The sequence below is a fragment of the Vulpes lagopus genome, chromosome 21 (genome assembly GCF_018345385.1).
Source record: "Vulpes lagopus strain Blue_001 chromosome 21, ASM1834538v1, whole genome shotgun sequence".
Taxonomy (NCBI): domain Eukaryota; kingdom Metazoa; phylum Chordata; class Mammalia; order Carnivora; family Canidae; genus Vulpes; species Vulpes lagopus.
The window spans coordinates 9,920,162-9,992,250 of record NC_054844.1 but is presented as its reverse complement, the minus strand read 5'-3'; the positions used below and the strand labels follow the sequence as shown (position 1 = coordinate 9,992,250).

Here is a 72,089-nt window from a genome sequence, read left to right as displayed (position 1 = left end):
AATAAATCAAAAAATTCAAATTGAGTAAAAGATCAGAACTGGCACGTTATTAAAAAAAAGTTGTAAAAATGACAAACAAGCATAAAAAAAGATAGTCAACAACATTATTGATTAAGAAAATGCTAATTAAAATCACAAACATGTAATAGAATCTCATCTTTTTATGTTTGTGTAATTAATATTCCATTGCATATTTATATCATGTTTATATACATGTTTTCTAGGTCTATTGTGTCTAAGTGTTTATTGAGGGACTCAGGTTGCTTCCATACCTTAGCTATCAAAAATAATGCTGCAAGGGCAGCCCTGGTGGCCCAGCAGTTTAGTGCTGCTTTCAGCCCAAGGCGTGATCCTGGAGACCCAGGATCGAGTCTCGCCTCAGGTTCCCTGCATGGAGCCTGCTTCTCCCTCTGCCTGTGTTTCCGCCTCTCTCTCTCTCTCTCTCTCTCTCTGTCTCTCATGGATAAATAAATAAAATCTTTAAAAAAATAATGCTGCAATAAACATAGGGGTGCATATATCTTTCTAGTAAGTATTTTTGTTTCCCTGGCAAATACCCAATAGTGTAATTATTTGATAATGTGCTATTTCTATTTTTAATTTTTTGAGGTACTTTCATACTGTTTTCCACAGTATCTGCATCAGATTGCACCACCAACAGTGTAAGAGGGTTCCTTTTTCTCCGCTTCTTCATTAGCACTACTTCTTTCTTTTTTTTTTTTTTTTTAGCACTACTTATTTCTAATCTTCTTGATTCTTGCAGATGTGGAGATGTCTCATTGTGGTTTTGATATGCATCTCCCTGATGATTCATGATGTTGAGTATCTTTGCATGTGTCTGTTGACCATCTGCATATCTTCTTTGGAAAAATCTTTATTCAGATCCTCTACCCATTTTTAAATCAGATTGTTTGTTTTTTGATTTTGCAGTGTGGAATTTCTTTATATATTCTGCATATTAACTCCTTATCAGATATAAAATTTGCAAAAATATTCTTCCATTCAGTACATTGTCTTTTTCCTTCCTTGATTGTTTCTTTTACTGTGCAAAATATTTTTTAAAATGTTGTCCTAATAGTTCATTTTTGCTTTTGTTTTCCTTGCTTTAGGAGACATATAGAGAAAAAAATGTTTCTATAGCCAAAGTCCAAGAAATTACTGCCTATGTTCTCTTCTAGAGTTTTTATAGTTTCAGGTTTCATGTGTAGGTCTTTAATCCATTTCGAGTTTATTTTTGTGTATGGTGTTAGAAAGTAGTCCAGTTTCATTCTTTTACTTGTAATTGTCCAGCTTTCCTAGCACTATTTATTGAAAAAGAAGTTTTTTCCTCACTATATATTCTTGTTTCCTTTGTCATAAATTAATGGGCCATATAAATGTAGGTTTATCTATCGGGTCTCTATTTTGTTCTCTTGATCTATGTGTCTATTGATTACTGAAGCTTTGTAGTATGTCTTGAAATCTGGACTTAATGATTCCTCTAGCTTTGTTCTTTCTTAGGATTGCTTTGGCTATTTGAGATATTGTGTGGTTCCATACAAATTTTATAATCACTTGTTCTTGTTCTGTGGAAAATTGTTGTTCATATTTTAATAGAAATTGCATTAAATATGTAGATTACTTTGGGTAATATAGGTATTTTGATGATATTAATTTTTCAAACCCATGAACATGGAATATTCTTCCATTTATGTAATCTTCAATTTCTTTCAATATTCTATAGTTTTCAGAGTACAAGTCTTCCCCCTATTTGGTTAAGTTTATTCCTAGGTATTTTATTCTTTTTGGTGTGATTATAAATAGAGTTGCTTTCTTTTTAAAATTTCTCCTTCTGTAATTTTCTTGTTAACATGTAGAAATGCTACCAATTTCTGGGTATTAATGCTGTGTCCTGCCACTTCCCTGAATTCATTTATTATGTATATTAATTTTTTGTGGAATCTTTAGGATTTTCTATGTATAGTATCATGTCATTTGCAAATAGTGATAGTTTAACTTCTTTATTTCTCATTTCTGTTTCTTGTCTGGTTGCTGAGTCTAGGACTTCAGTACTATGTTGAATAAAAGTGGTGAGAGTTGTCTTGTTCCTGACCTTAGAAGGAAAGCTCTCAGTTTTCCACCATTGAGGATGATGTTAGCTGTGAGTTTTTCATTTATGGCCTTTATTATGTTCCCTTTAAATCTAGTTTGCTGAGAGTTTTTATGATGAATGGATGTCGAATCTTGTGAAAGTTTTCTGCATCTGTTAGATGGTCATATAATTTTTATCCTTTGTTTTATTGATGTGGTATATGACATTGACTGATTTGTGAAAATTGAATCATCCCCTGCATCCTGAAAATAAATCCCACCTGAATGTGGTGAATGACCTTTTAAATGTAATGTTGTATGCAGTTTGCTAATATTGTATTGATGATTTTTGCATTTATGTTTATCAGGGATATTGATCCATAGATTTTTGTTTTTGTTTTTGCTTTTGTGGTGTCTGTTTGGTTTGGTTATCAGAGTAATGCTGGCCTTGGAGAATATAGTTGAAAGGTTTCCTTCCTCTTCTACTTTATGGAATAGCTTGAGGAGAATGGGTATTAATTCTTCTTTACATGTCTGGTTGATGGGATGCCTTCTGGGGCTCAGTGGACTGAGCATCTGACTCTTGGTTTTGGTTCAGGTTGTGATCGCAGAGTCATGAGATCAAACCCCATATTGGACTCTGAGCTCAGCAGGGAGCCTGCTGGAGATTCTCTCTCTTTCTCTCTGTCGCTATCCCCTACTCATGCTCTAACTAAATGCAAAAATAAAATTGTAAAAAAAAGTCTGGTGGAATTCAGTTGTGGATCCATCATGTCATAGACTTTTATTTTTTGGTAGTTTTTTGATTACCAATTCAATTTTGTTATTTGTAATTAATCTGTTCAGATTTTCTCTTTCTGGTTCAATTTTGGAAGATCATATGTTTCTAGAAATCACCCATTTCTTCTAGGTTGTCCACTTTGTTGGCTTTAATTTTTCATAGTACTCTCTTATAATCTCTTGTATTTATGTAGTGCCACTTGTTACTTCTCTCTTGTTTCTGAATTTATTTGAGTCCTTTCTCTTTTTCTGGATGAGTCTGGCTAAGTGTTTGTCAATTTCATTTATCTTTTCATAGAACCAGCTCATGGTTCCATTGATTTTTTTTCTTTTTCTTTTTTTCCAGTTTCTATATCATTTATTTCTGCTCTGATTTTTATTATCTTTTTCTTTTATTCATCTTGGGCTTTGTTCTTTTTCTTGTTCCTTTAAGAGTAAGGTTAGATTGTTTATTTGAATTTTTCTCTTGTTTCTTGAAGTAGGCCTGTATATACTTCCTTCCCAGAATGTTCACTGTGTCCTAGAGATTTTGGACTATTGTCTTTTCATTTTCACTTCTCTCTATATGCATTTTTTACTTCTTTGATTGCTTTATTGACCCAATAGTTGGTTAGTACCATGTTGTTTAGTCTGCAAGTGTATTTTTTTCCAGTTTTGTTCTTATGATTTATTTCTAGTTCCATACTGTTGTAGTCAGAAACAATATATATATATAGTATGATTTAAATCTTCCTAAATTTACTGTGGCTTGTTTTATGGCCTAATATGTGATATATGGAGAATGTTCCATGTACACTAGAGAAAAATGTGTATTCTGTTATTTTTGGATGGAATATTCTGTTTATCTCTGTTATGTTCATCTAGTTCAATGGGTCATTCAAAGACATTATTTCCTTACTGATTTTCAGTCTGGATGATCTATCCATTGATATAAGTTGAGTATTAAAATCCTCTACTATTTTGTATTACTATCAATTTATCTCTTTATGCCTGTTAATATTTGCTTTATGTTTTCACATTCCCAATGTTGGGTGCATCAATATTTATAATTAGTATATCTTCTGACTGGGTTGATTCATCTATCATTATGTAAAGCTCTTTTTTGTCTCTTCTTACAGGCTTTGTTTTTAAGTCTATTGTGTCCGACAAAAGTATTGCTATTCTGACTTTCTGGTTCTTTTCCATTTGCAGGGCGAATGCTTTTCCATCCCATCATTTTCAATTCACATGCATATTAGGTCTGAGGTGAGTCTCCTGCAGACCGCATATAAATGGTCTAACTTTTTAGCCATTCTGTCACTCTATGTCTTTTTACTGGAGCATTTAGGCCCTTACATTTAATGTAATTATTGATGGGTATATATTTATTGCCATTAAAAATTTTTGTTTTCAGTTTATTTTTGTTGTTTTTCTTTGTTCCTTTCTTTTTTCTCTTGCTCTTTCTTTGTGACCAATGAGTCTCTACAGTGTTTTTTTTTTTTTAAGATTTTATTTATTTATTCATGAGAGAGAGAGAGAGAGAGAGAGAGAGGCAGAGACACAGGCAGAGGGAGGAGCAGGCTCCATGCAGGGAGGCTGACATGAGACCCAATCCCAGGTCTCCAGGATCAGGCCCTGGGCCAAAGGCAGGGGTTAAATAGCTGAGCCACCCAGGGATCCCCTCTATAGTGTTTTGTTTGATTTTATTTCTCTCTCTTTTGGGGGGGGATCTGTCATAAATTTTAGGTTTGTGGTTACCATGAGGTTCATATATAACATACTAAGTAAATAACAGTATCTATTAATTTGATGGTCATTTAAGAGCAAATACATTCTGAAAAAAAAGACAAAAACAAAAAACAAAAAAAACAAAAAAAAAGAAAAATCTTTCTTTTTCTTTTTGCCCTTCTCTTTTTTCCTTTCTCCAAATTTTAGCTATTTGTTGTCATATTTTACATCTTTTTATTCCTAGTTTTTCTTTTTTGAAAGATTTTATGTATTTATTTGACAGAGAGAAAACACAAGAAAGGATAGGGCAGAGAGACAGAATGAAGCAGGATCCCTGCTGAAGAGGGATCCCAATGTGGGGCTCAATCCCAGGACTCCAGCATCATGACCTGAGCTGAAGGCAGACTCTTAACTGACTGAGCCACCCCGGCATCCCTCATATTTTTCTTATGTCTAATTATGGCCGTGTCTTTTCCACTTAAAGAAGTCTCTTTAACATTGGCTATAAGTCCAGTTTAGTGTTGATAAACTCCTTTATCGTTTATTTGTCTGGGAAGTCCTTCAAACCTGAATCACAATCTTCCCAAGTAGAGTATTCTTGTGTAGGTTTTTTTCCTTTCAGCATTTTAAATATATCATGACACTCTTTTCTGACTTGGAAAGTTTCTGCTGAAAAATCAGCCTCATAAGATTTTCCTTGTAGGCAATTTTTTGTTTTTCTCTTGCTGTTTTTAATATTTTCTTTTTAGCTTTAATCCTTGACATTTTAATTATTATGTGTTGTGTTGTGAACATCCTGGGTTTTATCCTCTTTAGGATTCTCTGTACTTCTTGAACTAGGATGTCTATTTCCCTTCCTAGGAAGAGATATTTTCAGTCATTATTTCTTCAAACAATTTTTTTCTACACCTTTCGTTCTCTTCTTTTTCTAGGACCCCTATAATGCAAATGTTTGTATGCTTGATGCTGTCCAAGTATTCTCTTAATCTACCCCTTTTTTGAAATTCTTTTCTCTCTTTGCTATTCAGCTTGTGTGCTTTCCATTACCTTGTCTTCCAGATCACTAATACAGTCTTCTGCATCCTTTTAACTATTGCTTATTCCCTCTAGTGTTTTTTTTTATTTCAGTTATTGTATTCTTCAGCTCTGATTGGTTCTCTTTAGCATTTCCTATCTCTTTATTGAATGTCTCACTGAAATTTTCCACTCTTTTCTCTCAGTGAGTATCATTATAATCATTACTTTAAGTTCTTTATTAGGCACATTGCTTATCTTTGTTTCATTTTGTTCTTTCTGAGGTTTTTCTTACTCTTTCTTTTGGAGCATATTCCTCTGTTTCCTCATTTTGCTTGACTTTCTGTGTTTATTTCTATGCATTAGGTGAAATGGCTACTTCTCCTAAGTTGAAGGAGTGGTTTTATAAATGCTATCCCCTGTGCAGACTACGTGTGCTTGGTAACTTTTGCTGTATATACTAGTTACTCTTTTAAATTGCGGCTTTTTTTACAGAAAGAATAAAGAAAAATAATAGTAAAGTAGAAAAGAAAAAAGAAAAGATATCAATTAAAAAGAAGAAAAGAAAAAAGAAACAAGAAAGAAAAGGACAAATTCAAAATGAAAAAAAGTTAAAAGACTAAAGCAAAACAAGAAAAATTACAAAAATTAAGAAAAAATTAAAACACATGCTCACGTGCATACTAAAACCATGCTTTGTTTTCCATGCCCTAGCCCCACAGAATAACTGATATGGACTTGTAGATGCTAGGTTCTCTGAGGTCATATACTCTCTATGAGCTGGACCCTGCTCTGGTCTGTGCTTTTAAGTAGAAAGAGGAGAGAATGTTCTTTCAGTTCCTGGACCCTTCTAAGCTCGGTTTTAAAGTGTCCCAGTGAGCCTAGGGCTGGTATGGGCTTGGGACCCTGGGTTTGCTGAGGTCATAAGTTTCTATGCCCATCTGACACATGAGTTATGGCATCAGGACCCAACCCATGCCATATAGTGTCCAGGCCATGCTTTACTCTGGGCTTTTGAGGTAGAGGAGAGAGCTTTCCTACAGCTCCTTGGCCCTTTTAAGCCCCAACTTCTTTTTCTGTGCCTCAGCACAACTAGGGCTTGTGGACCATGAGCCCACTGATGTAACTGGACCTGCCCATTATGGTGTCCAGGTCCTGCTCTGGTCTAGGTTTTTAAGGTGGAATGAGAACACAAACTGTGTGTTTTCTGGTTCCTCATACCTGGAGAGTATTCCTTCAGTTACTCGACAGCTTGGCAGAATTCTAGTGTTGTCTCTTTTATTTTATTTTATTTTTTTAAAGATTTTATTTATTTATTCATGAGAGACACAGAGAGAGGCAGAGACACAGGCAGAGGGAGAAGCAGGCTCCATGCAGGGAGCCCGATGTGGGACTTGATCCCGGGTCTCCAGGATCATGCCCTGGGCCAAAGGCAGATGCTCAACCACTGAGCCACCCAGGCGTCCCGTGTTGTCTCTTTTATACTCTCTTTTGAACAGCAGCTTTTTTTCCTCCTGTGCCCAAGGACAGAGGGATCTGTTCCCAAATTCTCAGTACTGTCCCTCACCACTGCATTAGCAGCCTCGGGGTGGGGGGAGGTCCGTTTGGTACTGTGTCTCCATCTCATTTGCTGCGCTATTGCTATTCTCTCTTTGCTCATTCAGTAGCTGTTCAGTCAGCCCTTGGTTCTTCTTCAAGAGGAACTGTTCTATTAATGGGTATATTTTTGTGTGTTCTGTGGAGGAGGTGATTTCAGAGGGTTCCTGTGTCACTGTCTTGAACTGGAACCCTCTCATAATATAGTTTTTTAAAATTAACTGTATCAAGTCTTGATAAAAATGTGGTGTATAAATGGAATTTTCCCCAGTTTTTTTGAGATATAATTGACATATAGCACTAAGTTTAAGATGTATAGTATAATAATTTGACTTATGTATGTTGTGATTACCTCAATAGGTTTAGTTAACATCCACCATGTCATATAGATACAAAAATAGAAAGAATAAAAAGAAAGATAATGTGTTTTCCTTGTGATGAGAACTCTTAAGATTTACTTTTTAAATAACTTATAAATATATCATACAGCCATTTAACTTTAGTCATTATGCTGCACATTAGATCTCTAATATTTATTTATCTAATAGTTACAAGCTTGTGCCTTTTAGCCACTTCATCCAATTTCTCCTTCCCCAACCCTCCGTCTCTGGTAACCACAAATCTGATCTCATTTTCCATGGGTTTTTGTGTGTATGTGTTTTCTTTAAGATTCCACATGTAAGTGAGATACATTGTTTATCTTGTCTTTCTCCCTCTGACTTATTTCACATAGTCTATTGCCCATGTTGTCACAGATGGCAGAATTTCCTACTTTTTTATTGTTGAATAACACTTCATTCTACACACACACACACACACACACACACACACACACACATACTTTCTTTATCCTTTCCACTATCAGTGAACACTTGGCTTGTTTCCATATTTGGGCTCTTGTAAATAATGCTGCAAGGAACATGGGGGGATGTATATCTTTTTGACATAGCATTTACATTTCCTTCTAATATATTCTTAGAAGTAGAATTGCTGGATTATATGTTAGTTCTATTTTTAATTTTTTGAGGAATCTCCAAAATGTTTTCCACAGTGGCTCACCAATTTTCAATCCTACAAACAGTGCACAAGTGTTTCTTTTTCTCCACATTCTTGTCAGTATTTCTTATCTGTCATCTTTATTATTATTATTATTATTATTATTATTATTATTATTATTCATGAGAGACACAGAGAGAGAGAGGCAAAGACACAGGCAAAGGGAGGAACAGGCCCCATGCAGGGAGCACGATGTGAGACTCCATCCCAGGTCTCCAGGATCAGGCTCTGGGCCGAAGGCAGGCCCCAAACCGCTGAGCCACCCAGGTGTCCCCCCAATCCTATGTCTAAAGGGCAATGCAGGTCTCTGGGGTCTGACGGCTGCAGGGTGAAAACGGGGGCGGGGAGGTGAGCGGGGGGCTGCAGCCCAGAGCCCAGGCCAGAGACACCGGTGGTCCGGCCTGACGGGTGGGGGTGCAGGGGCCGAGCAGCTGGCAGATCCGGGGTGTATTCTGAGGACAGCAGAGAAGACGTGCTGGCGGCTGTGGAAAGAACAAGCAGAATGGAGGAGGACTTCAACTTCTGGCCTCCAAAGCAGACGGACCAAGGTGTTGGCGTAGGCAAGGGCCTGGTGATGAAACGCCTCTCGGGCAGAGCTCGAGACCTTGGGTTTGGACACGTTAGGGTGGTGATGACGTCGAGGAGGCCGCCAGGTAAACCGGCCTGCCTGGAGCTGGGGCGCAATGGAGGCTGGAGGCAAGCAGGGGCGCCAGCAGCAGCGGGGTGGTATGTGGGCCGTGGGACAGAGTAGAGCACCCACTGCGAAGACTGGAGGGCGAGGGACTGGGCCCGGGGGCAGTCCAAAAGCTGGGTGTCGGGGGCAGGAGAAGTGTAGTCGCAGAGTACAGGGGAAAAAGCAGGAGAGGCAAATATCCCAAATCGAAATGAAGAGAAAAGCTTTCCAGGAGAGAGTGGTCCACGGAATCAAAAGGTTCTTTAGAAACAATTACTCAGGCGCTTAGTGGCTCCTTCCTCCCAAGCTCCAGCTCCTTAAGGGGATGAACCCTATCTTGCACGTGGGGTTTTGTACGGGCTTCAGTGCCAGAAACATGGGCTCATGGCTCATTAGTGCCACTCATGAGCTGTATGACCTTAGGGACGTTACTTCACTTCTCTGGGCCTTGATAGACATCCCCTCCCTGCTCATCACTACACACCCGTGAACTACTCCTCCAGTAGCCCCTAAGCACCTCTTACTCTGTCACTTTTGTGTTTTGGCTTCCTTACACCTCTATGTTGGGACTCTCTCCGACTCATTAACAGGACTGTTTGAGTCTGACTTGTACTATGTCCGATCTAAATAACCAGAGGCCTGTTGCTTCATCTTTGGGCAGACGTCTCTGCTTTCCAGGACAGGGATACTCTGTGCCTCATAGATGGTTGGTTAGGTGAGAATTAAATCAGATAATGGGTATGCTTGGTAGAAGGAAAGCTCATGAAGCAGTATTTATCATCTTTGTTTCTACAACACCAATACTCTCGATGCCTATGGACAGACAGATAACTCGACAAGGTCAGGACACAGCAAACCCTCTTTCCATTCAGCTAGGATGGAGAAAGAGTGAGATCATCAGCTGCTACTCACACCTGGGGAACCTGGACACGGCTCATTATTCTGGGGAATACCAGGGATGCCTTCCCCTTCCATATTTCGTTGAGTAGATCCCCACCGTCCACATCAGCATTCCAGCCAGAAATTCAAGCATTATCTGAGAGTCTGTCTTCTCACTCATCCCCCACCATCTTATTAGTTAATAAGATGTAATCTACTGTAGCTTCAAAATGCCATTCTTCACCAAATCCAACATGCCAGCCATTGTAAGACACATAAGACACGCCATCATGTTATGTTGTTCTAAGAAAGAAGAAAATGCTGCCACTTAAACTATGGCATGCCATTGATTTTTAGAAGCACCCAAGTTTCACAGACAGTAAAATGTGGGGGAAGAAGAGTGCATCTTACAAGTGATGAAATTGTACCTCTCATTCCATCACTGCTACCTTAGTTCAGATCACTTGCCTAGACTAGGGATGCAAGTTCCTAATGCTCTTCCCTCCACTCATCCTCTGACGCCCAAAGAGGTTTATAAAAGGCCAGTATTAGCAACACCCTACCCCCAAATCTTTCCATCAGCCCTTCTCCCATAGCCCCTGGCCCACATCCTTCACTTGAAATTGGCTGCAATTCCCCAGATGTCATATTGTATCTAGTCTGGAATTCCTTTTCCCCTCATTCTTCACCTACTTACCTCCTAGCTATTAGAAGTAAGAGTCACTCCAGCCCTCCTGCCTGCCAGGACTAGTTTGGTTAATACGGCTTGTTAAAAGGATATCCCTTTCTTCACTCACAAATTAACTCCAACCAAAAATGAACCCTACTCTAAACTCCAAAGACAATCCTCCTATAGAGGACAGTTGGAGTCTCCAAACAAGCCCTAACTCTTGTCTGTTTGCCAACACCTAGGTAGTTGTCTGCTCTTCCAAGAAGTCTTCCCAAATTCTCCAAGCTGAGTTAGACACCCTTCCATGGTACCTAACTTCTGTATCCTATGCCTACGACTCTCATAGCCTTTTATATGCTACAGTGTAATTGTCGACTTAGTTTCTCCCCCACTAGACTGTGAGCTCTTTGGACACAGGTGCTTGTTTTGCTCAGCTGTGTGTTTCTCCAGAACCTGGAACCTAAAGGCACTTACTGCTTATCGAATGGCTGACTGAGTAAGTGGATGGATGAATGGAAAATGGTGACTGTATATAACCAGTAGGTGCTAGTTCCCCACCCTGAGATGCTACCTCCAAAATCACTTCGCATTGCCACGGCCTCTCCCTAAGCTTGGTAACGGGCTGACGCAGCAAATAGCAATGGCACTACCTGGTGGTCGGCGCCGGGAGCACACCTTATTGCGCAGAAGGAATTTTTTTTTTTTGAATCACTGGTTTTTGTTGTTGTTTTTTGGGTTTGTTTGATTTTTTTTTTTCTTTTTGCTATGGTAGTTTGGAAATGTCAGGAGTGATGGGGATTTGTTATTTGTATTTTTATTTTATATTTTATTTTTTCCACTTTTATTTATTTTTTATTTTTATTTTTATTTTGCTTTAGGTCCGAGTGTCTTTTTTTTTTTTTTGAGTTCAATTTGCCAACATATAGCATAACACCCAGTGCTTATCCCATCAAGTGCCCCCCTCAGTGCCTGTCACCCGGTCACCCCCACCCCCCCACCTCCCTTTCCACCACCCTTTGTTTGTTTCCCGGAGTTAGGAGTCTCTCATGTTCTGTTTCCCTCTCTGATATTTCCCACTCATTTTATTTCCTTTCCCCTTTATTCACTTTCACTATTTTTTTATATTCCCCAAATGAATGAGACTATATAATGTTTGTACTTCTCTTACTGACTTATTTCACTCAGCATAATACCCTCCAGTTCCATCCACGTCGAAGCAAAAGGTGGGTATTTGTCGTTTCTAATGGCTGAGTAATATTCCATTGTATACATAAACCACATCTTCTTTTTTTTAAATTTATTTTTATTTATTTATGATAGTCACAGAGAGAGAGAGAGAGGCAAAGACACAGGCGGAGGGAGAAGCAGGCTCCATGCACCGGGAGCCTGATGTGGGATTCGATCCCGGGTCTCCAGGATCGCGCCCTGGGCCAAAGGCAGGCGCCAAACCGCTGCGCCACCCAGGGATCCCCATAAACCACATCTTCTTTATCCATTCATCTTTCGATGGACACCGAGGCTCCTTCCACAGTTTGGCTCTTATGGACATTGCTGCTAGAAACATAGGGGTGCAGGTGTCCTGGTGTTTCACTGCATCTGTATCTTTGGGGTAAATCCCCAGCAGTGCAATTGATGGGTCATAGGGCAGATCTATTTTGAACTCTTTGAGGAATCTCCACTCTCTTTTCCAGAGTGGCTGTACCAGTTCACATTCCCACCAACAGTGCAAGAGGGTTCCCCTTCTCCAAATCCTCTCCAACATTTGTTGTTTCCTGCCTTGTTAATTTTCCCCATTCTCACTGGTGTGAGGTGGTATCTCACTGTGGTTTTGATTTGGATTTCCCTGATGGCAAGTGAAGCAGAACATTTTCTCATGTGCTTGTTGGCTATGTCTATGTCTTCCTCTGTGAGATTTCTGTTCATGTCTTTTGCCCATTTCATGATTGGATTGTTTGTTTCTTTGCTGTTGAGTTTAATAAGTTCTTTATAAATCTTGGATACTAGCCCTTTATCTGATAGGTCATTTGCAAATATCTTCTCCCATTCTGTAGGTTGTCTTTTAGTTTTGTTGACTTTTTTTTTCTGTCCAGAACTTTTATCTTGATGAAGTGCCAATAGTTCATTTTTGCTATTGTTTACCTTGCCTTCATAGATGTATTCTGCAAGAAGCTGATGTGGCCAAGTTCAAAAAGGGTGTTGTCTGTGTTCTCCTCTAGGATTTTGATAGTATCTTGACTCACATTTAGATCTCTCATCCATTTTGAGTTTACCTTTGTGTATGGTGTAAGAGAATGGTCCAGTTTCCTTCTTCTGCATGTGGATGTCCAATTTTCCCAGCACTATTTATTGAAGAGACTGTCTTTTTTCCAGTGGATAGTCTTCACTCCTTTGTTGAATATTAGTTGACCATAAAGTTGAGGGTCCACTTCTGGGTTCTCTATTCTGTTCCATTGATCTATGTGTCTGTTTTTGTGCCAGTACCACACTGTCTTGATGACCACAGCTTTGTAGTACAACCTGAAATCTGGCATAGTGATGCCCCCAGATGTGGTTTTCTTTTTTAAAATTTGCCTAGATATTCGGGGTCTCTTCTGATTCCACACAAATCGTAAATAATTTTTTCCAACTCTCTGAAGAAAGTCCAAAGTATTTTGATAGGGATTGCACTAAATGTGTAAATTGCCCTGGGTAACATTGACATTTTCACAATATTAATTCTGCCAATTCATGAGCATGGAATATTTTTCCATCTCTTTGTGTCTTCCTCAATTTCTTTCAGAAGTGTTCTATAGTTTTTAGGGTATAGATCCTTCACCTCTTTGGTTAGGATTATTCCGAGGTATCTTATGCTTTTGGGTGAAATTGTAAATGGGATTGACTCCTTAGTTTCTCTTTCTTCAGTCTCATTGTTAGTGTATAGAAATGCCATTGATTTCTGGGCATTGATTTTGTATCCTGCCACGCTACCAAATTGCTGTATGAGTTCTAGCAATCTTGGGGTGGAGGCTTTTGGGTTTTCTATGTAGAATATCATGTCATTGGCGAAGAGGGAGAGTTTGACTTCTTCTTTGCCAATTTGAATGCCTTTAATGTCTTTTTGTTGTCTAATTACTGAGGTGAGGACTTCCAGAACTATGTGAATAGCAGTGGTGAGAGTGGACATCCCTGTCTTGGCCCTGATCTTAGGGGAAAGGCTCCCAGTGCTTCCCCATTGAGAATGATATTTGCTGTGGGCTTTTTGTAGATGGCTGTTAGGATGTCGAGGAATGTTAGCTCTATCCCTACACTCTGAAGAGTTTTGATCAGGAATGGATGCTGTATTTTGTCAAATGCTTTCTCTGCATCTAATGAGAGTATCATATGGTTCTTGGTTTTTCTCTTGCTGATATGATGAATCACATTGATTGTTTTACGAGTGTTGAACCAGCCTTGTGTCCCGAGGATAAATCCCACTTGGTCATGCTGAATAATTTTCTTAAGGTATTGTTGGATCTGATTGGCTAGTATCTTGTTGAGAATTTTTCCATCCATGTTCATCAGGGATATTGGTCTGTAATTCTCCTTTTTGGTGGGGTCTTTGTCTGGTTTTGGAGTTAAGGTGATGCAGGCCTCATAGAACGAATTTCGAAGTACTCCATCTCTTTCTATCTTTCCAAACAGCTTCAGTAGAATAGGTATAGTTTCTTCTTTAAACGTTTGATAGAATTCCCCTGGGAAGCCATCTGGCCCTGGACTCTTGTGTCTTGGTGGGTTTTTGATGACTGCTTCAATTTCCTCCCTGGTTATTGGCCTGTTCAGGTTTTCTATTTCTTCCTGTTCCAGTTTTGGTAGTTTGTGGCTTTCCAGGAATGCATCCATTTCTTCTAGATTGCCTAATTTATTGGCGTATAGCTGTTCATAATATGGTTTTAAAATCGTTTGTATTTCCTTGGTGTTGGTAGTGATCTCTCCTTTCTCATTAATGATTTTATTAATTTGAGTCTTCTCTCTCTCTCTTCTTTTTAATAAGGCTGGCAAATGGGTTATCTATCTTGTTAATTCTTTCAAAGAACCAACTCCTGGTTCTGTTGATCTGTTCCACAGTACTTTTGGTCTCGATTTCATTGAGTTCTGCTCGAATTTTAATTAACTCTCTTCTTCTGCTGGGTGTAGGATCTATCTGCTGTTTTTACTCCAGCTCCTTTAGGTGTAAGGTTAGCTTTTGTATTTCAGTTCTTTCCAGTTTTTGAATGGATGCTTGTATTGCGATGTATTTCCCCTCAGGACTGCTTTTGCTGCATCCCAAAGATTTTGAACGGTTGTATCTTCATTCTCATTAGTTTCCATGAATCTTTTTAATTCTTCCTTAATTTCTTGGTTGACCCTTTCATCTTTTAGCAGATGGTCCTTAACCTCCATGTGTTTGAGGTCCTTCCAAACTTCTTGTTGTGATTGAGTTCTAATTTCAAGGCATTATGGTCTGAGAATATGTAGAGGACAATCCCAATCTTTTGGTATCAGTTCAGACCCGATTTGTGACCCAGTATGTGGTCTATTCTGGAGAAAGTTCCATGTGCACTTGAGAAGAATGTGTATTCAGTTGAGTTTGGATGTAAAGTTCTGTAGATATCTGTGAAATCCATCTGGTCCAGTGTATCATTTAAAGCTCTCGTTTCTTTGGAGATGTTGTGCTTAGAAGACCTATCGAGTGTAGAAAGAGCTAGATTGAAGTCACCAAGTATTAATGTATTATTGTGTAAGTATTTCTTCACTTTGGTTATTAATTTATTTAAATATTTGGGAGCTCCCACATTCGGGTCATATATATTGAGGATTGTTAAGTCCTCTTGTTGGATAGATCCTTTAAGTATGAGATAGTGTTCCTCTTCATCTCTCATGACAGTCTTCGCGGTAAATTTTAGTTTATCTGATATAAGGATGGCTACCCCTGCTTTCTTTTGAGGACCATTTGAATGGTAAATGGTTCTCCAACCTTTTATTTTCAGGCTGTAGGTGTCCTTCTGTACAAAATGAGTCTCTTGTAGACAGCAAATAGATGGGTCCTGCTTTTTTATCCAGTCTGAAACCCAGCGCCTTTTGATGGGGTCATTAAGCCCATTCACGTTCAGAGTTACTATTGAGAGATATGAGTTTAGTGTCATCATGATACCTATTCAGTCCTTGTTTTTGTGGATTTTTCCACTGAACTTCTTCTTAAAGGGGAATTTTAAGAGTCCCCCTTAAGCCCCCAGGCCCTGCAGACAGAGAGCCCCGGAGCTACTGCGGCGGCTGACTCCAGGTTCCCAGAGCTGCCGCCCAGCCACTGTGGCTTCCTCCCAGGGCCTCACGGGGTAAACACCCCCCACTGAGCCCTGCACCAGGCAGGGGCAGAGCAGCTCCCCCAAGTGCTAACACCTGAGAATCAGCACAGCACGCCCCTCCCCCAGAAGACCGGTGAGACAGACCAGTTCCAAGGGAAGTCAAGGGACTTAAAGTATACAGAATCGGATGATACTCCCCCGTGTTTTTGTTTGTTTGTTTGTTTTTTTGTTTTTGTTTTGTTTTGTGTTTTTTTCTTTCTTTCTTCTTGATTTCTGATTGCTTCCCCCACCCCAACCCACCCCTTTTTTTCTTTATTCTCCTTTCTTTCTTTTTCTTTCTCTTTTTCTTCTCTTCCCCCCCTTTTTTTTCTTCTTTCTCTTTTGTCTTTTTCTCTTTTCTTTCCTTCTCTCTCTTTTTCTCCTTTTCCCAATACAACTTGGTTTTGGCCACTCTGCACTGAGCAAAATGTCTAGAAGGAAAACCTCACCTCAAAAAAAAAAGAATCAGAAACAGCCCTCTCTCCCACAGAGTTACAAAATATGGATTACAATTCAATGTCAGAAAGCCAATTCAGAAGCACTATTATACAGCTACTGGCGGCTCTAGAAAAAACCATAAAGGACTCAAGAAACTTCATGACTGCAGAATTTGATCCAATCAGGCAGAAATTAAAATCAATTAAATGAGATGCAATCCAAGCTAGAAGCCCTAATGATGAGGCTTAACGAGGTGGAAGAACGAGTGAGTGACATAGAAGACAAGTTGATGGCAAAGAGGGAAACGGAGGAAAAAAGAGACAGGCAATTAAAAGACCATGAGGATAGATTAAGGGAAATAAATGACAGCCTGAGGAAGAAAAACCTACGTTTAATTGGGGTTCCTGAGGGCGCTGAAAGGGCCAGAGGGCCAGAATATGTATTTGAACAAATCCTAGCGAAAACTTTCCGAATAAGGGAAGGGAAACAGGCATTCAGATGCAGGAAATAGAGAGATCCCCCCCTAAAATCAACAAAAACCGTTCAACAACTCGACATCTAATAGTGAAGCTTGCAAATTCCAAAGATAAGGAGAAGATCCTTAAAGCAGCAGGAGAAAAAAAGTCCCTGACTTTTATGGGGAGGAATATTAGGGTAACAGCAGACGTCTCCACAGAGACCTGGCAGGCCAGAAAGGGCTGGCAGGATATATTCAGGGTCCTAAATGAAAAGAACATGCAACCAAGAATACTTTATCCAGCAAGGCTCTCATTCAAAATGGAAGGAGAGATAAAGAGCTTCCAAGACAGGCAGGAACTGAAAGAATATGTAACCTCCAAACCAGCTCTGCAAGAAATTTTAAGGGGGACTCTTAAAATTCCCCTTTAAGAAGAAGTTCAGTGGAACAATCCATAAAAACAAGGACTGAATAGATATGATGACACTAAACTCATATCTCTCAATAGTAACTCTGAACGTGAACGGGCTTAATGACCCCATCAAAAGGCGCACGGTTTCAGACTGGATAAAAAAGCAGGACCCATCTATTTGCTGTCTACAAGAGACTCATTTTAGACAGAAGGACACCTACAACCTGAAAATAAAAGGTTGGAGAACCATTTACCATTCAAATGGTCCTCAAAAGAAAGTGGGATTGCCATCCTTATATCAGATAAATTAAAATTTACCCCGAGGACTATAGTGAGAGATGAAGAGGGACAATATCTCATACTCAAAAGATCTATCCAACAAGAGGACTTAACAATCCTCAATATATATGCCCCGAATGTGGGAGCTGCCAAATATTTAAACCAATTAATAACCAAACTGAAGAAATACTTTGATAATAATACACTTACACTTGGTGACTTCAATCTAGCTCTCTCTATACTAGATAGGTCTTCTAAGCACAACATCTCCAAAGAAACGAGAGCTTTAAATGATACACTGGACCAGATGGATTGCACAGATATCTATAGAACTTTACATCCAAACTCAACTGAATACACATTCTTCTCAAGTGCACATGGAACTTTCTCCAGAATAGACCACATACTGGTTACAAATCGGGTCTGAACTGATACCAAAAGATCGGGATAGTCCCCTGTATATTCTCAGACCATAATGCCTTGAAATTAGAACTCAATCACAACAAGAAGTTTGGAAGGACCACAAACACGTGGAGGTTAAGGATCATCCTGCTAAAAGATGAAAAGGTCAACCAGGAAATTAAGGAAGAATTAAAAAGATTCATGGAAACTAATGAGAATGAAGATACAACCGTTCAAAATCTTTGGGATGCAGCAAAAGCAGTCCTGAGGGGGAAATACATCGCAATACAAGCATCCATTCAAAAACTGGAAAGAACTGAAATACAAAAGCTAACCTTACACCTAAAGGAGCTAGAGAAAAAGCAACAAATAGACCCCACCCCCAGCAGAAGAAGACAGTTAATTAAAATTCGAGCAGAACTAAATGATATCGAGACCAAAAGAACTGTGGAACAGATCAACAGAACCAGGAGTTGGTTCTTTAAAAAAATTAATAAGATAGATTAACCATTAGCCAACCTTATTAAAAAGAAGAGAGAGAAGACTCAAATTAATAAAATCATGAATGAGAAAGGAGAGATCACTACTAACACCAAGGAAATACAAACGATTTTAAAACCATATTATGAACAGCTGTACGCCAATAAACTAGGAAATCTAGAAGAAATGGATGCATTCCTGGAAAGCCACAAACTACCAAAACTGGAGCAGGAAGAAATAGAAAACCTGAACAGGCCAATAACCAGGGAGGAAATTGAAGCAGTCATCAAAAACCTCCCAAGACACAAGAGTCCAGGGCCAGATGGCTTCCCAGGGGAATTCTATCAAACGTTTAAAGAAGAAATCATACCTATTCTACTAAAGCTGTTTGGAAAGATAGAAAGAGATGGAGTACTTCGAAATTCGTTCTATGAGGCCAGCATCACCTTAACTCCAAAACCAGACAAAGACCCCACCAAAAAGGAGAATTACAGACCAATATCCCTGATGAACATGGATGGAAAAATTCTCAACAAGATACTAGCCAATAGGATCCAACAACACATTAAGAAAATTATTCACCATGACCAAGTAGCATTTATCCCCGGGATACAAGGCTGGTTCAACACTCATAAAACCATCAATGTGATTCATCATATCAGCAAGAGAAAAACCAAGAACCATATGATACTCTCATTAGATGCAGAGAAAGCATTTGACAAAACACAGCATCCATTCCTGATCAAAACCCTTCAGAGTGTTGGGATAGAGGGAACTTTCCTCGACATCTTAAAAGCAATTTATGAAAAGCCCACAGCAAATATCATTCTCAATGGGGAAGCACTGGGAGCCCTTCCCCTAAGATCAGGAACAAGACAGGGATGTCCACTCTCACCACTGCTGTTCAACATAGTTCTGGAAGTCTCGCCTCAGCAATCAGACAACAAAAAGGCATTAAAGGCATTCAAATTGGCAAAGAAGAAGTCAAACTCTCCCTCTTCGCCAATGACATGATACTCTACATAGAAAACCCAAAAGCCTCCATCCCAAGATTGCTAGAACTCATACAGCAATTTGGTACCATGGCAGGATACAAAATCAATGCCCAGAAATCAATGGCATTTCTATACACTAACAATGAGACTGAAGAAAGAGAAACTAAGGAGTCAATCCCATTTACAATTTCACCCAAAAGCATAAGATACCTCGGAATAATCCTAACCAAAGAGGTGAAGGATCTATACCCTAAAAACTATAGAACACTTCTGAAAGAAATTGAGGAAGACACAAAGAGGTGGAAAAATATTCCATGCTCATGGATTGGCAGAATTAATATTGTAAAAATGTCAATGTTACCCAGGGCAATTTACACGTTTAATGCAATCCCTATCAAAATACCATGGACTTTCTTCAGAGAGTTAGAACAAATTATTTTAAGATTTGTGTCAAATCAGAAAAGACCCCGAATAGCCAGGGGAATTTTAAAAAAGAAAACCATAGCTGGGGGCATCACAATGCCAGATTTCAGGTTGTACTACAAAGCTGTGGTCATCAAGACAGTGTGGTACTGGCACAAAAACAGACACATAGATCAATGGAACAGAATAGAGAACCCAGAAGTGGACCCTCAACTTTATGGTCAACTAATATTCGATAAAGGAGAAAGACTATCCATTGGAAGAAAGACAGTCTCTTCAATAAATGGTGCTGGGAAAATTGGACATCCACATGCAGAAGAATGAAACTGGACCACTCTCTTGCACCATACACAAAGATAAACTCAAAATGGATGAGAGATCTAAATGTGAGACAAGATTCCATCAAAATCATAGAAGAGAACACAGGCAACACCCTTTTTGAACTCGGCCACAGTAACTTCTTGCAAGATACATCCACAAAGGCAAAAGAAACAAAAGCAAAAATGAACTATTGGGACTTCATCAAGATAAGAAGCTTTTGCACAGCAAAGGATACAGTCAACAAAACTAAAAGACAACCTGCAGAATGGGAGAAGATATTTGCAAATGACATATCAGATAAAAGGCTAGTTTCCAAAATCTATAAAGAACTTATTAAACTCAACACCAAAGAAACAAACAATCCAATCATGAAATGGGCAAAAGACATGGAGAGAAATCTCACAGAGGAAGACATGGACATGGCCAACATGCACATGAGAAAATGCTCTGCATCACTTGCCATCAGGGAAATACAAATCAAAACCACAATGAGATACCACCTCACACCAGTGAGAATGGGGAAAATTAACAAGGCAGGAAACAACAAATGTTGGAGAGGATGGGGAGAAAACGGAACCCTCTTACACTGTTGGTGGGAATGTGAACTGGTGCAGCCACTCTGGAAAACTGTGCGGAGGTTCCTCAAAGAGTTAAAAATAGACCTGCCCTGCGACCCAGCAATTGCACTGTTGGGGATTTACCCCAAAGATTCAGATGCAATGAAACGTCGGGACACCTGCACCCCGATGTTTGTAGCAGCAATGGCCACAATAGCCAAACTGTGGAAGGAGCCTCGGTGTCCATTGAAAGATGAATGGATAAAGAAGATGTGGTTTATGTATACAATGGAATATTACTCAGCAATTAGAAACGACAAATACCCACCATTTGCTTCAACGTGGATGGAACTGGAGGGTATTATGCTGAGTGAAATAAGTCAATCGGAGAAGGACAAACAGTGTATGTTCTCATTCATTTGGGGAATATGAATAATAGTGAAAGGGAATATAAAGGAAGGGAAAAGAAATGTTGGGAAATATCAGGAAGGGAGACAGAACATAAAGACTCCTAACTCAGGGAAACGAACTAGGGGTGGTGGAAGGGGAGGAGGGCGGGTGTTGGAGGGGAATGGGTGACGGGCACTGAGGTGGACACTTGACGGGATGAGCACTGGGTGTTTTTCTGTATGTTGGTAAATTGAACACCAATAAAAATTAATTAAAAAAAAAAAAAGAGTCCCCCTTAAAATTTCTTGCAGAGCTGGTTTGGAGGTCACATATTCTTTCAGTTCCTGCCTGTCTTGGAAGCTCTTTATCTCTCCTTCCATTTTGAATAGAGCCTTGCTGGATAAAGTATTCTTGGTTGCATGTTCTTCTCATTTAGGACCCTGAATATATCCTGCCAGCCCTTTCTGGCCTGCCAGGTCTCTGTGGAGAGGTCTGCTGTTACCATAATACTCCTCCCCATAAAAGTCAGGGATTTCTTGTCTCTTGCTGCTTTAAGGATCTTCTCTTTATCTTTGGAATTTGCAAGCTTCACTATTAGATGTCGAGGTGTTGAACGGTTTTTATTGATTTGAGGGGGGGATCTCTCTATTTCCTGGATCTGAATGCCTGTTTCCCTTCCCAGATTAGGAAAGTTTTCAGCTATGGTTTGTTCAAATACATATTCTGGCCCTCTGTCCCTTTCGGCTCCCTTGGGAACCCCAATTAAACGTAGGTTTTTCTTCCTCAGGCTGTCCTTTATTTCCCTTAATCTATCCTCATGGTCTTTTAATTGTTTGTCTTTTTTCCTTAGTTTCCCTCTTTGCCATCAACTTGTCTTCTATGTCATTCCCTTGTTCTTCCACCTCGTTAACCCTAGTCGTTAGGACTTCTAGTTTGGATTGCATCTCATTCAATTGATTTTTAATTTCTGCCTGTTTGGATCTAAATTCTGCAGTCATGAGGTCTCTTGAGTCCTTTATGCTTTTTTCTAGAGCCACCAGTAGCTGTATAATAGTGCTTCTGAATTGGCTTTCTGACATTGAATTGTAATCCAGATTCTGTAACTCTGTGGCAGAGAGGACTGTTTCTGATTCATTCTTTTGAGGTGAGGTTTTCCTTCTAGTCATTTTGCTCAGTGCAGAGTGGTCAAGAACAAGTTGTATTGGGAAAAGGAGAAAAAGAGAGAAGAGAAAGAAGGAAAGAAAAGAGAAAAAGAAAAAAGAAAAAAGGAAGAAAAAAAGATAAAAAGAGAAGAAAAAGAGAAAGAAAAAGAAAGAAAGGGTAAAAAAAGGGGGTGGCGGGTGGGGGAAGCAAATAGAAATCAAAAAGCCAAAAACAAAACAAAACAAAACAAAACACGGGGGAGTATCTTCCGATTCTGTATACTTTAAGTCCCTTGACTTCCCCTGGAACTGGTCCTTCTCGCTGGTCTTCTGGGGGAGGGGCCTGTTGTGCTGATTTTCAGGTGTTAGCACTTGGGGGAGCTGCTCTGCCCCCTGCCTGGTGCACGGCTCAGTGGGGGTTGTTTACCCCGTAAGGCCCCAGGAGGAACAACCCCAGTGGCGGGGCCAGTTCTGCAGCCCTGGAGTCAGCTCCCGCAGTAGCTCTGGGGCTCTCCGTCTGCAGGGCCTGGGGGCTCCGGGCGGGGCCGCTGATCTGCTCGGCTCGGGTTAGGAGCGTCCTCGCTGTCCTGGGCCCTCCCGGCCTCTGCCTGTCCCGGGGGGAGGCCGGATCCTGGGCTGTGTCCCGGCGCCCTGTGCTACGGAGCCTGCGCTGTTGGATTCGCGCTCCCGCCCCGCAGCCCCCTCCGCGGAGCCGCCGCCCGAGCCCCTCCGACCTGCTCCGGGTCCCCCCGAGCGCTGCAGCCCTTAGGGAGCTCGGCGCATCTCCCGGGGCGCAGGTGCCTGTTACTGTCCCCGGAGCCCGAGGGCATCCCCGCCCTCCTGGGTCCTGCTCCAACTCCCTGAGAGCCCCTTTCCGCCCGGGAAGGTTGGTGCAGCTCCTGCTCCTCCGGGACGGGGCTCTCCTGTCCTGGGGACACTCGCCCCGGCCTCAGCCCGGATCCTCGCGGGGCCCCTCCCCCTTGGAGGCCTTTTGTTTCTTTATTTCTTATTTCCCGTCTTCCTACCTTGATAGAAGCGCGAACACTTCTCACTGTAGCATTCCAGCTGGTCTCTTTTTAAATCTCAGGCCGAATTCGTAGATTTTCAGGATGGTTTGAAGGTTGTCTAGGTAATTTGGTGGGGACAGGTGACTTGGGGACCCTACTCTTCTGCCGTCTTGCCCCTCCCCTTTAATGTCAATGTTCTTTATCAGATTAGGGAAACCTGCTTCTAGTTTTCTGAGAGATGAGGTATTAAATTTTATAAAATGCTTTTCTACATCTATTATAATAATAACAACAGATTTTTTTGTCTCTATTTTTTTCTAAAATGTAAATCAACCTGTATTAATTACTAAAATAAATTCCAATTGGTCATGATGTATATCCTTTGTGTATATTCCTAGATTTCATTTTCCCTGGTGTTGTATAAGGTTGGTATTCACCTTGTTTATTCCTGGAAAAGTGAGTTTGAGTTTTCTGTATGTTCACACAACACACTCTATTTATGCTCAACTGTATCTGGCCTGTATCTAGATGATAAGATAAGACTTTGGGTTCCTTTCAATCAGCAAATGAGGTGAAAGAAAGAAGAAAGTTTAAAACTGTATGTTATTAGGAGACACGCAAAGATTTAATCTCATAGCATCTTTATTCCCTTTGCATGGTCCACAAGGTGTATGCTCCCAAAAGTTGCTTTAATGACAGGATAATAGTGAAATGCTAACTATATTTTTCATTTGGTATTTCATTCATTAGCATGTTCTCAATCTTGACTGGATCAGCCAGCTTCTTACATATGATACGCAGTTTGGCAGTGCATTCTATATAGTAAACATATGTTATGTCCATATATCCACAATACATCCTATCATTTACATCATTTGTGTTTCTTATAAACCTGAAAGAGAAAATAAAGAATTACACTTGGCAAGTCAAACATTTGAAACACATCCATAGGAAAAAAGATTTACCAATATATCATTGCTCCTGGGTCTGTATTATCTAAAATACATTTTAATTATTATTTGGAATATCAAGAGTGCCCGAGTTACTTATATTTATCAACAAATATGCAGTATCAAACACTGCCTTACTTAATCTGCCTTTTCCATTTTTTTTTACATCTGGACTACTTGCTGTCCTTTACTTCCAAATGTACCATCTCCCTTCCTCAATACTTAATATGATTTAGAATAATACAATTCTATTAAATCCCCCAGTCTGGCTTCTCTGGTAAATCTTCAACACTGTCTCTTCAAATATTTTTCATAATCACCCAAGTCAGGAATTAACTTAACATATGATATCTTCAGTTCAACATCATCTCCAAGTAACATTTCCCTTTAACCATTTTTCAGGGCTTTTATTCTGAAGTTCTTGAATAATTACGAGCTCCTAATACAAGATTACTGAGCAGGGACTATGCATCGAAGACAAACTTGTAAATTGAAAATATTATCCTTTGGGAAAAATATAGTTTATTAAATACTTTGGTCAATAAATAATGATCATTAATAAAAAATGGTTATCAATTTTTCAAAAGCAAAATTTCCTATTTGAAGTGACATGATACAGATGTCATTGATCATAGCCCCTTTTGAGAAATACATCCCAAAATACATTAAGAAAAAAAACGAAAGGAAATACATTGCCTACACATATATAACTATATATTATACACCTATCTAATGTATTATATATACATATATATTATTATGTACTTTTTATTTAGGTATTATTTCTTAACAATTTGAAATATATGATGTTTTCTATTCCGCTGTAGATTACCTCCCCATTAGCAATAATTACAAATAAGCACATGGAAATTCTATATTTTTTCAAAACAAGATTCCATCTGTACTCTCCTCTGATGCACACACTACCTTCATCTCTAGTCCCTTTACTCCAATTGAGATCTTTAAAATATACTTTCTTCTGTCCTCCATTTGTACACATATATTGTCCCCTGCTCTGTCCCATCATTGTAAACTGCCAAAGACAAAACTGCCTTGTCTTTCTGACATATTCTCAGGTCTACTATTTGTCTGAAGGAAAATGCAAACAAAACAATCAAAACTTGTATTTGCTTCTCACCCACTGTGGGGAGTGTCCAGGAATCTCAGGGTTTAGATTTAGCGTGGCTGGACCCCAACGCAACTGCCCTGTGTTCACTCCTGCTTAATGTGTCCTCAAAGAACAAATAAGTATGAATTCATGGGCATGTTGAGGCTCTGGTTTCTTTCTTTAGTCTGATCCTGTCTGCTTCTCAAATTTAAAGGCTTATAAAATGCAAATGGAATTTCAGCATGATTTTTATGTACTTCTTGACTGTCCCCTCTCCTCCTATTTCAAATAGAACAAATATAGCATATGAATCTATTCATTATGATATATTTATAACCAGATTTCCTAATATATTACAAAACAAATTATTTTATACATACCATCTATGCAATGTAACATGCCCATGTTTATTTTGTTCCCTTTACTAGAAATGTTCTAGTCTATTTATAAATTTTTCATTCCAAATGGCCATTTCAAGGGACACCTGGGTGGCTCAGTGGTTAAGTATCTGCCTTTGGACAAGGGTGTGATCCCAGGGTCTGGGATCGAGTCTCACATCCAGCTCCTTGCCAGGAAATTACTTCTCCCTCTGTCTATGTCTTTCTCTCTCTCTCTTTCTCTTTCTCTCTCTCTTTGTGTCTCTCATGAATACATAAATAAATCTTAAAAAATAAATTCCTTAGTGACTTGTAAAGATAATGAGAATATTTGTGGTAATTTTTTGCATTATTACACACTTTAAAGAAGGCTGAGTTAAGAGAAAAGAGTTATTTGAGGGTGCAATTTCAATTGAAGCTATTTTTAGTTCTAAGCTACAATGCTCCTGGTGAAAACACCGTACTCAAACCAACTATAAAAATTGAAAAAGAACAAAAACTTACCAGTTGGAGGAGATAATCGTTTCATCCAGTTTCTGGTAATCTCTGTCATACGTGGGAGATAATCCCAGCCAGTAATTACGTAACCTCTTGGATTTTATAAATTCCTACAAGAAATAGAGATGTTTAAAAAAATAATTGTTTACCTCCCGCAAAAATACTGATTGTCTCCCATTTCTGTACATTACCTCACAACATAATTTCTTACAAATTACTGTTTTAAAGTAACATTTTTGACATTACACTACTGCTTTTCTTTTACATTGTACTGCCATTAGAAAAAAAATCTGGGGGATCCCTGGGTGGCTCAGCAGTTTAATTTAGCACCTGCCTTCAGCCCAGGGCGTGATCCTGGAGTCCCGGGATCGAGTCCCGCATTGGGCTTCCTGCATGAAGCCTGCTTTTCCCTCTGCCTGTGTCTCTGCCTCTCTCTCTCTCTCTCTGTGTGTCTCATGAATAAATAAACAAAATCTTTTTTAAAAAATCTAAACAAAGTGCTCCTTACTGTAAGATTTCTTCTGACAGTTATTTATCAGTTACTGTTTCACAAGGGAAAGTATCTACCATTCCATGCATTACTTTAACTTAAGGTCAATGAAGGTCACAAACTTCAAGATTCACGTATCCAGTAGAAGTTAGTCCAGGAGCAAAAGATGTGGTTAATTAATATAAACACAAGTTAATAGAAACAGAAGAAGTAGGAGAAAAAAACCTATCCAAGTCAAATGAGAAGTGGTTATAAAGTAGAATTTAGATCCAGTCCAGAATTTTAGAGCCAAAGTTCTTTTTTCCTCATATTCCAGACATTTTTTGAGTGACTAACTAAGATGAATCAGTTAAGAATGATTAGATGTGGATGATATTATGGTTTGATTTCCCCCACAGCTGTAAAGGATGATAGAGATTCTTATAGTAGGGAAGCTGACATTTTTGGGAAAATGAATTTTTTCCTTAAATAATATGTGAATACTATCTGAGAGATCAGAAGTGCTGAAGAATAAGTAAAATATGGAGATTCTATTTAGATACTAGAAAAAAGAAAATAAATACATAAGTACATAAATAAATCTTCCAGAGAACTCACTCTTCCTGGGACCCAAGGAGTCAGTATAATATATCTGCTTAACACTTGCCTTTGACATCCCATCTTAATTCTACTTCTTTATACATATTTTACCCAACCTATCCTCTTATTCTAGTATATGTTAGCTTTTTCTCTTATTAAAAAATAAGACAAAATGGTGGCAACAGAGATTCTTCTCTTATCTAGATTTTACAGAATTGGTAACCCTCAGGAATGATCTCCTGATCAACTGTTTTTAGAGAAATTCTCAGAAATTATGTTCTGAGAGTTGATCCTAACATTTAATTTTGGAAATGTTCACAGACCCAAAGACTGGGCACTCCATATCTCCCCATCTGTCTGGCCTCTGAGATTTTGCTGATGTTAACATCTTAAGCTAAGGTTTTAGATGACACGTTGGCTATCCTACCCTGTAATAAATGTACTAAGTCTCAGCCACTTCATACTCTAACTAAATTAAGCCAGAATCATGTCTGGATTAGCACAAATCTTCCCCAATATGTCTCATTCCTCTCTATTCTATGATGGGAAAAGTGGCTTCCTTCTTCACAGACAGAGATCCATGGGACCTTACCAATACGCTTTTATTCTTAATTGTCAACAGGCTGGCATTTTGAGCAGAACAGAACATGACACTCTCTTGCCATGTTTCATAACTGTTCTTTAGTATATAGCAGCTGTCCTCATGCCACATCCATGTCTTTGGACAAGGTTTACATTTGTGCTCTGGAAGAAGAACATGGTTTCATTTGGGTTGTGTTGATAATCTCCATTATTCTTATTATTCCCATTGTTCTCTATGTCAAATTAACCAAATTTACTTGTCTCTCTTCTTTTTTACATGAAAGATGAATAAAATGCATCCTCAGTCCAAAACATAAAGAACACATTCCAAATTAAATGTCCATTGTATTCCAGCATATTTTCTTACCTCAAGAGTCCTGAAAAATGATTGATTAACTTATGTTTCTTTTTCATTTTTTATAATACTACATGGCAATAAAGGCTAATCACAAAAACATTGTGTAGTAAGAATCAACCCCACCCCAAAAAAAACCTTACAGCAGCCCTGCCTTCTCTAACTACAGTGTTTCTTGCTGCCTGACATTGAATATTAGGGGGAGTTCTCAAGAGCACCAAGAACATGTTTTAGTTATAATAGCTATAGAAACTGTTAGATATATTTAAAAAACAATTCCTCCTAACTCTAAAGGCAAAGCCTAACTCTTTTCTATTGATTCTTATCAAACATTGACTGAAATTTAAGAATAAGATCACCTATAAAAAAGAAAAGACTCTTCTAATCCTTTATTTTTTTTTCTTCTAATCCTTTAAAAAGGATATAAAGAGGTGACTTATGATCTCCTGTCTATCTTCTGTTGACCTCAGTGCCCAAATAACAGTAGTGAATGTCAGATTAGAGAAACTGTATACTGTCTGATATTTTATTAACTAACTCTCAGCCTCTAATAATTTGGGGGCCTACAGGTATTATTACTTTTCCTGTTTTTCTTCTTACTGCAAGGAAATATCAGTGAGTCCTCTGTCAATCACATTTAATTCCTTTCTCCAAATAATGGCATCCTAGGAAAAAGCTGCTACCTATTGTTGAAATGATTTTCAAGTGACACCTAGGTTTCGTTCATTGTCTAATAAGTAGCTTAGAGAGGAATGTAGGATTACCTGGTTCTCTTTTGTAGAGTTCATGACATAATTTGGTGGCTGTTACTTGCAGTGTGACAGATAGGTTCCTGATCATCTTGGAACTATTCATGTTACTCATTAGTTGTAGAGAAACATTCCTCTGAAGTTCTTCTTTGAAATTTTGTAGTTTATTCAATTTTCCAATTTCTATCTTCAAAGTTGTGTAAACTCCAGATTAAAAAAAAAGAAATGATAAAAAAAACCCTTCAACAACCCATCATCCTTGCTGCTGAACTAATATTACAAAATTAAAGGTCTAGGGAAGTAGTCCCTTCATGGGAGTGAGGGAAACTGACTACCATGTTTAAGTATCTAGTTATCAATACCTTTTGGGGTTTTATCACCAATAATCATTTCTAAGCCTCAATTCAAAAATAAACTTTCTTGTAAAACTCATGTAATTCTAGGTGTTAACCCTTTCAATCAAAACATAGGTTAATACATACATATGCTTCCTAAGACTCCTAGTCCAATCAGCAGCAGAAGGCATAGAAGAGCCAAGACTCTCTGACACCATCCATGGGAAGGAGCAGGTGGTGCTGTGAAAAGCAAAATTAGCAGACAGGCCTTGAAATGGTATACATCTTTATTCAAATCATTCATTCATTCATTCATTCATCCTTCCATTCATTCATTTTACCTTTATTTCTTTCCTAACATGTCTCTGGTAAAAAAAATGTGTTTTGCTAGAAACTCAAGGACATTTTAAAATTTCTAGAGAACACATAAAAAACATTTTATTCATGTTTTTGCATGCAAAAATGGTTCTCAATGGAGAAGCTGTTAATTGGTAGGCTGATTCAAGAAACAAAGAGGAAAAAATGGGCTTTAAAAAGAGAATTGAGAAAACCAATCAATCTGGATACAATATACAAATTTGGGAAAAATGGGTAGCTGGGAGCTAATAGGTCATTCAGAGTATTCCTTCTGTGAGTGGACAGTTGTGACTGACAAAGCAAATAATTTCAATTATGTATGTCCTTCTCCCCAGTGCTGAGAATTTGCTGTGAAACATAGATGATAGAGTGTCTTTTGTAATATCTCCATGTGTCCTCCCAACAGCCAGACCTTAGGCCAGATTGACTTCATTTCCTTACCAGGATTTCTTCATAGTTTTAGCAACAAACTTCTGTTGGTATTTCTTTTTTTACCAAACACTAAAGCCCCAAAACAGATCATTCCCCTTTAAAAAAAAAAAAAAGGAATCATAAACTTTATATTATAAATTAATCATTATTAAATAACCACCTGATTTAAATTATCATCATTTGTGTATGTGAATACTAGATGTTTCAAAAAAATATAATTCAAGAATAATGTGATAACCTTATTATACTTCTGGTCTTTATCCTACATCTCTTAGTTGCTGATGTAATAATATTGTGAAATATAGAAAGAATTGAAAGTGAAATGTAAAATGACTTCTAGCAATAGTTAATGGTGAAAGAACTAGATAATCAAGGTCTTATAGAAGGTTAGAAGTGTGGCTTCAAGTACTATCTTTTGTAAGAAGTATATTCTCATTTATTTATGTATACAATTAGACTAAAGTTATGGGTTCAATATCTTCTATATACTACACATTATTCTGGGTGCTCACAATACAGAAGTGAGCAAGACATATAAGTCCCTGCTCTCATGATAATACATTATAATTGTGAGAGAAAATAAATAGATAGATAATAGAGATGACAGATGATAGATAAATAGATGATAGATAGATGATAGATAGATAGATTAGATAGATAGATGAATGATAAATAGATTATAGGGATCTCACATTGTGCTATGGTATACACAGCTTTAAGACAGTTATATTATGGAGAGCATGTAGTTTTGATCTTATGGCCAATGGGAATGTGCCTGCAAAATCAGTGAGAAGAACATTATAAGCAGCAAGAGTATCTAGTTAAAGAAACCTAATCTGGGAAAGATCCTTACCTATTTGAAAAATAGAAAAAAAATTCAATGGCTAAAAAACTGTGGCCAAGGCAAGAAATGATGTTCGAGGAGGTAAAAAATGCAGGAGACAGATCACCTACAGGCTTTGTTAAACCAGAGAGGATTGGACTTCTTTTGGAAAACAAATGGAAGGCTTTAATGAAGACAGGAAAATAATTGAGGGTTTTTTTTTTAAGATTTTACTTTATATGGACAATGAATTAATTATAGAGTAGCAGTGTTGGAAGCGGAGAAAATAGCAAGAAAACTACTGTAGCATGCCATGTGAGAGAGAATAGTAGTTTGTTTTACTAAGATTAGATAATGTGACCACCCACGAATTGATTAAAAATACATTTTGAAGTTAGAATCTATAATACAAATTTATGAAATGTTTATGAGAGATCTTTTACTTGATAAAGGGGGTGGAAAATAAGTATGCACACTTATAGGCAGTATAGCATAGTGATTTTTTAAAAAAAGCAAAATTATTCCTAGGGCTAATATGTCTGAGCTTGAATGCTGGATCTACTGTTTATCATGTCAGATATTGAACAAATCATTTGCGTCTCTGTATCTTAGTTTTTGCATGCTAAAATAGAATGCCATAAAATATCATAGATTAAGTGATTTAATATTGGTAATACAATTAGAACATTGCTGGCCTATAGCAAACACCTGGTGATTGTATTAAATATGAATTTATATTTATATCTAGTGAAATGAGGATGATTGGGGAAAGGAAACAGTTTTAGAGGAAAAAATTTTAAATACAAAACTTTGGGGTACATTGTGGTTTTAAATGTTATAGCTTCCAATATTTCTTTGTCTCTTTTCTTTCTTCAGGCCTCTATGTGTCTTTTCATTTAACTTAAACTGCAAAAGAAATAGGAGAAATTGGGGGGTAATATATACTTGACTTGGTAGAAAATCAAATGACATTTTTTTAGAGGTCTCTCTGTCTCTCATTTTGTCTCTCATCTCTGTTTCACACACATATACTTCATTTCTTTCTTCTTTTTTTACTTTTCTTCTTCCTCCCTTCTTCCTTCCCTCCCTATCTTTTCTTTCTTCTTTTTTCTTTCTTTCTTTCTTTCTTGCTTTCTTTCTTTCTTTCTTCATTCTTTCTTTCTTCTTTCTTTCTTTCTTTCTTTCTTCTCTTTCTTTTTTTCTTTTTTCTTTCTTTCTTTTTTTCTCTTTTCTTTCTTTTTTCCCCTATATCTAGGCTCAACATATGGGAATTATGGTACATGTATGTATCTAAGTATTTTGTAACCTCCAATAAACATTATTTTTTCCATTTCTAAGTAATAAGTCAGATTCTGGAAATATTAATCCCATCATATGACTGCAAGAATCACTTTAAAATAAATTATCATGCTATTAACTTATTCTCAACAGTTTAACCAAAGCAGTCACTTCTTAAATACCATACTTAAGATAAGCAACTTTAGTTCAAAATATATCTCATACCTAGGGAAAATGAATTAATTAAAGATTTATGAAAAAGAGCTATATTCCCATTCAACTATAATATTCCCTGAGTTATTTAGAATTTGCTAATTATTCAAAGCATGAATACACCTAACAGCAAGCTAAGGAGAAGTGATATAATCTGATTTATGTAAGTAAATGAATAACAAGTCTGGACACCTCGATGGCTCAGCTGTTCAGCAACTGCCTTCAGCTCAGGGCATGATCCCTGGGTCCGGGATCGAGTCCTGCATCAGGCTCTCTACAAGGAGCCTGCTTCTGCCTCTCTCTCTATGTCTCTCATGAATAAATATAGATAAAATCTTTAAAAACTCCATTAAAAATAACAATAAATAAATGAATAATATGTCTTACAGTGTAGTAACATGCTCATTCACAAAATTCCAATTTATAGGTCTGAATATTACTGTCTCACTCTTTTATCTCTAGTTATAGTTTAATGTTGAAACAAAATTCCTCACTGTTTAGTTTTAAGTTCAGATTCTTCCACTTAGTCATACATGGCTACAAAGGATCACTTAGTATCTTTTTATGAATAAAATTTGATTTGTTTGATGGTAGTGATCAAACTGGAGCAGCTTAAAAGTAACAGAACTTTAATTCCTTCTAATATTCCTTTCAGAAAAATATTCTCAAACTTATTTATTATTGTCATTCTTCTTGAGATTCCCTCATTTTCATTTGTGGTCACCAGAACTGAAAAGTGTGGCCAATTTTAAATATTAGAGAAATATATAACGAGACTAAATGAATAAATAAAAAATGAGTAGTGAAATTCTGGCTGATAAAAAAACATTTTGTGAGTATATTTCTCATCTTTATGTATCTTTAATTTAAACCTCATGAAATAATCATTAAACATGTTAGCCTTTTCAAAATGGCATATGTAGCATACACTAAATTATGGCTGCAAGCTCATAATTAAATAGGCCTTGTTATCTCCATTTTATAGATGAGAACACAGACTTCAAAAGGTCAAATGATGGACTTAAATGTCCAATGGACATCCAGTGGTTTCCAAAACCTCTCCTCCATAATTCTGATGGGTCAATAGAGAGTCTTTCCCAATCCACAGACATGCATGTGACACTCAAGCACACCATGTACTCCCTGAAGCCACTGTTGCTTTCCTGTAAAACAGAGATGCTCATTTCTACCTTATGAGGATAGGATAGTGCCTATCACATAGGAAGAAAGATGAGAGACAGTTTTACCATTATATTTGTGGCTAGCATTTTCTTATAAAAAAGAAGCACTTACAAAACCATGACTTTCCTGGACAACATAGGCCCTTGTTTTACAGGGGAAAAAATGTTTCATAATCCAATAAAATCAAGCCATTATCCTATCCTAATTATCTTGAGTATGGCATTACAGCATAGAAACATTGTAAAAGATTGAGTATTCAATGCACTAATTAGCACCTTTATTTTTTTTTAATTAGCACCTTTAGTAAAAAAAAAAAAATCAACCCTTCATAATTATTTTGTGCATTAGTAATTTTGGTAAAAATGGGAAGCTCAACCTACAACACATCCAAAGCTCAAAATCTTACCTTTTATCCCAACTGTGTCAAACTCATGGATATTTTCCCCTTTACTGGAGTCCTGAAATTTTAGATCTGCATAAGTAACTTCTTCAGACATTGATGGCTATGAAAAGATAGCCCAACAAACTATTAAAAAAAAAAAAAGATAAAGGTGAACCAACAAAGTTTAATGTTAAACAATAATTATGATTTTAAACTTCTGTTTATAAACCAAAGCTTAAATTTATAAGCTTTAACTTCTCTTTTCACTGTCCCAATCCTGTGTGTATACAAAGCAGCTACAGCCTATCAGAGGTCTCAGACATAGTTGCAAGAGTGAAAGTCGTTCTTCCTCTTATACTTGTTCCTTTTTCTCATTTCTCTATATCTGCCAACTACAGAAATAGTTTTAAAAATTGTCTTGGATATTACTGGTGCCATGTAAGGGGGCACAGATCACTAGAGACATGTGCAGATATAACCTAGAACTTATTGGAGAAAAACATTCAAGCAGAGAAAGAACAGAAGAACACAGTCCTCAAACACTCAATGATTCTACAGCAATGGCCCAGAACAGATGTTTTGTATGTGTCACGGCAAAGGTTGTAACAGAGATGATTTGCTTTTGCTGGGAGACTTCATATACCCAGAGCACTCCCAGGCAGAGGCAGAGGACAAACTGTACTTGGTAACTCTCTTACTTAGGGATAAATTAGTCTAGGAGGAGTTAGGGAACAACTAGTTTTTCTAGTAACAAGAAATATACTAAAGGAGCCTGGGGCCCAGGAACCACACCATGCATACTGATAGCCAAAATGTATAAACCAAAGGCCCTAGGAATTTCTCTGTAGTCCAGGAAAGCTGAGATTAGTCTTACTGTCTCTCTGCAGACTGCCTCAATCTTTTTTAGCCAGCTCCCAGCTAAAGTATACCAAAAGGGGGAAACAAATACGGCTCCAGAGTCCTGCAAAGTCAGGATCTTATTCTTAGGAGGCAGGGGTCCATTCATTTACTGATCAAATGTACAAACTGGAGGTGGGGGCTTGGGAATGATTGTTTTTGAGTAAGTTCCTTCCTAATTCTTATTAGTAAATCTTATATTTTCAGTCACATAATTGAGTTGAAAGACACAGTGATAGTGACATACTAGGTTCAAAAAAAAGATCCACAATCAGGATCAAAAGAGAAAAAACAAGTATATGCATTAAAAGAGGAGTTTGAAAAGGATAAAGTAAAGGGCCAATTTGTAAGATGTGCATAGACTTAAAGGAATAAATATAGGGAATATATATATTATCATCATTGTTATTATTATCATCATTATTATTATTAGAATTGGCTTGCATGATTATGGAGGCCAAGAAGTCCCAGGATCTGTCATTTGAAAATTGAAGAACCAGGAGATCTGATGGTGTCATTGTCTGAAGGTTGGAGGGGAGTAGAGGATAGGGAGGCCAATGATAGTAGTCTCTGAGTCAAAGCCTGAGAACCAACAGCTCCAATGTCCAAGTGTAGGTGAACATGGATATTTCAGCTCAAGCAGAGAGAAAGAAAGGGAGAATTTGTCACTGTCTCTCTTTCGATCTCTCTCTCTCTTTTGTTCTAAGCAGGCCCTTTATAAATTAGATCATCTAGATTGGTGAGGACAAGTTTCTTTACGGAGTCTACTGATTCAAATGCTAATATCCTTAGGACATACTCTCACAGACACACCCAGAAATAATGATCTATCAGCTATTTGGGCACCTTAGTGCAGTCAAATTGGCACATAACATTCACCATCACAGAACCTATAATAGTAACTAGCACATATGCACTTCATATAAAGTAGCAAGTTGGGGTAGAAGGAAAGTGGAAAAATACAGTTACAAAAAGCCATCACTAAATATAGTCTCTCTACATTTAACAGAACATGTGATCTAAACTAGAATCATAGCTTTCTTTTCATACCATGTTCATATTTCCCTTATCTTATTCCAGCATCTTCTTTACCATAATTTGACATCCCCTGTAATTTTCTATCAAATGCCAGACATTGTATGTAAAAACAGTTAAGATTATGAATGATATCTTTCAATAAAAAGGTTATTTTTGTTTTGTTTTTCTGTTTTCCTGGCAGGCAGGTACAATAGAAGCAGTAAATCTCAATCAGTTGGAATCTCTCAAGTTTTGTCTTGTTGGGTTCTTTATTTTTTTTTATTTTGTTCAACATTTATACTGATTTTGTTGTAGGAGACTTCATGTGATAGTAGCCACAGTTCTATGACCAGAACTAAAGATGTCCCAGCTGCTCATCATATAAACCCCCCTGAGCATATGTACAAAAGCTAATGGTCAGACAATACATCTATACCAGTTTTTTCTGAAACAACATGTGTGAGGGACAATATCATAGATGCAGAAGGAATAACAGTTACTAAACTTCCCTCTCAGCCTTCACACTATGGAGTAAAGCACAGAAATTGGGAGTTTGAGTATCAAACTCTAGGTAGGAGAATTTTTAAAAAGATTTTATTTATTTATTTGAGAGAGAGATAGAAAGAGAACAAGCAGAGGGAGAGAGAGAATCCCACGCAGACTCCCCACTGAGCAGGGAGCCAGACTGAGGGCTTGAGGCCAGCTCCAGGTGGGGCTCCGTCTTAGGACCCTGAGATCATGACCTGAGCAAAAGTCAGACACTTAACCAACTGAGCGACCCAGTCTCCCCTCCAGGTAAGAAATTCTGATGCCACACAGGGGTGTTTTAGGCACATGGCCAGGGAATGAGCAGCTTCTTTGCTGGCTTTATGAAGGGCTATATTTTAAGAATTTTGGTCATGATGTTATAACACAGGGAAATCTTGCTTCTTCCCTATGCTGCTGCCTGGGTATTTTCACCACAGAAACCACCAGCCCACCCCTTATGTCTGTAACCGTAAGCTGTGTCAGAACCTGTCATGTGAGTCTTCACTCAGGTACACCCTCCAAATTGAATGTCTTAAATGCTCTCCTGTAGCTAGTTACTTCGGAGACTTACAGGGGCTAAACCTGAAGCAAATCAACATTGGATGAGTTAATCTTCTCATCTCATTCTTGTCTTGATTCTAAAGTGTGGCTGATATTTTTTCCATTGCAGTTGAGCGAACACTTCAACCTATGAAGGCTATAAGGCTGAATCACTGGGACAACAGCCACTGCAGGGAGAGACTCCATTACCTTCAGCATGTAGAAAATGAGAAAGTATGTCACTCCTGCTTTTACAACAGAATAAACCTGGAAAATATGCAAATTCATAACTTCTCTTAAACTCCTCAGAGGTCTGAGGTCATGGGGCAGCCAACTAAGCTAACACTTAAGGAAAGAGACAGGGCTTGCCTACTTGGGGTAAAAAAGCAACTCATATAAACTATTATAAAAAAAAATAGGGTAAAGCTTTTAACCAGTTGCTAAAGGCAGAGTGTGGGTTTATATGAGAGCATAGAACCCCTAATTGCTGCAGACACAGCGTGCAACACATCCACTTGCAGACACTTTACAGACCTCACCCAATGCTGAATGTTGGAGAATGATGAAGGATTGGTGAGATGAACAGTAGTCACTGTACAAAAGACATGAAGTCCCACCTGGAAATGCCTCCCTATGGAATAAAATTCTTCCTCTCAGGCCACTAGTGGATTCGTTAAGTTGGAAATGAAACAGAAGCGTTTTTATATTCCTGAGGAAAAGACTGAAAAGTATCTTGATAGTATTTACACTGGCTATCAGACGTGCTTTGCTAAACGGAACTCCGGTTATTCACAGTGGGTACTTGCTTGACACACATCCTGTTTCACATCTCCACGTTTCTTCACTGTTTCTGTTACCCTTCAAATAAACAGCCTGCACTCAGTTCTTCAGGTCCTATGTTGTCTTTTCCCATTTTCCCTTTCACGAGTCCTTTCTGCCCTTGAAAGGGTAGCAATCCATCTTTCCTTTGCTGCATAGTCCTCTCCTACCCTCTGTCCCTAAGGGCTCTCTGATAGGCAAAAGCAGAGGACTGAGAAAAACCCCAAACCAAGCCCCTGGAGCTCTTATCAACTTAAAAGATTAGAAAAAATCTTGTGACCTAAGTAGGGATGTCAGATAAAATGCAATACCTCTAGTTAATTTTGAAACTCTGATTAAAAGTGGTTTTTTTTTTTCAAAGTAGGTATGCCTCATGCAACATTTTCATTTGTTGCATTTGCAACATTTGTTGTTGATCTGAAATTCAAATTTGACTGGGAATTCTATATTTTAATTTGCTAAATCTTGTTCGTCACCCTATACATAAGCCTAAGGGGGGGTTGGCTAGAAAAACAGGAACAAATATATATATATATATATATATATATATATATATATATATATATATGCTGCAAAAACTCTTCAGTGAGAAGGAAGGTTTATCCTGACCACTCACCCTGACATATGTTCTCCCTACCCCTCTGCACACATATCAGTTCACCCCTACATTACTTCATTTCATGTTTCTTCTTCATATTTATCAAGTATTTAGGTGCCCAGTTAATATTTTCCAGGCGACTGAAAGGCCTCAGGAAATTCATTGTGTTTACGGAATGGCTTGCTGCTAATACTTTAGACTCTGGCCTTCATAAGTCACAGAAAGCTGACTGAATGAAGCAAGTGCATAGCCACTGATATGTCTTCCAGGTCAGTTTGTTAGGAAAAGAAAGCTCATGGCACAAACTTCTAAATCCAGGCTGTCACAGCAAGTGAAGTAAAATAGTACAAAACTGAAGCATGTGTATTTATACACTGGAATGCTTTATCCAGTACTGAACATCTCTACCTTTATTTATTTCTCAAGGTTGGTGATCTGGTGGGGTACGGGCACTCCACAAGCCCAGTGCAGAGGTTGCTGAAGGTGAGATTGGCCAAGGAAATGTTGCCAGGCAAGAAACTCAAGCCCAGATCATATTTAGATCATTACCAACTAGGCAGTGGTTGGGCTTGTTGCCTGGCAACATTCTCTTTACCAGTCTCACTCCAGCTCCTGCTGCATCACCATATTCTTAGTTGTCATGCTTCAAAGCAGTTGGATTCTACATTTCACAAATATTACTATTAATAATATAGTTGTTTTAGATTTTCTGTTTTGTATCTACAACATTTAAATACTCCTTCTAAAGTAACTCATTTCAAAATTGAATACTAGAAACATGAACAAAATGAGGAGAAAATTTTAAGATATGGTACATTATGAAAAATCTGAAAGACCCTTTCTTAAATATCAGTTAATGACATAAGTAGAAGAAAAGCCCAGCCATGGGATTCCTGGAAAACACTGTATTTATTTAAAAAGTAGTTTGTATAATTGGGATATTTCTTACGGTTCTGTCTCCCTCCCCTCCCACTTAGCTGGAACTAATCCTCAAGTTTATTGTCAAGGAAGAACCATTAACCCGCAAGCTTCAGCCGTATTTATGAAGATGAGAAGAACCCCAGGCAGGGATCAGAGGATGTGGAAACAGGTGTTTTGTAAGGATGGTAGCTCTATATGTATACAAATAACTTCCTTCTTTCCCTTAAACTCTCTGAATCTTTTCATTCCCCACATCTGGAGAGTTTGGGGTCAGTCTCGCAGCTTTTGTGATTCTTTTCTATAGGAATAGTCTCATTTCAGAAATTTTTATGTCCAGCATAATCTCAAAACTCCAAACTCTTCTATTTAAACTTAAACCTCAATTTAAAACCACTACCCTCCTCATCTGTACTATTCCAGACTTGATAGCCCACAGAAAATGCGATGTGCTGTTTTTTTCTGACCCCACATGGGGGAGAGAAAACTAAAAAAATGAAGCACAGCTGTGTGCTGATGGCTTCCTTACTGAGTGATTTTGTAGGTTTTTCAGAAATCTTATTTAACTGCTTCTTACTTCCCCTCAGAGATTTTTCTCTTGACCTGGAAGATATTTCTCTTACTCCTCATTTTGGGAGTTCTATAGATTCTTACTTATTAAGGTTTCATCGCCTTGAGTCCTATTGGATATCCTTCTTAAAAAACTGTGGCTAAATATAAAGAATATAAAATTTCCCATCTTAACTATTTTGAAGTGTAACAGTTAACAGTTTAGTAGTGTTAAGTACAGTTACATTGTTGAGCAACCAGTCTCAAAAACTCTTTTCATGTTGCAAAACTGAAACTTTATATTCCTTGAGAAACAACTCCCCCCCCCCCCCCCGTACCTGGCTATCATCCTACTGTTGTCTCTTTGAATTTGACTAGTCTAGTACCCTCATATAAGTGGAGTCATAAAGTGTTTGTTTTTTCATTACTGGCTTATTTAACTTAGCATTATGTCCTCAAGACTCATCCATGTTGTCAGAATTTTCTGCCTTTTTAAACATGAAGAATATTCCACTGTATGTGTAAGTCACATTTTATTAATTCACTCATCAACAGATCCTTGGGATACTTTCACCTTTTGGCTATTGTGAATAGTGCTGTTATGTACATGAGGTTTGCAAATATCTCTTAAAATCCTGTTTTTAATTCTTTCAGAATATATACCCAGGAATGGAATTACTGGATCATGCAGTAATGCAATGCTTAATCTTTGAAGGACTACCATACTGTTTTCCATAGTATTTGCACCATTTTATATTCCCACTAATATTTAGCATGGGGTCTACATTGTAGTAATAAATCCTTAATGCCCTAATCATCAGATTGAGTAGACAAAAATAAGCATGGGTGGGAGATACACACGTACACTCCATTATGGAAGCTCCTCTCCCCATTATCTCATCTAAATCCAATTACTGGGATGTGTGGATGGCTCAGCTGTTGAGCGTCTGCCATGATCCCAGAGTTCCAGGATCAAATCCTGCATCATGCTCCCTGCATGGAGCCTGCTTCTCCTTCCGCCTGTGTCTCTGTGTGTCTCTCATGAATAAATAAATAAAATATTAAAAAAATAAATCCAATTACCTATCAAAAATTTCATTTCCTAATACATCACATTAGGAAGATAGGGTTTCAACATATGAATTTTGTAAGTACACAGTCCATAATATATGTGTAAAGTATATATGTACATGATGTATGTTTATATGTGTATATATTTTTATTTTTATTTTTATTTTTTTAATTTTTTTTAATTTTTTTATTTTTTATTTTTTTATATTTTTATTTTTATATGTACCTTTGCAAAAGAATGTCTGTATGTATTAGGGGGATTGTGTATTACTTTTTATGGTCTGATTGCACAAATTTCATATGCCCTGATTTAATTAAATGACACCAACTACATGTCTCAAATTTTAGTTTTACAGTATACTTATGCATATTTATATTTACAGTGTATTTACTCTAATTGTATAAAGTAAAAGCTTCACTGCTAGTTTTTCAGCCTACAAGTCATGATGTGTGAAACAGATACGCATTGTGAACAATGACCAGTCATGTCATGTCCTTGTAAGTTTGTCAATGATTGATTAGTGTGCATCTGTCTTTAGTTAAGTATAAACTTATGTTACTTCTTCATCTCACAGTGATAAATTATTTGATATTTTACAAAATTTAAGCAAAAGAGAGAACTAGCTAGTCAATAATTATGAAAATGCAGCAAAGCAACAAAAAGCAGTAATGCTGAAAGTCAAAGTCAAATAGAAAATAGACAAGTAGAAAGAAATAGATTGTCATGAACATGTTACTTCTACTTTTGGACAGATTGTAGATATGTAGTCAGAGGAATTTTGAAAGCAATAATCTACAAAAACAAGGGACATGGTTGTGATGAAAAAGATGGAGATGTCCCAGAGAAATTATATCCATAAAAATTTTATATAAAAGGGATTCTCAGAGATATTTCATGACATTCCAAATGCAAAAAATAAAATGTTGAAAGCCCATTCAAACTTAGAAGTATGAAAGTTTAAGAAAGCATAGAAAAGATACTGGCTCCATATTACATAGCAAGAAGCAAGCCTGTTCAAAGTACTCCGTTTTTTTTTAATTAAAAAAAAAAGTATTGAAGTATAGTTGATATACATATTATACTAGTTTCAGGTATACAACATAGTGATTTGACAATTCTACACATTAGCCAATGCTCACCACAGTAAGTGTAATTACCATGTGTCACCATACCAAGTTATTTTAATATTACTGACCATATTCCCTATGTTTTACTTTTCATCCCTGTGACTTATTGGTTTTACAAGTAGAAGTTTGTAAACTTCACCATTAGTATTCTCCATTCCCCTCTACCCTGGAACCTCAGTTTATTATTTATATTTATGAGTCTGTTTTTGTTTTAGATTCCACATATAAGTGAAATCACATGGTATTTATCTTTGTCATTCTTACTTCTGTCATTCAGAATAATACCTTCTAGGTCCATTCATGTTGTCATGAATGGCAAGATTTCATCATTTTTATGGCTAAGTAATTTTCTATTGTGTATATGCTATATCTTCATTATCCATTCATCTATCAATGGACATTTAAGTTGCTTCCATATCTTGGCTATTATAAATAAAACTGCAGTGAACATAGCTGTGCACATAACTTTTCAAATTAGTATTTTCATTCTTTGCATAAATACCCAACAGTGGAATTACTGGATTGTATATTTCTATTTTTAATTTTTTTGAGGATCTTCCAAACTGTTTTCCACAGTAGGTACACCAATTTACATTCCCACCAACAGTTCATGAAAGTTCCTTTTTCTCTACATTCTTATCAACATTTGTTATTTCTTGTCTTTTCAATACTAGCCATTCTGACAGGTGTAAGCTGATATCTCATTATGGTTTTGATTTGCATTTTCCTGATGATTAGTGACATTGGGCCTCTTTTCATGTGTCTCTTGGACATCTGTGTGTCTTCTTTGGCAATATCTGTTCAGATTCTTTGCCCATTTAAAAATATGATTATTTAGGCTTTTTTGGTGTTAAGTTGTATGAATTCTTCATATATTTTGGTTATTAACCCTTTATCAGATATAACATTTGCAACTATCTTCTCCCATTCAGTAGGTTGTCTTTTCATTTTGTTGATGGATTCCTTTGCTGTGCAAAAGCTTTTTAGTTTGATGTAGCAAATAGTTTATATTTGCTTTGCTTCCCTGGCCTGAGAAGGCATATCTGGAAAAACGTCGGTAAGACTAATGTCCATCAAATTCTATGATTTTTTTAAATATTTATTTATTTATTCATGATAGATGTAGAGAGAGAAAGAGAGAGGCATGAGACACAGGAGGACGGAGAAGCAGGCTCCACTCCAGGAGCCCGACGCGGGACTCGATCCCGGGATTCCAGGATCGCTCCCTGGGCCAAAGGCAGGCGCCAAACCGCTGAGCCACGCAGGGGATCCCCCCCCCCTCTATCTTCGCTTTCTTTTAGGAGTTTTATGGTTTTGGGTTTTACATTTAGGTCCTTAATCCATTTGAGTATATTTTTATATATGGTGTAAGACAGTGGTACAGTTTTATTTTTAAAGTACCTTTAGTAAGTTTTCAGGCTTTTTAAAAAATTAAAGCATTTGAATTCTCAGCGTTTCTGATGTTTTAAGTACAATGTTCTTAAAAAGAGTTTTATAGTATTTTTTATCCCCTGTATGTTTTTGAGGGAGAATAACAGGGTTTTGAATATTTTTTAAAAATTTTAAGTCAAGGAACAATCATAATTTTCCCCTCTGATTATTAAAATAGTATGGCATGATTTTAGCTTCTGTGTCATTTTTATCATCCTATTCCACTGTGCAAAGGGAGGACTGCCTGTATATGAAACAAACTTTCATTCAAATACTATGAAAATACGTAAAAACATGTTTCTTTATATCAAATTTTCCTAAGCAGTCCACAAGTAAACTTAGAACTTAAAAATTAGGAAGAATAGAAAAAAAATGTATTTTAAAAAGTCAGGAGAAGAGGAAAGTCACCTTGTGGTTCTGGCAAACATGCACAGGTTACAATATGTTGTAAAACTCTCTTTATTTGCGATTTTTAGGGAGACTATATAAAGGCGCCCCAAATGAGGAGTATGGGACTCTTCCTGCTAGCAGGTGGGAGGTAAGGAGCTAATCAGAGACTGAATTCTCAGAGTCCTCTCGGCGGTCCAGCCAATCCCAGGCTGTTGAGCCCACGCCCCCCGTAAAGGGGTAGCAGTTGGTGCTTGCCTGCAAGCCGTTACTGTTCCAGCCTCCTAGCCGAACAGCCTTTTCCATGAGCCTTGGAGATGGAAGGCGAAGCGATTGAAAATACGGATGGGGTGGAGGTTGTGGAGCAGGAGGTCAAGAGGCCAGGTAAGGGGGGCCACAGATCTTGCCCTCGGGCGTAAGAACTGAGCCTCCCATGATTATCCTAGCTTCTTTTCTTGATTCCCAGCTTGTGTTCTTAGTTTTGTTTTTGATTGTTCATAATCTGGCCTTTAAATAAAAAGGGCCATCATTTCATTAATGAAAAAAAAGACTTCAAAGAAATAATGGATCCACCCCTCTCCACCTGATTTTTCCCCCTTGGAAGAGGCAGCAATAAAAAATACCAGGATGAAGTTTGGTTTTCTGTTCTGGATCCAAGGCAAGAAGATTGAGTAAGTAAAGTAGTTATCAGAAATGGCTCTAAAAAGTTCAGCCAAAGCACTTTTGAGACTTGCTGCTGAGAAGTTAGCTCTGAAAACCCTTTCTCACTTTTCTGATATTAATTGCTGTATTGTGAAGAGTAGCACATATAGAAGATAGAGAAAAAGGTAAATTTTACTTGAGTTTTCTGTTTCCTTGCTTGTTGCTTTTCTCTAGAATATAAACAATGACATGAATCTTCCTTAGGTATAATAACGAAGAAAATGCTAGTCATGTCAAGTATGATATGTGGAGGCATTGTTTTTCTTCTTTGGGCAATGTTAGGATTTCCTAGAAAATGTAAGTAAACAATTTCTGCTAAAAATATGTAACCTGTATTATCATTGCTTCAGTCTGATACCACTGACTAGCCTCTTCTTCCCTAACATTGAACAATTGGAATCAGAAAGCATTTTCCCAGCCAGAGCATCAATTGCTTTTCTAACCTAGTCATCTGCTTTGCCTTCTATAAAGATTATAATTTTCTTAAGTGTATTTATCTATTTATTAAAGTTATCTCTACACCCCAATGTGGGGCTCCAATTCCCAACCCTCAGATGAAGAGTCACATACTCTACCAGATGCCCTATAGAAAGATTACTCTGTTAATATCTATTGAACTTTAAGGCATAGTACCAGGAAATTATGCCACCAAAATTTTTTAAAAAATAAGGAGGGATTTTGGACTGAAAGGAATTAATCTTTGGTGGAAGAAACAACCATGTAAGCAGATACTAACAATAAAATAATTGCTAAATAGAAGACTGTTCAATATGAAGAAGAAGAGGATATTATAAGTCTGCTTTTGGTAGTCAAGCAAGATTTTGGGAAGAAAAAAGGTATTCGTCCTGAACCTTAAAGTCAAGCAGGCATTTATGAGAGAATGCCTTAGATGGGAGAAAGAACATGAGTGTCAGAATCATATCAAGTGTAAATGTGATAGAGTTCAAAAGAAGTGGGTGAGGATTAGCAGTTGTATCACCTTTCCCTTACAGCATTAATTATCTTACATCCATAGATAATTAGTTTATACTTTCTTCTTTTTTTCCAGACCTTTAATGGCTCTTTCCTCATCTTCACTCTCAAGTCTATATTTTTGCTTTCCATTTTACCTCATAAATTATAATTATTATAGAAATTATAAGAAAACTTCCAAATTCTCTCATGACCATGACTACTTTCTTACCTCTATCCCTACCCATATACTCTGTCTAGAATCTTGGTACTGTAGAGTGAGCATTCATGTTCTACACTAGTTTCTATAGCTTCTCACCCAATCAGCTATATGATTATAATATTCCTCTCTCTCTCCTACATTATAGCTTTTCCACCCACAGCTGCAACATCCCCATCAGCAATGGGGATACATTATGGTGATATCTCTCTCTCCTACCTTAAAAAAATTCATTAGTCTTCACTCTTTAGCTACCAATTTCTTTCTTTTTCCTTCTGTTACGGCAACCTCCTTGAAAAAAATTTTTGCTAAGTTCTAATTTCTGTCTTCCCGTTTTCTGTTAAATTTACCCTGGTCAGGCTCCACTTCCTTTTTCTTCTGCTGAATTTGTCTTTCAAGCTCATTGGCAACTTCTGCATTGCCAAATACATTCGATTCTCAGTTTTCCTCTTACTTGACTTCTTTGCATCATCCGGCAGTCTCTCCTCCTGGAAATAATTTATTCATTTGTCTTCCAAGACACCATTCCCCCATGGTTTTCTTTCTTCTTAACTTACTGCTTCTCCCAGTTTTCATTTGCTTATTCTTTCATTTATCCCTGACATCTTAATTTTGGGGTGCCCTGGGGCTCAGTCTCTGAACAGTTCCCTTCTTTATCTACGCTTGCACCTTTGGCAATCTGAACCATACTTACAACTTAGTCACATAAATTCTTATGACCCCCAAATACATATCTCCAATCTGGGTCTCTTCTCTGGATTCCAAGTTTTTAAATCCACCGAGTGGACTGTTTAATAAACTTCTCACTTAACATTGTCCCAGCTAAAATCTTAGTCTGTCTCTCTCTCACACAACCCCTTCTATCTGTGATCTTCCTTATTTCAAAAAATAGCGACTTTGTCTTTCTAATTTTTAAACAAACCTTATAGTCGTATTTGACTCTTTTTTTTTCCTCCCTCCCATATTCCCCCAAATAATCAGCAAATTCTTCCTGGTCTTTCAAAATATAATAGAATTTGTGTACTTTTCACTACTTCTGCTATTACCATCTTGTACCTAGCCAACATCTTCTTTTCTAAATGTTCTTCCTTCTTCTGCCCTTTACCTCTTATAGCAAAGTTGTCCCATGAAAAAATGTGAGCCACAAATGTAATTTATATTTTAGAAGCTGCACTGAAAAAGTAAAACGCAAATGAAAATATTTTTCATTGCATTTTTTATTTAACCCAGTGTGAAAAGTAAAATAAAATGGAATCTTTTATGTCAAGGTGTTTTTAAATGTATCCAGGAGGTCATTAAGAAGGTGGGCCTTTACATATGTCCTCCTGAACTTTTGAGCTGGGCCTAACCCCAAATATTCCAAGGACTCTGCAAAAACTCCTGCAACTTGCTACAGTTTTAGACTTCTGCTCATTGAAAGCTTTAGCCACCAATTATCCTTAGCCAAGAGTAGTTTTCTGCTACCAGCACCAATTAAAATTCTTTGTAAACAATATATACAAACATTCCTTTTTTTGTTTTTAAAATCCCCTGACTTTTGCTCCCTAGTCAGATGCTATTTGGATTGCTACTCAAATCTATATACCCTGAATTGCAATTCTTTGCTTTAAAAAAATGTTTTTGCTTAATTATTGCCTCCTGACAATTTTAGGTTAACATTTTACCATGTATCAAAATATATTTTAAACAAATTTTCAAAACCAAATCAGACATGCTTAAAATACTGCAATAGTTTTTCATTCCTTGTCATAATGTCAAAATCTTGCCAGCGGTCCACAAGACTCTGTTGGATTCACTCACCCAATTACCTTTGTGATTTTATCCCCTATTACTTTTCCCTTCACTCAGTCTTCTTCAGTCATACAAGCATCCTCACAATTTTGTGAAAAGCCAGGCATTTCACCTTGGCCTTTGTACAGTTTCTTCTCTTTGCTGGGGATGATCTTCCCCTATACATGCATATCCCTCGTTAGCCTACCTCCTTCAAGTGTTTAGTAAAATTACCCTCTGGTTAAATCCTATTCTGACGACTGCATTAAAATTGCAATTCTTTCCACCAGTAATCCTAACCTCCTTTACTCTAATATATTTTATAGCAAACTATATAATTTAGTAGATATGTGAGTCCCATAAAAGCAAGGATTTTTTGTATGTTATGTACACTGTTGTATTCCTAGACATACAGAAATATCTGGTACATGATAGAAGCTCAACTGGTAGTTGATGAATGAATGAATTAGTGAATGAATGACAAAACTTGAGTTTTCTGGTAACCCAGGTTCTGAACCAAGCACTTGAGTTTGTACTATATTAGCTATTTATTTAAATTTGAAACTTTAAAATAATTTTGAACTTGATACTTACAGGTAATTTTGGTGACCCGATTTTTCCACTTGGTTTTAATACCAGGGCTCATATGAATTGTCCTACACTGCTGGTTTCTTGTCTTGTTTGAAAATTCTCTTATTCATAGTCTTGACTATGAAGCAGTAATTTATTTCAACTGTGAAGAGGTGTCCTTTTGGTGAGCCTTGTTTTTCTCAGGGCTATACCTTACCAAGTAACTTCATCTAACTAGTTGCATGCAGTAAGTTGGAAAATAAAAAGTGGATAGTAGAAAGGTAGTAAAATTCCAAACATTTTTCCTTGCATTGTTTTGTGTTTAAAAACAAAGCAACAACCTGAACTTCTGAGGGAAAGCTATTCTTTTTTGGGGGGGCGGGGGGGGAAGCTGTTCTTGAAAGACAATCTAGTCTCAATTAAGCCAGCAATAGGAAGCCAGTCCTCTAATGTTACGTGTATAGACAATTGGTTTATGTACATTGAGACATGTCCCAGGCACTTCAGCAAATTATAGGAAAAGAAATAAATGAATAGAGAAAATCCCAGTATTATAAATAAATGGCAGAAACTGGCTAGAGATGATTGAGTTTCTTTGTTTGTTTGTCCACTATTGCTATCTTAAATAATGCATACACCTGCATTCTTCAATGTTGATTTCTTTCATGCTATGTTCTTGATCTTTTCTTCTTCTGAGTTGACTTTTGAAGTTAAATAATTTAAATTGAATATGGAAGTAAAATATATTTCCTCAATCTGAAATATATCTTTTATTCTGAAGGTTAAGACTCATCCTTTCTCTTACACTTCTTCATTTTTTTCCACCACTGTGTTAATTTTAGTTAAAAATCCAAAGATATTTGAAGACAATACATGCTCTGAGGATGAAACTATATGTCCAAAAGGCTGGAACAAAATCCGTAATAATTGCTTCTTTCAATCTGAATATGAAAAAACTTGGATAGATGGCCAAGCAAACTGCATAGCCTATCGTGGATCTCTGGCCATATTCAACTCCAAGAATGAAGTGGTTAGATTTCTCCTTTGCAATATAAATCTCATTTAATTTATTAAGTAGCTATTCTATGACAGGTATACTTCAAGGGTGTGATCTATCAGTCAACAAAACAAAGATTTTGCCTTTATGAAGCTTGCATCCCAAAGGAAGAGACAGGGAATGAAAAATAATCATAATAAATATATATAAATTATATAGTATATGAGAAGTTAATAAATTTTGATATATGTATATATGCATATTTATATACATAAATAAAATATATGTATGATATAGAGATACATAAGTGATATTGAGTCTCTAAGTGGGTAGGCTGCAAGCTAGATAATCTTTTCTCATTGAGATAATGATACTAAGCAAAACTGTAAAGTGGAAAAGAGAGTTAGTCTGAGGAATGAATATCTGGGGGATTAGCTTCCCAGGAAGAAGAAACATGTAGAAGATGGACTGTAAGGTAGGTATATGCCTGGAATATTTAAGGAATAGAAAAAAAAAAAACCAGCCAATGTGCCTAGAATGAGAGAGCAAGTGAGGGATGCAGATGGTTAGGGTCTTGGAGGCTATAGTAAATACTTTGGTTTTCCTTTAAGTAAAATAGGGATATATTGCAGAACATAAAAGTGTAACATGATCTAAGTTTTAAAGGAATCATTTTCTTTACTGTGATGAATTAGTGAGTGGTAAATATGAAAGCAGAGTGCCATGGTAGAAGGCTGTTGCAATAACCCTAGCAAGAGAATAATGGGCCCAAAGAAGGGCCATAGCACTGGAGGTAGTGAGAATGAAAAAACTAGGAGATAACCACTATAGTACCCTGTGTTTCATAAAAGGAATCTTTGATGCCTTACCTGGGACCTTCTTCATATTGGATTGGACTAAAGAAACTAAATGCAAGCACACCCTGGATGTGGGCAAATGAAGATGCATTCAACAATTGGTAAGCCTTAATAACATTATTAAATGTGTTAAGCATGGTACAGATTCTAAGTCTATAATCAGCTACCCCTATAGTTTCCTCCACATTATCTCCCAAAAAGACTGTCAATATATAGATGCCCAAGAGAACCTTCAGACAAATATATAGCCCTTAGTGAGGGTTTGGCATCAAATATAAACATCTCCTTCTATATGGTATGTTGGACTGTATATACTACATGTGTACCACAGGTGTTCTTTTAATCCAAGACTAAACAAAAACTAGTTTGATCCTTGCCTCTTTCCACTTGAGGACTTGCTTCTGTTTGTTTGTTTGCTGTTGCTGTGGACTACCATTGATAGGGGAGTCCGAGAGAGTATACTCAAGCCTACACTTTCCACACTGAAAATGAAAATGGTGTCCTGAAATGGAAGAGGTTGAGTGAGAGAGAGAAAACATATGCTCTAGATGACCTTTATTTAACATTTTCAAACTTTTCTATGTTCCTTAGCTTGGAGAACTTAATTATGCTTCTTGCCTCCTTTTTTGTTTTTAAAACATGTAACTTTTTCAACTTCAGAAAGAAGAAGGCAAAAGAAAGAATATTGAGGTCCCATGGAGGGAACCTCTAGCTGCGATTTATTTAGCACCTACTATAAATAGGAACTGTACTAGTTTTGTGGCATTTTGTGCTAGATACTATATGAAGCATATGACATGATAAATAGCAGGATTTTCTAATAACAGAGAAATTTCTGTTATCATTGTTTGATACACACACAATGATTTGAGGATAATAATATAGCCAACTTTGAAAAATATAAGAAAAAGTATGACATAAATTGAACTTTTGGCCTACCAAACTTAATACTTATAGTATTTTCTAGAGAGAAAATATTGGCAGTTTAATATGATATTATATATTATATACAGTCCCACTTAAAGATGAGGAAGAAGTAAAAACTAGAAGTTGGGTAAAGATGGTATATTAGTTGTCGTGGCAACTGTAACAAATATTGTAGACTAGACAGTGTACACAAGAGTTCTGGAGACTAGAAATCCCAGATCAGGGTTTCAGGTGGGTTTATTTCTTCTGAGGCCTCTCTCCTTGTCTTGTAGATAGTCATCTTCTCCCTCTGTGTCTTCATATGGTCCTCCCTCTTTGTACATGCCTATTTCATCCAAATTTCTTTTTATGAGGACACCAGTAATGTTGGATTAGAGCTCTAGAGATCTCATTTTAACTTAATCACCTCCCTAAACACTTCATCTCTTAATATGATTGAGCTACTAGGGGTTAGGTCTTAAACATATGAATTTGGAAAGGACATAATTAAGCCCATAACAATTGGCACTAGGATATGCCTAGGCACAGAAATAGACATATATTTTGGAAATAAACAGGATAAAAGTTTGAAGGTACCCTAAAAGAAAAGTGTACACCAGTGAGTGATACAAAGTTCACCAGAAAATGAAGTTGCTAAAAGCATTTTAATTGCCATAGAACTAGAAATCCATCATAACTCAACATTCTTTGTCTTTTCCTCATTTTGAATTTTCAATTGCATATGTTTCATATGACCTAAAATAGAAATTTAGAAAATATTTTCTAGATATTTTATGATTATTTACATTTTTCATAGTCCATCAAGTAAACATATTTCAGTATTACTATGCTACTGGTTTCATAAAATGGATAATTGAACATCTACTTCAGCCTTAAGATAGAACAGTTATTTAAAGTGATTTGCAATGTTTACTACATTGTAAAACCATATTAAGTTCCAGAATTCTTTGTTGTTATGGCAGCGAAGTTCCTTGATGTTTGTTTCTTCCCCCACCATCTTCTTGAGGTGATGAAGAGGAGACAAGCAGTTCATTGCACTCTCTCTACTCTTTTTTCATTGCACATTTTGAAACATGGTCACCAAAGTTACATATTTTAGGCTGTGCTTAGTTATGTTTCATGAGGTTCAGTAAATAATTAATCTTCTTATTTTGTTCCAGGTTCAAAATTGAAGGAAATGGAACATGTGCCTTCATGTTTACGAAGGGCATAAGCAGTGCCAGCTGTGATGATGCAATAAAATATATATGCAGCAGAGAAGCCCTTTGTCTTTAGATAAAGGGTCCCCCATAATAAAATAATTAAAGAAAAATGATCTTTTATGCATTATAAATTCATATGGATATATTTTCCTTCCCATTAAACATATGTTTTAAGTTGCTTGATGAAATTTTAAATGACCTTTATCTTTATTGAAATAACTTAGATCTAAGAAGTCAAGAAGCTAAACTGAATTTTTACATGATATTGCTAAACCACATTAGTTGATGCGTCGAAGCCTAAGGGTGTAATGATGGCCTTTGTTCATGACTGACTTAACAGCATGCTTCAGTGGAACAGATTGTAGGGTAAAGAGAAACGAGTGCAAGATTCCCCTACTTATCTAAAATTCAATTAAATATGCCTACAAAAGATAAGAGATAAGGCATGAAGTGAGCACTGGGTGTTCCATTCAAACTTCAGTGGTATGTAGCTCATTTAGAAATCAGAAAGAAGGCCATGGGAGAAGTAATCAGAGATTAATTAGGATTTCTTACTTTGCATCACCGTCAGAGACCAAATCCCCTGAAAATAAATTTATACAATTTTTTACAGTTTCCTAGATTTTTATTCAAGCCACTGAGCTGAAGAATTGTATTACATGGATTTGTTCAAAGATGCTGAAACCACTGAAGGAATTGGGTTTTGGGATACGTCATGGTGAGCAAAACATGAGTATTTAGAGAGTAGAATGTGAGGAAAAAGCCCTGATGACTTGAAGAAATCATGGAGATTTCTCTGGTCTTTCACAGATCAGGAATCTGAGGGACCAAAAGTGAAGATTGACATCTAGTTTTCATTAAAAATTTGTGCACATTTTAATATTTAAATCTATATTTTCTTTTACATTTGTAAACATAACAGGTAATTATGTTTTGAGAATACCTCATATCAATTTTTCTTAAATAATAAGCAAATGAAAGATTATTTTAGGCTTTGCTAAACTACTTGATTGCCTCTGTCAGGCTTGGGAGGAAAGAGTAATTGCAATACAAAATGTGAGGTGCTTTAATATATGTGTATGCATAATTGTAAGAGAGCATGTAAGGGGAGAAAAGTTCAAGGTCACTGAATGCTTCCCATGCCCTTTCTGTGCCAGTATACTTTGTCATTAATAGCCTTCCAAACAAAATGAGGAATTTATGTGTTCCTACAAGACCAATAAAGAATATCCAATGAAGAGAGTTCATGTAATTTTCCAGAAGTCCAAAAAGCAAATTCTGGACCCAAGATTAGAATCAGGTCTTTCTGATTCCAAAAGTAGCTCTTTCCAAATGTCCACAAGGCATGGACCAACTATCCTAATATGATTAAGTAAAACTTAGTGGATGTTCAGTAGTGTCTGTATATAAGCTTCTCAATTTTGCAGAAATAAACAGGGAGCTGACTCTGCACAGAACACTGAGACATGCACAGAATTTGATTGTCATAAATTTGTATAACAAATCCAGAGAGAAATGCTGATTCTTACCATTAATGGTGGATCAGTAATCTAACCAATGAATGACTTAAAATGATTTAAAAATGACTGAAAATGATTTAAAAGCATAATACATCTTCATACACAGAATCTTCAAAGAATATACAGTTCTATTTTAGTTTGCATGTATGCTATAAAATCCATAAGTAGATTTTAAAGTGATCGATGTATCAGATATGTGTGTATGTGTATGTGTGGGCATGTGTGGGTGTGAGTGGGCAGATGGATCAATAGATAATAGATGATAGATAGATAGATAGATGATAGATAGATAGATAGATAGATGATAGATGATAGATAGATAGATAATAGAAGATAGATAGAGACTTGACATAAATGCCAGGCATCATCATTCTAAGTATTCTCCACGTAGTACTTCATTCGATCATTGTAACATTCCTACAGGTAAGTATACTTTTGTTCTCAATTTTGTAGAAGAAAGAACTGAGCAACAGAATTTAAGCAGCTTTCTCAAGGTCACATTAATAACTAACTGTCTTTAAACCTATATAGACTGAATAATGTGTGTGTGTAATCACTATGAAATATTTGATTTTCTATAAAAATAAGGAATGAGATAAAGGAGTGCCATAATAAGATAAATATGATTTTCCATGTGTCTTACTAAATATGCTACATGGAATATTTTTATTTTTTGAGGACAAAAATATTTTGTTAATTTCATGATACTTTTATGTGTATACACTTAAGGATGAGTCAATTTTCCATTTTTATTTTAATGAGCCTGTTTATTTTATCTCTTATCTGAACTGGTGTGACTGTTTACTCATACTGCTTCTCCTTGGATTAAATGAGTAGGTTGATTGCCAACTGTTTCACTATTGTTAGACATAGAAACCTTCTCAGTTTTTTGTGATAGATGTATACAAATCACCTTCTAGTTCTCTCGTGTTGATCTCGATCAATCACCACACTTGCTATGATCACTCCAGAGCGGCATGATGGCTGGCATGATAACTAGATATACAGGACAAGTAAGTTTCCTTGAGTGAGGGAGAATGAAGGGAAAAGAAAAAACCCAAGATACAGGACAGCCTAAAAATGCTGACCTCTTATAGAGGAAAACTACTAAAGTTTATGAGGCAGAGGAAGCATTTCTGTAAAGTAATGCAAAATTTGGGAGAACGTATGGAATTTTATCTCTCTGAGAGAGAGTAAGCTTGCAAATATGAAGATATCTGGGGTGAATTTTATAGTGTGTGTATTATATCACAATACAAAGGTTTTTTTAAATGTACTTTTACAACAAAGAGAAGTTACTTACCACAGTTTTCCCAATCCTGTAAACAAGATTGCTTTCCCTGTCTCAGCCTGCACAGACCAAGGATAGACAGAAATAGCTAATGTCTTGCTACAATGAGTGAAGATGTTTCCAAATGTTTGTACTTGGGTCAGCCTGACTTTCAGAATCATTAGGTATCCTTTGTCTTTTGCTGATATTATAGGAAATCATCATCTTAATATTATAGGAAATAGAAAATCTGGAAAGTGGCTTGAAGATATGTAATGAGGCTGAAGAGGGCATTTGAAGAAGTGTAAAGATTAACTGAGTGTAGCAGAAATTTCTATACCAGAATATTCTTAGTGATAATATCTCTGTTTTACAAGGCACTCCATTTTAATTTTGAGAAATTTTGATTAGAAAGATCTTTACTTAATAAATATATGTAATCTCACTGATTATTTACTTAAAAGTGGTTCAAATGCTAAATTATATTTTCTACCACAATAAAATAAATTCAGTCTTTCTTTTCAGCATAGCTTTTGAATACTCATCACATGTACTCAAGAGGGCTGAGTGGTTTTTTGGCTCTAGAACATGTAATAATTGTCCAAAGACCAGATGAAAGAAAGCAAAAACAAAAAGCAAAAACTGTCCCCAAATGCATTTTCTTTTTTGTATCCTTGCACTGCTTTATCTCCCAAATGCAAATCCTGAGCCTTACCACTCACCGTTTATGCACACTTATGCACACACACTCACACTTACATGCACATAGAGTAGCCTTAGAACTCCAAAGGAGTTTCTAGCAGTCCTTTGTATTAATTTCTCAAATCTATGTGCTTTTTCCTCACTTCTGTACTTTTCTCTGGGGTTTTTGTTTTTAAGGGTGGAAGCAGATATCTGTGGAATGCTGTTTTCTCATACACCTAGACACTTGTTCAAGTATGAATTGTTATCTAATTTTTCATATCAGATAGAATTTGTATCCTCATGCCACTGAATAGGTCTCTTTGGTATCATTGAAAAAAACAAAACAATAAATAAATAAATGTGTTTAAAAAGTTCAGAGCTATGGTGTATAAAGGAGCCCCAGAAAGTGTAAGAAGTGTAAGAGGATGTGAAGTGTAAGAGGATGGACATACTCTTAGCAGTAGCAGAAGAAAAAAATACGTAAGTGAAGAAAAATATGAGCCTAAAATTTGAAAAAGCATATGCAGTGCTGAGCAAAAATGATTAAAATGATTTTTTTATAATTTAATAATAGATACTAAATTTCAAAACATCAAGAATAAAGGGAAAATCTTGAAAGCCCTCAAAGAGTAGGAAAACACACAAATCAAATGAACTCCAAGATAATGAAAATCTTTCTCTGGATGGTAGATCTTTCAGCAGCAGCTGCATAAAGAGGATAGAGAAACTCCTTCACATTTATAAAAGAGAAAATGTTTAAATTCAGTTTTTAAATTTAGTCTATCAGGTGTTGGAGAAAATTTTCAGATGTAAAACTTTAAAATAATTGCTACTCATAGACCCTCTCTAAATGTATTCACAGAAAATAGAATAAAAAATGCAGAAAGAAGTGGTATACAAGAACACACAGAAGGCAAAAGGACAGACAAAAAAGTACTAAGTACAAAAGTGGTTTTTATAAGATTGCAATGACCTCAGATGGAAATATTAATCTCTCTGAACATAATTTCTGCATTTATAAAATGAAGATAATCAGTTCTGTCTTATAAATGTTATGAGACAGATATTTTGTGAAGAATGTTGAGTTCATTGACAGGTGAGTATTAAGTGCTTAGTAAAGAGTAATTATGCATATATATACACACCTGGTGCATATTTGGGTGTGCATAAAGATGGACAAAGCAGTAAGTCAAAATCTTTAGGCACTCTGCCCTACTATCTTCAGGTCCTTAATATCTAGTTCATGATCTTTAACATTGATTTTGCACATAATAGAAGGATGCTTTCCCAAGTGGCTTGTGAGGCTAGCCAAAGGACTCCTAATATGTGATTGGATAGACTCTGGATTCAGAGAAAACATATATTAAAAGCACAAAATACCAACTAAATTAACAGCTGAAGGTTTTGTTTTCCTTCATTCCTGCATGATATATGCAGTCTAGTGTTCGCATAGTCTTCCAGTAAGCTCATCAGAATCCTTCATATCTGGGATGCCTGGGTGGCTCAGGGGTTGAGCACCTACCTTCGGCCCAGGGCATGATCCTGAAGTCCCAGGACTGAGTCCCACACTGGGCTCCCTGCATGGAGGCTGCTTCTCCCTCTGCCTATGTCTCAGTCTCTCTCGTGTATCTCTCATGAATAAATAAAATAGTAAAAAAAAAAAAAAAAAGAGAGAGAGAGAGAGAATCCTTCATATCTTATCTCTTTCCATTGTGCAAGGATGGGAATTTTCTTCCTCTTTATGCTCTTTGAACAGTTGGATCTGTTACTGTATGAGCCTGATTGATTTACTTGACCAAAGGTATTTTATTCCTTTTTATAACACTAATGACCAACTATCTAAAATTCAGAATAATTTTTTAAAATTCTGTCAGTGTTTGCTTCCTATATCTTGGATATCTTAAATTTGGTGTGAATACATTTATAATTGTTTAGAAAGGCTGAATTTTAAAATATATCCCTGCAGGCTGGCCAGGCAGCTTATTACATTAATTCCTACACTTGCTCTCTTCACGAATGCTATGGATTTTGATTGTCACCAAAAAAGATTGCCTTTCCTAGTATTATTTTTTCATAGGTTTTAAGGTTGAATTCTTGACCAGAGAAACTTTTCTGTGAGGCAGAAACAGAAAGGCATTGCCAATAGTAGTCTGTTCTGCTTATAACTCACAAGACATGATGTCTCCTTAAATTAAAAACTTGGCCTTCGAGAAACCTGGGTGGCTCAGCGGTTGAGCGGGTGCCTTTGGCTCAGGACATGGTCTCAGTCCCAGAAGGAGTCCCACATCAGGCTCCCTGTAGGGAGCCTGCTTCTCTCTCTGCCTGTGTTTCTGTCTCTCTCTGTGTATCTCTCATGAATAAATAAAATCTTAAAAAAAAAAACAAAAAACTTGGCCTTCAGTCATAACACTATGTGAGAGGGCCACAATGCCTGGAGAACATGTAAAATAGCTGGGTACCTAAGTAATTACTCTAAAATACAAGAATTCCCAAATAAATAAATTATAATAATTCCCAGGATATTCCAGGAAGCCAAATCTTTCAATGAGTTATTCTGAGAATTCAAACATAACAAAAAAATGCCTAACAAAATTAGGAAAACCAAGTGGATATGTTAAGGAATTATATTTGAAATAAAGGACATTTTGTAGAGTTAATTAGTAAGACAGATGCTATTATGAATGAATTAGTCTAAAACCCAGTAGAAAAGCAAACAAGATGGAAAATAAAAAGAAAAGCTGAAAGATATGAAAAAATGTAGGCAGAAATGCCAAATCCTGGAAATAAGAATTTGAGATAGAGATGGAGAGATAATATGACACATACATACATACATACACACATCTATGTTCAATAAAGTGAAATTAAAAAATGAAAAATGTAGATAATGGGAGAAGTGAATGAAAAAAAGATGAGAAGAGTAATGAAATCAAACTGTAGTTAGAAAAGATTAAATAACTAGATTTTTTTTAAAAAAAAGATTTTATTTATTTATTCATGAGAGATACAGAGAGAGAGAGAGAGGCAGAGACACAGACAGAGGGAGAAGCAGGCCCCATGAAGGGAGCCTGATGTGGGACTCAATCCCGGGACTCCAGGATCATGCCCTGGGCCAAAGGCAGGCACTAAACTGCTGAGACACCCAGGGATCCCTAAATAACTAGATGTATTAAGGTTTGTAAAAGAGAAGCTACCAAAAAAGAAAATATCAAAGTACAAATATTTACATAAAATATAAATACTTAAATTTAATGAAATATTTTGAAAATGATTTATCAATTGTTACAGATTAAATTTGGTCTCCCCCAAATTCATGTGTTGAAGTCCAAACCTCCAGTATCTCAGAACATGACCTTATTTGGAGATAAGGTCTTTAATGAGTTAAAATGAAGTTAGTGGGCTGGGCCCCAATCCAACATGACTGGTGTCCTTACTAAAATGGAAATTTTGGAGAAAGACTCATGTACAAGGGAATGCCTCATCAACATAATGATAACCATCTACAAGATGAAAAGAAAGGCCTGGAACAGATCCTTTCCTTACAGCCCCTACAAGGAACCAACCCTGCCAACAGCTTAATTCCAGAGTTCTAACCTCCAGAAATGTGACACAGTAAGTATTCGTTGTTTTAGCTATCCAGTCTGTGGTATCTTATTACAGCAGTCCTAGTTAACTAAAATACCAATGCATTTATCAACTTAGATAACAGAAAATAGAATTTCAGAAAGTAAAAAATGCCAAAATGTAATGAGAAAAAAGAAATAAAATAAATAAGGAAACCGGGAAATGATAATTAAAATATAGTAATTCTACCAATCTTTAAAGGAACAGCTAATTCTTTTACAACTTTCTCCAGAAAATAGCAAAAAAAAAAAAAAAAAAAAAAAAAAAAAAAAAAAAAAAAAAAAAAAGACATCTAGCCAATTCCTTTCTAATAGGCCATTGAAAATTTGCTTTCAATACAAGCTAAGAACAAGACAAAAATAAATAGATTCTCTTATGAAATTAGAGGTAGAGATTCAAAAACAAATTAGAGAATGCCTGGGTGGCTCAGGGGTTAAGCCTCTGCCTTTGGGGGGTGTCCTGGGATTGAGTCCCACATGTGGCTCCCCATAGGGAGCCTGTTTCTCCCTCTGCCTATGTCTCTGCTTCTCTCTGTGTCTCTCATGAATAAAGAAAATCTTTAAAAAAAATAATTAGCTACAACCATGTAGCCAAAAATTCATATTCACATGGACTTACCTTTGGAATACTTAGATATCAGGAAAGCAATCAGTGTAGGCTACCTCATTAACAGACTTAAAAGGTAAAATTCACATGACTACTCATAACAATTTTAGTACATGTGCTGCTGAAATGAGCACTCATTATTCAGTAAAAGCCTATAAAGCATTTGATAACATTCAACATCTATCTGAGATAAACTCTTAGGAAACAGGGAATAGGAGACTGCTTCCTTAAATTGCTAATGTCATATGCTAAATTTATACAGCATTTTTATGATGCTTAATCAAATTTTATACATTCTTTTCAAGATGAAGAACAAGCAAAAGATGCTCACTCATGTACTGTTGAGCATAGTATAGCTCTAGTGGTTATAACCAGAGATACATGAAAAGCAAACAAAATGAAAGCTGATTCTGTTGGTATTTCTTTTTATAGAATCAAATTGTCTGAAAATATTGCAGATATATCTCTTCTGTTAGAATTCTTTCCCTTTCTATTGTGATTGTGAAACTGAAGGAAATTAGAATTTGTGCCCCAAAGCATGCTTTTTCTTTTTTTGACATAAAAAATATTCTGAACTGAAGACATCAGGATGCAGTAAACACAGAGAAAGCTGAGGTAGCACTGTTGGGGTTCAGAGCAAACAGTCAAGAAAAAATTCTTGTGATGTCTTCAGTGCAAAAAAAAGTCATTTTATTAAAGCACTGGGACAGGACCTGTGAGTTGCTCTAGGGTTATGAGGGGTGGTGATTTTATACTTTCAGGTTGAGAAGGAGTTAGGGATAGTGTATGTCTCCAAGGAATTTTGGAAACAAGGTTTCCAGGAGGGGGCTAACCGTTGTTAGGCAAAGTTCATTGATGACTGTCTAATAAAGCCTGAGTCATGAGACCCTCAGATGTATATCAGTGGCCATGTGCTTAAGGGATGATTGCTAACATATACCTCGGGGTCGGGGTGGGGACGTTGGGACGGGTAGAATTAAGGAAGTTTCCAAAGCTATTTTTTATATGTTAAAGACAATTTACAGGATCCTGGAGGTCGGGATAATGTTAAGCTAAGATTGCCTTTTGCTTACCAAAGTATTAACAACATGGCAGTTGAGTTTCTGGAGAAAAGTCACTCTGCTTGTCTCAAGGACTTGTCATGGGCTGTAAGTTGTAAGGAAATTTAATTTTTTTCTTTTTCCCTTGTTCCACATATCAAAACCCATTTTACCCTCCCCCTTTTCTACCTAAAGACAGGATATAAATTCTCCTTTTACTATACCAACTCTTATCAGCCCCTAGGCAGCAAACTTTACTCCATTCGTTTCCTCACTAGTATTTGCCTTCCCACAGAGTGCCACCTTTGGAGGACTAACACTGCTTTTCTTTCTATTGTTACTTCTCTCCAAAGCATCATTCTCTGTTGAAGATGCTAAGGGGGCTTGAATTCCTCTTCATTTAGGTTTCTCCCCCGTGATATGTTAATAGCTTGTTTTTATCTAATAAATCTGTCTTCTTGTTGAAAAGCCTAGCAGAAAACCTAAATGGCTGATGGTGAAGTTTTACCTCTCCTTTAAAAGTTAACAACATTTTTTTTTAGTTTTTATTACCCAGGTCTATACTGCAGTTCTGAACAGAGACAGAGAAGAGGGAGGAAAACTTTTTTTTCTTCAAATTCTTTTTTCTTTCCTTTTTTTTTTTTTTTTTGGTTTTAATTTAAATTCCAGTTAGCTAACATACAGTTATAATATTAGTTTTAGGTGTACAATATGATGATTCAACACTTCCATAAATCACCCAGTGCTCATCACAAGTACCTTCCTTCATCCCATCACCTATTTTACACATCCCCCCACTCCCCTACCCCCTAGTAATCATCAGTTTGTTCTCCATAATTAAGAATCTGTTTATTGGTTTCCCCCTCTCTCTCTTTTCCCCCTTTGCTTATTTGTTTTGTTTCTTAAATTCCACATATGAGTGAAATCGTATGGCATTTGTTTTTCTCTGACTGACTTACTTTGCTTAGCATTATATTCTCTAGCTCCATCCATGTCATTGCAAATGGCAAGACTTCATTCCTTTTTTATGGCTGGGTAATATTCTATTGTATACATACCACATTTTTTTTATCCATTCATCTGTTGATAGACACTTGGGCTGTTTGCATAATTTGACTCTTATAGATAATGCTACTATATATGTCAGAGCGAATGTAATCCATTGAATTAGTATTTTTATATTCTTTGGGCAAACACCTAGTAGTGCAATTGCTGGATCATGAGGTAGTTTTACTTTTAGAGGAAGCTCCACACTGATTTTCAGAGTGGTTGCACCTGTTTTCATCTTCAGCAACACTGTAAGAGGGTTTTTTTCTCTACTTCCTTACCAACACCTGTTGTTTCTGGTGTTGTTGATTTTAGCCATTCTGACACAGTGAGGTGATAACTCATTGTAGTTTCAAATTGTATTTCTCTGTTGATCAATGATGTTGAGCCTCTTTTCATGTGTCTGTTGGTCATTTACATGTTTAGAAACATGTCTATTCATATCTTCTTCCTGTTTTTAATTGGATTATTTGGTTTGAGGTTATATAAGATTTTTAGATATTGTGAATACTAACCCTTTATCAGATATGTCATTTGCAAATATCTTCTCCCATTTCATACATTACCTTTTAGTTTTATTGTTTGCTTCACTGTGTAGAAGCTTTTTATTTTGATGAAGCCACAAGAGTTCATTTTTGCTTTTGTTTCCCTTGCCTCAGGAGACACATCTAGAAGGAAGTTGCTAAAATTGTATCAAAGATGTTACTGCCTGTGTTCTCCTTTAGGTTTTTTTATGGTTTTAGTCCCACATTTAGGTCTTTTGAATTTACTTTTTGTATATGGTATAAGAAAATTGTTCAGTTTCATTCTTTTGCATGTAGCTGACCAATTTTCCCAACACCACTTATTGAAGAGACTGTCTTTTTCCCATTGGATATTCTTTCCTGCTTTGTCAAAGATCAATAGACCATATAGCTGTGAGTCCATTTCTGGGTTTTCTATTTTGTTCCATTGAACAAAATATGTGTTTATTTCTGTGCCAGTATCATACTGTTTTGGTCATGATAGCTTTGTAATATAACTTGAAATCCACAATTGTGATACCTCCAGCTTGGCTTTTCTTTTTCTAGAATGGTTTAGCTATTTGGTGTCTTTTGTTCCATTGAACAAAATATGTGTTTATTTCTGTGCCAGTATCGTACTGTTTTGGTCATGATAGCTTTGTAATATAACTTGAAATCCACAATTGTGATACCTCCAGCTTGGCTTTTCTTTTTCTAGAATGGTTTAGCTATTTGGTGTCTTTTGTGGTTCCATATAAATTTTCGGATTGTTCTAGTTCTGTGAGAAATGCTGTGGTATTTTGATAGGAATTGCATTAAATGTATAGATTGCTTTGGTAAGTATAGACATTTTACCAATATTTGTTCTTCTAATCCATGAGTATAGAATGTCTTTCCATTTCTCTATGTCATCTTCAATTTCTTTCATCGGTGTTTTATACTTTTCAGTGTTCAGGTCTGTTATCTCTTTGATTAAGGCTTATTCCTAAGGCTATGGGTTTTGGTGCAATTGTAAATTGGAATGATTCCTTAATTTCCCTTTCTACTGCTTCATTATTGGTGTATAAAATGCAACAGATTTCTGTAAATTGATTTTGTATCCTGCAACTTTATTGAATTTGTGTATCAGTTCTAACAGCTTTTTGGTGGAGTCTTTCAGATTTTCTGTATAGAGTATCATATCATCTGCAAAGAATGAAAGTTTATCTTCTTCCTTACCAATTTGAAACCCTTTTATTTCTTCTTGTTGTCTGATTGCTTTGGCTAGGACCTCCAGTGCTATGTTAGATAACACTGGACAGCCCTGTCCCGTTTCTGACATAGAGGAAAGGTTCTCAGTTTTCCGCACTAAGGATGATATTAGCTGTGGGTTTTTCATAGATGGCCTTTATTATATTGAAATCCTCTAACCCTACTTTATTGAGGATTTTTATCATGAGTGGATGTTGTACTTCATCAAATGCTTTTTCTTCATCTATTGAAATGATCATATGATTCTTATCCTTTCTTTTATTAATGTGATGTGTCACATTGATTAACTTGCAAATATTAAAACACCCTTGAAACCCAAGAATAAATCCCATTTGATTGTGCTAAATTATTTTTTTAATGTATTGCTGGATTCGGTTTGCTAGTATTTTATTGAGAATTTTTGTATTCATGTTCATCAGGAATATTGGCCTGTGATTCTTTTTTAATTATTTATTTAGTTTTTTGGTGGCATCATTATCTGATTTTAGTATCAGGGTATGCTGGCCTGATAGAATGAATTTGAGTTTTCCTTCCTTTTCAATTTTTAGAATAGTTTGAGAACAATAGATATTAATTCTTTTTTAGATATTTGGTAGAATTCATCTGTGAAGCCAGTTGGAATTCTGTTTGTTGGGAGTTTTATGATTAATATTTCAAGTCCTTTGCTAGTGCTTGGTCTGTTCAGATTTTCTATTTCTTCCTGTTTCAGTTTTGGTAGTGCATATGTTTTTAGGAATTTATCCATTTTCTTCCATGTTCTCCAATTTTTGGCATATAGTGTTTCATAATATTGTAGTTGTTTGTATTTCTGTGGTGTTAGCTGTTATTTCTCTTCTCTCATTTGTGAGATTTGAGTCCTTTCTCTTCTTTTTGGTGAATCTAGCTAGAGATTTATCAATTTTATTAATTTTTTTTTTCAAAGAACTTGCTCTTGGCTTCATTGATCTGTTCTTGGTTGGTTGGTTGGTTTTTACTGCTTTAATCTTTATTATTTCCTTCCATCTGCTGGATTTTAGCTTTGCTTATTGTTCTTTTGCTAGCTACTATAGATGTAAGGTTAGGTTGTTTATTTGAGATTTTTCTTGATTCTTAAGGTAGGCCTATATTGCTCTATACTTCCCTCTTGTGACCACTTTGGCTGCATCCCAAAGGTTTTGGACCATATGTTTTCATTTTAATTTGGTTCCAGGTATTTGTATTTAAATTTCCTGGTTTAATCACTCATTGTTTTGTAGCATGTTGTTTAACCTCCATGTATGTGTGATTTTTCCAGAATTTTTTTTTTTTGTAGTTGGTTTCTTGTTCCATAGTGTTGTGCTTAGAAAAGGTGCATGGTATGATTGAACTCTTATGTGGAATTTAGGAGACAAATCAAATGAACAGGGGAGAAAAAGAGGAAAACCAAGAAAAAGGCTCTTTTTTTATAAATTTATTTTTTATTGGTGTTCAATTTGCCAACATATAGCATAACACCCAGTGCTCATCCCCTCAAGTGCCCCCCTCAGTGCCCGTCACCTAGTCACCCCCACCCCCCGCCCACCTCCCTTTCCACCACCCCTAGTTCTTTTCCCAGAGTTAGGAGTCTCTCATGTTCTGAGTCTCATCTCCCTTTCTGATATTTCCCACTTATTTTTTCTCCTTTCCCCTTTATTCCCTTTCACAACTTTTTATATTCCCCAAATGAATGAAACCGTATAATGTTTGTCCTTTTCCAATTGACTTATTTCACTCAGCATAATACCCACCAGTTCCATCCATGTCGAAGCAAATGGTGGGTATTTGTCGTTTCTAATGGCTGAGTAATATTCCATTATATACATAGACCACATCTTCTTTATCCATTCATCTTTCGATGGACACCGGGGCTCCTTCCACAGTTTGGCTATTGTGGACATTGCTGCTATAAACATCGGGGTGCAGGTGTCCCGGCATTTCACTGCATCTGTATCTTTGGGGTAAATCCCCAGCAGGGCAATTGCTGGGTCTTAGGGAAGATCTATTTTTAACTCTTTGAGGAACCTCCACAGAGTTTCCAGAGTAGCTGTACCACATCACATTCCCACCAACATTGCAAAAGGGATCCCCTTTCTCCACATTCTCTCCAACATTTGTTGTTTTCTGTCTTGTTAATTTTCATCATTCTCACTGGTGTGAGGTGGTATCTCATTGTGGTTTTGATTGGTATTTCCCTGATGCACGTGATGCAGAGCATTTTCACACGTGCTTGTTGGCCATCTCTATGTCTTCCTCTGTGAAATTTCTGTTCATATCTTTTGCCCATTTCATGATTGGATTGTTTGTTTCTTTGGTGTTGAGTTTAATAGGTTCTTTATAGATCTTGGATACTAGCCCTTTATCTGATACGTCATTTACAAATATCTTCTCCCATTCTGTAGGTTGTCTTTTAGTTTTGTTGACTGTTTCTTTTGCTGTGCAAAAGCTTCTTATCTTGGTGAAGTCCCAATAGTTCATTTTTGCTTTTGTTTCTCTTGCCTTCATGGATGTATCTTGCAAGAAGTTGCTGTGGCCAAGTTCAAAAAGGGTGTTGCCTGTGTTCTCCTCTAGGATTTTGATGGAATCTTGTCTCACATTAAGATCTTTCATCCATTTTGAGTTTAGCTTTCTGTATGGTGTAAGAGAATGGTCTAATTTCATTCTTCTGCATGTGGATGTCAAATTTTCCCAGCACCATTTGTTGGAGAGACTGTCTTTTTTCCAGTGGATAGTCTTTCCTGCTTTGTCGAATATTAGTTGACCATAAAGTTCAGGGTCCACTTCTGGGTTCTCTATTCTGTTCCATTGATCTATGTGTCTGTTTTTGTGCCAGTACCACACTGTCTTGATGACCACAGCTTTGTAGTACAACCTGAAATCTGGCATTGTGATGCCCCCAGCTATGGTTTTCTTTTTTAAAATTCCCCTGGCTATTCGGGGTCTTTTCTGATTCCACACAAATCTTAAAATAATTTGTTCTAACTCTCTGAAGATAGTCCATGGTATTTTGATAGGGATTGCATTAAACGCGTAAATTGCCCTGGGTCTGATTGTCTCTGATTATCACTAGGAGAACAACAAGTGAATTTATTATAATTTTGCGATTTTTGAGACTTATTTTTGTTCATTCTGGTATCAAGAATTGGAAATTCATGACCAGATATGTTGAGCATAGATGGAATCATAGAATATTAGAATAGAGGAAGAGCATCAAAATTATTTAAGGAACCACATCTTGCTTTTTAAGGTACTGACAGAATAATTTAAGTCCACACAATCAGATGGTGGTAGAGTCAAAACTATTTCTGAGTTTCCTTAAACTCATCACTAGTGCTGACTCCACTATATGTCCAACATGCAGTTATCTAAAAAATGTTTATGTTAAGCAACATGTGAGCTGCAAGGCAGATAATAATTGATTTCACTAAATTGATGACAAATTCTATGGAAAATTTCTAATTGCCAAATTATCTATTTGCTGACTTAATGAAATCTATTGGATAACATTTTCCAGGAGGATTTTTCCAAGTTTCTTAACATTTCTGTTCTGTAAGAATGTGCATAATCATGATCACATCCTACTACAGTCATTCCACAATAGTGTCTTTATTAACTCATACTACCTAGTGCAGCAAGAGTGATGTTTTAAGATTAATGATCATTGAGATTAACAAACACAATAAATATTTAAAAATTCATTTTATGTTATAGTTCTACTAATTAGCTTCAGATAAAAGTTATTTCTTTGACAGCCTCATCAAAATCATTAAATATTTCATGGGAGTGTATATTTTACTTGTTTACATAATATTTGGTATTAATTATTGAATATTCTAAGAGCAACTTCTCAGGAAATGACATGAACTGGTGGTTAAGATCATAGTCTCTGATATCAGGTCACAGGTGTAATTTCCATTGTGCCTCTTACTAGGAGTATGACCCTAAGTGAGTTGCTTACCCTTTTCATTCCTCAGTTTTGTTCAACAAAATCAGAAAGATAACGCCATCTTAACATATAAGTTGTTAGGAGCCTTTACTTCTGTAATGTATGGCTGTTATTTTTAGGAAAATCAAGCTACCCAATTACCTGTTGTTTCATTCCTGTTCACTTGAACATCTACTCGACATTCTTCTATTGATGAGTTTTGTCTTAAGAATATCACTAGTAAGTAAGGAGAGACCATAAGATTAAATGCTGAATGTGGTGAAATGGATATGTTATATTGATCATTTCAGGATCACTAGGTTATCTCAACAAGGCTGAATGTAGACAGAAGAAAAAGAAAGGAGAGGAAAAAAGGGGGTGGGGTGGGGAAAGCAATCAGAAATCAAGAAGAAAGAAAAAAAAACACAAAACAAAACAAAAAAAAACAAAAACAAAAACAAAAAAACACGGGGGAGTATCTTCCGATTCTGTATACTTTAAGTCCCTTGACTTCGCCTGGAACTGGTCCGTGTCGCTAGTCTTCTGGGGGAGGGGCCTGCTGTGCTGATTTTCAGGTGTTAGCACTTGGGGGAGCTGCTCTGCCCCTGCCTGGTGCAGGGCTCAGTGGGGGGTGTTTACCCCGTGAGGCCCCGGGAGGAAGCCACAGTGGCGGGGGCAGCTCTGGGACCCTGGAGTCAGCTCCCGCAGTAGCCCCGGAGCTGCAGGGCCTGGAGGCTCCGGGGCGGGGCCACTGATCTGCTCACCTCGGGTCAGGAGCGTCCTTGCTGTCCTGGGCCCTCCCGGCCTCTGCCTGTCCCGGGGGAGGCCAAATCCTGGGCTGTGTCCCGGCGCCCTGTGCTCCAGGGCCTGCGCTGTTGGATTCGCGCTCCCGCCCCGCAGCCCCCTCCGCGGAGCCGCCGCCCGAGCCCCTCCGAGCTGCTCCGGGTCCCGCCGAGCGCTGCAGCCCTTAGGGAGCTCAGCGCACTCTCCCGGGGCGCAGGTGCCTGTTAGTGTCCCAGGGAGCCCGAGGGCATCCCCGCCTTTCTGGGGATCCTGCTCCAATTCCCCGGGAGGCCTTTCTGCGGGGAAGGTCGGTGCAGCTCCTGCTCCTCCGGGACGGGGCTCTCCTGTCCTGGGGACACTCGCCCCGGCCTCAGCCCGGCTCCTCGCGGGCCCCTCCCCCTCGGAGGCCTTTTGTTTCTTTATTTCTTTTTCCCCGTCTTCCTACCTTGATAGAAGCACGAGCTCTTCTCGCTGTAGCGTTTCAGCTGGTGTCTCTTTAAATCTCAGGCCGAATTCGTAGATTTTCAGGATGGTTGGAAGGTTTTCTAGGTAATTTGTTGGGGACAGGTGATTTGGGGACACTACCTCCACCATCTTGCCCCTCCCCCCCTATGGTTTTCTTTCTTAATATTCCCCTGGCTATTTGGGGTCTTTTCTGATTCCACAAAAATCTTAAGATGATTTGTTCCAACTCTCTGAAGAAAGTCCATGGTATTTTGATAGGGATTGCACTAAACGTACAAATTGCCCTGGGTAACATTGACATTTTCACAATATTAATTCTTCCAATCCATGAGCATGGAATATGTTTCCATCTCTTTGTGTCTTCCTCAATTTCTTTCAGAAGTGTTCTATAGTTTTTAGGGTATAGATCCTTTTACCTCTTTGGTTAGATTTATTCCTAGGTACCTGATGCTTTTGGGTGCAATTGTAAATGAGATTGACTCCTTAATTTCTCTTTCTTCAGTCTCATTGTTAGTGTATAGAAATGCCACTGACTTCTGGGCATTGATTTTGTATCCTGCCACACTGTCAAATTGCTGTATGAGTTCTAGCAATCTTGGGGTGGAGGCTTTTGGATTTTCTTTTTTTTTTTTTCTTTTGGATTTTCTATGTACATTATCGTGTCACCTGTGAAGAGGGAGAGTTTGACTTCTTCTTTGCCAATTTGAATGCCTTTTATTTCTTTTTGTTGCCTGATTGCTGAGGCTAGGACTTCTAGTACTATGTTGAATAGCAGTGGTGAGAGTGGACATCCCTGTCTTGTTCCTGATCTTAGGGGAAAGGCTCTCAGTTTTTCCCCATTGAGAATGATATTTGCTGAGATGCAGGGGAATGTTCCCTCTATCCCTACACTCTGAAGAGTTTTGATCAGGAATGGATGCTGTATTTTGTCAAAAGCTTTCTCTGCATCAATTGAGAGGATCATATGGTTCTTATTTTTTCTCTGACTGATATGATCAATCACATTGATTCCTTTATGAGTGTTGAACCAGCCTTACATCCCAGGGACAAATCCCTCTTGGTCATGGTGAATAATCTTCTTAATGTACTGTTGTATCCTATTGGCTAGTATCTTGTTGAGAATTTTTGCTTCTGTGTTCATCAGAGATATTGTCTATAATTCTGCTTTTTGGTAGGGTCTTTGTCTGGTTTTGGAATTAAGGTGATGCTGGCCTCATAGAATGAGTTTGGAAGTACTCCATCTCTTTCTATCTTTTGGAACAGCTTTAGTAGAATAGGTATGGTTTCTTCTTTAAACATTTGATAGAATTCCCCTGGGAAGCTGTCTGGCCTTGGACTTTTGTGTCTTGGGAGGTTTTTGATGACCGCTTCAATTTCCTTCCTGGTTATTGGCCTGTTCAGGTTTTCTATTTCTTCCTGTTCCAGTTTTGGTAGTTTGTGGTTTTCCAGAAATGCTTCCATTTCTTCTAGATTGCCTAACTTATTGGCATATAGCTGCTCATAATATATTTTTAAGATCATTTGTATTTCCTTGGTATTGGTGGTGATCTCTCCTTTCTCATTCAGATTTATTAATTTGAGTCTTTTCTCTCTCTTTTTAATAAGGCTGGCTAATGGTTTATCTATCTTATTAAATCTTTCAAAGAACCAACTCCTGGTTTTGTTGATCTGTTCCACAGTTCATCTGGTCTCTATTTCATTGAGTTCTGCTCGAATCTTTATTAACTCTCTTCTTCTGCTGGGTTAAGGTTTTATTTGCTGTTCTTTCTCCAGCTCCTTTAGGTGCAAGGTTAGCTTTTGTATTTCAGTTATTTCCAGTTTTTTGAGGGATGCTTGTATTGTGATGTATTTCCCCCTCAGGACTGCTTTTGCTGTATCCCAAAGATTTTTGAATTGTTGTATCTTCATTCTCATTAGTTTCCATGAATCTTTTTAATTCCTCTCTAATTTCCTAGTTGACCCTTTCATCTTTTAGCAGGATGGTCTTTAACCTCCAGGTGTTTGAATTTCTTCCAAATTTCTTCTTGTGATTTAGTTCTAGTTTCAAAGCATTATGGTCTGAAAATATGCAAAGGATAATTCCAATCTTTCAGTATTGGTTAAGACTTGATTTATGACCCAGTATGTGGTCTATTCTGGAGAAAGTTCCATGTGCACTTGAGAAGAATGTGTATTCAGTTGCATTTGGAAGTAAAGTTCTGTAAATATCTGTGAAATCCATCTGGTCCAGTGTATCATTAAAGCTCTTGTTTCTTTGGTGATGTTGTGCTTAGATCTGTCAATTGTAGAAAGTGCTATATTCAATTACCAAGTATAAGTACCAAGTATTATCTAACTATATCTTAACTTTGGTTATAAATTGATTGGTATGCTTGGCAGCTCCCATATTCAGGGCATAAATATTCATGATTGTTAGCTCCTCTTGTAGGATAGATCCTTTAAGTATGATATAGTGTCCCTCTTCATCTCTTACTACAGTCTTCGGGATAAACTAGTGTCCCTCTTCATCTCTTACTATACTCTTCAGGATAAACTTTAATTTGTCTGATATAAAGATGGCTACCCCTGCTTTCTTTTGAGGACCATTTGAATGGTACATGGTTCTCCAACCTTTTATTTTCAGGCTGTAGGTGTCCTTCTGTCTAAAATGAGTCTCTTGTAGGCAGCAAATCGATGGGTCTTGCTTTTGATCCAGTCTGAAACCCTGCACCATTTGATAGGGTCATTAAGCCCATTCACATTCAGAATTACTATTGAAAGATATTAATTTTGTGTCATCATGATACCTAATCAGTCTCTGTTTTTGTGGATTGTTTCCTTGGACTTCCTCTTTCTTTTACAGAGTACCCCTTAATATTTCTTGCAGAGCTGGTTTCGTGGTCACATATCCTTTCAGTTTCTTCCTATCTTGGAAGCTCTTTATCTCTTCTATTCTGAATGAGAGCCTTGCTGTATAAAGTATTCTTGGCTGCACGTTCTTCTCATTTAGGACCCTAAATATATCTTGCCAGCCCTTTCTGGCCTGCCAAGTCTGTGAAGAGGTCTGTTGTTATCCTAATGCTTTCTTCATAAAGGTTATGGATTTCTTGTCTCTTGATGCTTTAAGGATCTTCTCCCTATCTTTGGAATTTGCAAGTTTCATTTAAGTGTTGGGGTGTTGAGCAGTTTTTATTGATTTTATAGATCCTTTAAGTATGATATAGTGTTCCTCTTCATCTCTCACTACAGTCTTCGGGGTAAATTTTAGTTTATGTGATATAAGGATGGCCACCCCTGCTTTCTTTTGAGGACCATTTGAATGGTAAATGGTTCTCCAACCTTTTATTTTCAGGCTGTAGGTGTCCTTCTGTCTAAAATGAGTCTCTTGTAGGCAGCAAATAGATGGGTCCTGCTTTTTTATCCAGTCTGAAACCCTGCGCCTTTTGATGGTGTCATTAAGCCCGTTCACATTCAGAGTTACTATTGACAGATAAGAGTAGTGTCATCATGATATCTATTCAGTCCTTGTTTTTGTGGATTGT

General features: G+C 37.1%; 2 protein-coding genes across 3 annotated transcripts; one reads left to right on the top strand and one right to left on the bottom strand.

The window, feature by feature from the left end:
- Positions 1–23,733: 23,733 nt before the first annotated feature.
- Positions 23,734–34,017, bottom strand: CLEC12A (C-type lectin domain family 12 member A). The gene is made up of 6 exons (XM_041736385.1): positions 33,802–34,017; positions 29,258–29,350; positions 28,791–28,979; positions 27,682–27,833; positions 26,027–26,130; positions 23,734–23,979 (listed from the first exon to the last, which is right to left on the bottom strand). The coding sequence occupies exons 1-6, from the start codon at positions 33,890–33,892 to the stop codon at positions 23,802–23,804; spliced, it is 807 nt and encodes a 268-aa protein (XP_041592319.1). The 5' UTR covers positions 33,893–34,017; the 3' UTR covers positions 23,734–23,801.
- Positions 34,018–43,939: 9,922 nt separating this feature from the next.
- On the top strand, positions 43,940–51,936 carry LOC121479711 (early activation antigen CD69-like). Of its 2 annotated transcripts, XR_005984806.1 has the most exons (4): positions 43,940–44,044; positions 44,265–44,331; positions 49,722–49,828; positions 51,815–51,936. XR_005984806.1 is itself a non-coding variant. In XM_041735467.1 (3 exons), exons 1-3 carry the CDS (start codon positions 44,006–44,008, stop codon positions 51,927–51,929), a joined length of 261 nt encoding a protein of 86 aa, XP_041591401.1. In that variant the 5' UTR covers positions 43,940–44,005; the 3' UTR covers positions 51,930–51,936. The 2 variants fall into 2 exon arrangements, 1 of the variants encoding a protein (XP_041591401.1); XM_041735467.1 differs by lacking the exon at positions 44,265–44,331.
- The last annotated feature ends 20,153 nt before the right edge of the window (positions 51,937–72,089 follow it).

Excerpts from the sequence above, each read along its gene's own strand:
- LOC121479711 (XM_041735467.1), top strand. The coding sequence starts at position 44,006 with ATGGGGTGGAGGTTGTGGAGCAGGAGGTCAAGAGGCCAG. Across the intron at positions 44,045-49,721 it reads GCAGGAGGTCAAGAGGCCAG|GAATCTTTGATGCCTTACCT; the intron begins GTAAGGGGGGCC and ends GTTTCATAAAAG. Across the intron at positions 49,829-51,814 it reads GAAGATGCATTCAACAATTG|GTTCAAAATTGAAGGAAATG; the intron begins GTAAGCCTTAAT and ends ATTTTGTTCCAG.
- CLEC12A (XM_041736385.1), bottom strand. The coding sequence starts at position 33,892 with ATGTCTGAAGAAGTTACTTATGCAGATCTAAAATTTCAGGACTCCAGT. Across the intron at positions 27,834-28,790 it reads ACTCTACAAAAGAGAACCAG|AGCACAAATGTAAACCTTGT; the intron begins GTAATCCTACAT and ends TTCTTCTTCCAG. Across the intron at positions 23,980-26,026 it reads ACGATTATCTCCTCCAACTG|GTTTATAAGAAACACAAATG; the intron begins GTAAGTTTTTGT and ends TTTCTCTTTCAG.